The sequence below is a fragment of the Sinohyriopsis cumingii genome, chromosome 3, assembly GCF_028554795.1.
Source record: "Sinohyriopsis cumingii isolate HCF-2022 chromosome 3, ASM2855479v2, whole genome shotgun sequence".
NCBI lineage: Eukaryota > Metazoa > Mollusca > Bivalvia > Unionida > Unionidae > Sinohyriopsis > Sinohyriopsis cumingii.
Genome location: NC_142963.1, coordinates 124,185,383 through 124,257,471, shown reverse-complemented (window position 1 = coordinate 124,257,471; position 72,089 = coordinate 124,185,383). Strand labels below are relative to the sequence as shown.

Genomic DNA, 72,089 nt, shown 5'->3' with positions numbered 1-72,089 from the left:
AATCCCATCTCCTCATTGACCGATTCCGCTCCCATCGAATTTGAAATCAAAGGACAACCCGAAGATTACATCGATCTGAATAGCAGTTACCTGTATTTGAAAGTGAAAGTGATCAAAACGGACAACACCATTCCAGGAGGCGATGCTAGAGTAGCTCCTGTCAACAATTTCATGCATTCCTTGTTCAGCGAAGTGGACTTGTACTTGAATAACAAACTGGTCAGTAGCAGCATGGATACTTACCCATATCGTGCCTACTTGGAAAATCTCTTGACGTACGGAAAAGAAGCCAAGAATACTCATCTGGATGCTTGCGTGGTATGGAAACCTGACACGGCAGGTGCAGACAAGTTTAGCGACACAGTCCTGACAGCAGATGACGATCCTCACAATGTGGGGTTTAATGACCGTCGTAAGAAAATTCTGCAAGGGCGAAGTTTAGAACTGATGGATCGTTTGCATTTGGACATGTGGTTACAAGAAAAGTATTTGCTAAACGGAGTGGATGTCCGCCTGAGACTGAATCGTAGCAGTGCCACTTTCCATTTGATGGCCCATGCCAATGAATACAAAACTATCATTCAAGAAGCCAAGCTCTACGTGCGTCGCGTAGAAGTGTTACCTAAAGTGGGAAACGATATCAGTCAAACGTTAAGCAGAACAACTGCCAAGTATCCCATACGACGCGTAGAAGTGAAAACGTTCACCATTCCTGCTGGACAGCAATCCATGATCCAAGATCATCTGTTCCAAGGACAGTTACCCAAGCGTTTGATTGTTGGTATCGTCAAGAATACAGCCTTCAACGGAGTCCACAACGAAAATCCTTTTGAGTTTAAGCATTACAATGTGTCCAAGATCGAAGTCAGTCGCGACGGCAAGACCTTGTGTACCCGGCCTTTAGAACCTAAGTTTGGTAACAAGAATTACTTGAGATCGTACTTGTCCCTGTACGAAGCCACCGGACAGTTAGGAACCAACACCAGTCACGGTATTTCGTACGACGATTATGACGGAGGCTATGCTTTGTGGGCTTTCGATTTCACTCCAGACCAAGGCAGCGACGAGGGACATTTCCACCCTATAAAATCAGGCCAAATTCGTGTGGAACTTCAGTTTACTACAAATCTAACAGAGACGGTGAACGTCCTCCTGTATGCAGAATTTGATAATACGATAGAAATCAACAGTTTAAGAGAAGTCATCCTAGATTACTAGAAGCCATGGAAGACTGTTATCCCTCTTTACCTAGTGGAGAAACTTTGGAGATGGAATGTGAGGAGACCGTGGAAGGAGAAGAATCTCAAGACAAAGACGAAGAAGTTTTGATGAAGTCGAGATGGCTAGAACAAGAAGCCCATTTAGTCTCCTGTTTTGCCAAACACTTGGTCGACAAAATGACGGAATTGATCAAGAAAAATTGCTATGGATGTCAAAACGATCATCCCAGTCAAATTCAACACGATAAATGCCTGATGTTGAGTCAAGAAGAAAAATTGGACGAGTATCTGGACGAAGCTTGGAGTCTCATCTCGAACAAAGACGTGTTGCATCAGTGGTATAAAGACTTGCGTGAACATTCTTGTCCAGCATTAACCACTCAAGAGATCCATCGTATCGAAGCTCTCCTGAATCAGAGTGAGGAAACAGAACGAATAACCGTTTATTCGTCAGACATTTTCAAGCAAAAAGTCAGGATCGAATTGACGACTTATTATTACCTGTGAAGAAGAAAAAAACACAAATCAATGGATACCTGGGAACTTTATTACCTTTTGAACCATAGTTCGTATACGGCTTCTTGGAATCCCGTCGTCTGTGCTAAAGATGAACTCCCTCATCGCAAACCTAAAGACCATCAAGCTTACGTGATCAACACGGACGAAAGTCATCTCCCAGGAACCCACTGGGTAGCCGTCTACTTTCCTCAAGAAGGATGTGTGGAATATTTCGATTCGTACGGATTGCCCCCTTTGGAAGACGATATCATCGACTTTATGAGAAGAAATGCTCAGACCACCCGATTCAATAACGTGAAATTACAAGGCACAGATTCCTTGGTGTGTGGACAGTACTGTGTGTATTTTCTGCATCATCGCAGCCTGGGCTATTCCTTAGAACATTTAGTGACTCATTTCGATCCTCGTTCTTCTGCTAGAAACGATGTGAAAGTAGATCGATGGTTTTGTGACCATTATGCTTATCTTTTGTCTCAAGCTAGGAAACGTAGTGTCCATCAATGGCCTAATGATTTCCAACAGTGGAAATCACAATTTCATTCACAACGTTGTAAGAATTGTTTAAAGTAGATTGTATTTGAAGAAAAAAATGTTTGTGATTTGAAAAAAATTGTTTGATGTTATAGTGTTGGATTATTGTTAAAAATGTTGTTGTTTAGTGTTAAGTGATTTTTTGAATAAAAAAATGTTGTGTTTAGAAAAAAAAATGCCTTTGTCTTTTGTTTAGCTATAAGAATGTTGGATTGATGCTCTTTCATTTCTTACTATCCCTCTCATGAACGTTGCGGCTCGAAAACCGTGTGGGGGATGTTTTCCTTCACGTCCGCGCTTTCACTTTAAGAACCGGGTTGTTCCCAGTCTAGCCATCCATTGTCGACTCATCCTCCTAAGAAGATGTGCTCCAAACTAGCTAAGCTCAACGAAGCCTACGTGAATTTGCATAGGGTCAGACACAGTCTGATACCGAAGCCAGAAGAAATAGAAAATGTGAGAATGTTAAAAATCACTGAAGACCTAATAGAAGAGCTCTTCAGAGAAGAAATGAACAGGGAAAAAGAAGAATGGACAGAGAAGTACAGACTTCAGAGACAGCAGCAACAGCAGCAACAACAACAGCAGCAACCTGAAGCTGACAGAGGCTTTGTGGATTGTCGTATCGACACCAAAGAATTCTTCTTCTCTTTCCGAAGAAGCAGACCAATCGCCAGAAAGTCTATCCTCAGAGGACATCGCATTCTTAGAAACTAAAAAAGAATGCCATAGCAAAAAAACCCAAAAAAAACAGCCCTTTTCAGGGCTACCCAATACTCTAGAAAAGAAATAACGATCGATTTGCCAATGTGTGTAGGTAGAGTAGTGTGAAAATAAACACTAACTCTTTATTAATAGTGGAAGTGTATGTGTTTGAGTGTTTGTGTTTGTAAGTGATAAAGTAGGTTGGTGTGGATAGTAGATTAAAATGATGTTTGTTTTTTTTTTTTTTTTTGGGCTGATTGAGGTGTAGATTTTGGGTTAGATTGGATTGCTTTGAGTATGTGGATAGTCCATTGAAGTGATGGGTAGCATAAAAAAGTGAGCGAGTGTTTCTTTTAGGTCCGCGCGTTGTTGTTGTTTTTTGGTCATGATCTAGGTAAGATGAATTTTATGTTTTTAGGGGGATGTTTTCCTTCACGTTCGCGCTTTCAGTATAAATTGAAACTCGTTGGGCAGTCGAGCTACCCTTGTTGATTGATCAACACCAAAAATGAACACGAGACTGGAGAAACTGTTGGAACTTCATGTGCATCTGGAATATGCCAGGCGCATATTAAATGAACTGGCCGCTGAAGCCATTGTCGAGGAGGGAAGGATAAGAGAGGAGGAAAGAAGAAAAAAAGAAGAGGAGGAGAGAAGATATAAAGAAGAGGAGGAGGAAAAGGAGAGAAGAAAAAATTTCAGAATCCCAGAGAGTGAAAATTGGGATTCTGAAGCGACATATCCTGCCTCTGCTCTCTCCCCCCAAAAGGTAAAAAGTAACTGGGGGATAAGATGTGTATGTGGCGCCAGGCCTGGAAGGTGCCACCATTAACCAGGTGTCCATGAAGTTCCAAACAAAACAGCCCTTTTCAGGGCTACCCAATACTCTAGAAAAGAAATAACTATTAATTTGCCAATGTATGTAGGTAGAGTAGTGTGAAAATAAACACTAACTCTTTATTAATAGTGGAAGTGTATGTGTTTGTGTGTTTGTAAGAGCTCAGGTATGTTGGTGTGAATAGTAGATTATGGGTTTCTAAGCAAATGTGGAGAGTATAGTTAGGGTTATATTATATGAAATGAGAAAAGTGGGATGTTTTCCTTCACGTCCGCGCGATGTTCGGTCATCATCTAGGTAAGATCCATTTTATGTTTTAGGGGATGTTTTCCTTCACGTTCGCGCTTTTCGTATAAGAATCCACAGTATTCGTCGTTCAAACCATTCTGCAAAGAATACAAAGAAGATGGCGTCAAACCAAATGGACAAATTACAAACCTTGCAAGACGTTTTAGACAACTTAGGAATAATGGAACAGATGCTATTAAGACTGGTTGAAGACCATTATTCCTATAGTCCCCATCGTGTAAAGATGGAAATTAACAATTTAAGGAAAGCAAAGGACAAGATTAGTGGTGTAATGAAAGAGATCAAGGAGGAGAAGGAGGATGAAGAGGAAAAGATAAGAATAAGAACATGGAACGAAAAAATTGAAAAAGAAGAGGAAAATGAGAAGAGGAAGAAAGAAGAAGAGGAGGAAGAGAAGAAAGAAGAGAAGGAGAAAAAAAAGAAGAGAAAGAGTGTTGGAGATAAAATAAGAAGTTGGTGGAGGAAAAGAAGAAATTAGAAGAAGAAAACCCAAAGGCCCTTTTCAGGGCCAGCCATATTTCTCGAAAAGAGATAGTCTTTTGAATTGCCTACCCCTTTTTAAAAAAATTTTTTTTTTAAAAAAAAAATCCCATGTTAAATTCCTCTTGTCCCTAAACAAGCCCAAACTCTATTCCCATGTTAAATTCCCCTTGTACGTAAAGTGCCCCACGATTTATCGCCATGTTAAATTCCCCTTGTACGTATAGTGCCCCACGATTTTTCTCCATGTTAAATTTCCATTGTACGTATAGTGCCCCAAGGGTGTTTTTAATGCTAATTCCCATTGTACGTATAGTGCCCCCCTTCACTACTAGAAAACTATAAAACTAGAAGAAACAGTACAGCACAGGAAATGATACACAAGATCAGTCAGACTAGTGTGAGTCTGCGAACCAGACCAGCTCCGCAGAAAAGAAAAGATATAAGCAGACAGCCAGAAAACTACAAAAGAAATGTAAAAGAAACAATCCTAGTGGAGAAGAACACCGCTCCATACTTGATAGTGATGGAGCCACAATTTGGCGATGCCACACAAAAAACATATCTTAGCAAGCAAACCCCGTGATAGAAAAAGAAAACACGCCGGAAAAGGCTACTGAGGAAATAATAAACCTAGAAGGTGCGGCAGAATCCCACATTCAAATCCATGGGGCCGAAAAGGGAAATAACAAAGAGCTTGAAATGAATGTATCCACGTCCAGAACGCCTACTGAAGCAGAGACAGTGGATTTTATTAGTAATCATAAATCGCCAGAAAAGAAGATGGTAAAAGCAATACAATCCCTTCGAGCGGTAAAAGAGTAGGAACAACCCAAGCGACGCACTGTCTCCCTAACAAGGGATGAGAAAAAAAGAATTGTTAGCATAGAAGAATACAGAGCTAAGAAAATTACCCACTGTTAAATAACTATATACGAGAATATAAAATTTTAATAACCTTATTTTGTTAAAATACCTATACAGTTTAATACCTTTGACATAGCCAAGATGGAGGGACTAAACCTGCAAGTCTTGACAATGAATATCAACGGTATTACAAACAAAACCGGTATGGACATTATAATCGTCTGCAATTATTATTTTATAGTCAGCATATTTCATTTTTAGGTGAGCTAACTCATTTTCTACCACTGTATATACACTTTCTTCGGAATGAACAGAGGAGTATCAGGTGACAATTAGACAAAACCAAATTAAGTACCACTTCAGTTCACTGGCCTTAGATTATACAACCAATCAACTAACATTTTTGAGACACTTATTTCTCTAGATATATTGAAATGCTTGAAGAGGGGTTCACGAACAAACACCGACCCACCCACCCAGTTTCTTTTAGTTGATTGGGATTTAATTCTTACAATGTGACCATTAATATGAAACTAATCGACAGTTTCTGCTCACGTTTTCAGCAAAGCCTAGAATTTTAATTTTTTTCTGAATAGTTTATAAAATCAGACCTCTTTTCTCTAGAAAGTTTCTCACTTAAACCAGATATATTCCATATCAAACAACATAACACAAAAGTAGAACAGCTTTCCTCATAACATTTTGTAGATCTCGACCGGAGTCCTATTTTTTGTTTTTCAACATCATTTCAAACTCATCCAATACATAAGTGTAACCGCCTAGTATTAGCTTGTCATATTTGTAGGAATTTTTTTTTCTTCCCTTGTTCTATGAATTTGGTCAATGTCGAGTAGAGGTTGGCATGCGCTTTTCTCACTCTGAATGGAAGATTTTCAACTACACGTACGTTAACTAGTCTGCTAGCTGTCTCTGTATCTTCATTCCCAGCTGTGGCCCTGGTGGTTGCTTCAAGGGCTTCTTTCCTTTATTCTTTTTATCGTCTCAACATTTTCTCTTTGTCTTTATATTTTGAAAATTTGACAATCACATGTCTTGAGTTTTCTTTTGATCTCAGCCGATGTCAGCAATTCATTTTTATTTTAGCTCATCTAGGGCGCATACAATATATACAAAAATGTTTCAGTATTCCTGCCATGACAGCCATCGTTAACATCATGTTATCGTTACTCCTGATGAACAGATGGTCATACCGACGAGGAGTATTCGGCGAGGGAGGGCTAGACTCAACGGAGAAATAGAATGTCTCATTCTTGGGCATTTTCACAACATTTTTTTATTTATTGGTTCATATTATCTCTCATTGACCGATAGTTAATATCTTGTCCCTTTTTGACTCGGTCCATTCTTATCACAGTTTTGTTACTTGTAGTAGTATCAAACAAGTCCATTCTAGTGGCAGTTTTGCTACTTGTACTAGTATCAAACAAGTTGCTTTCGATTCCATGTTAATGTTCAATGGAGATATTGAGCGATTTCTTTTGAATATGTAACCCTTTAGTATTATGGACTTTTGGCTCATCTGTTTTAATGACCTAAACTGATTTTTAAACATTCAATACAGCTGATATATTTGTAATGATATTCTCTATTATTACCCATTTTCAGTATTTTTGGACGAGCCGCTTAAATCAGCATATCATCCATGTTTGTCACCTCAGTGACCTTCATCCATTGTTTTGGACCTTTTCCTGGAAAAATGGTAGCAATAAAGTACGCATTTATGTATAAACATTTAACGGCACATCAGTACATTAAGGGCTACGAGAGGTATTTGAAAAGATCTGAATATATCGTTATAAAGTTTGGTTCTTTGAACATGTCGATAGATTTAACAACAAAATAAAGTTATTTAAAATGACGTGCAGCTGTACTCGCAGCACACTTTACAACTGCATATATATCACCAAAGGCTGCTTCTTTTTTCATGGGATCGTAGAAATGAAAATACGTCATCACCAACACAATGTAACAATCTCCTACACATCAAAGAATGTGCCCCTATTTAGCGACTAAAAAGTTAATATGCTTGAAACACAAACTTTGATTGGTTCAGTGGTTAAGCAGGCTTATGCATATTCAGGAAAATAAGGAAAACTTAGCACAGTCACGAGTGACAAAGGAGCGTAGCCTACCATCGCCCTTAGACCTGGGTTGAATAGATTATTTATTTTGCCGTACTTCCATGTAGTGTCGATCGCTTTGTCCAAGTCGAAAATAACGCCAACTATATGTTTTATTTTTCTTTATGAAAGCATCTCCAATAAATGCTTCAAGTCTGACATGATGGTCTATTGTGCTTTTCTGGTGTGTGAATACACATTAATAGTAGTTTGTTGGACTCGATGTACCAGAAGAGTCAACAGTTGATCTTATTTTTTAAAATACATCTTACTTGTCAGTAATATGAGACGATAGTTGGAAGGTCTGGATGGTCATTTACAAGTGTTGGTAGTGGTACCGCCATTGCTTCTCGCTATGATGGCGTAAAGTCACAAATCTCCAAAAGTTTATTGAAAATATCTAGTCGTTTACTGATATCATATCAGGTAAGTGTTTCAACAGTCGATAGCGGATATCACATAGTTATGCGAAAGTGTCTTGAATTCGATGAACAGCATAGTGATGTTCTCTTCGAGTGAACGGTTTATCGATATCTTCGGAATCGCTCAATTTAAAATATAGAGGATCCTTTTCTTTCAGGCCTTTGACACAGTAGAAGTTTTCAGGAAATTTCTCTTGTGCGAAGTTTGTTGATAATATTTCAGCCAGTGTACCTGATATTTCTGGTATATTCGTGCCCATTTGACCAGTTTCTTTATGAGTTTGGTACAGATGCTTTTTATACCAATGATTTTGGTTCCATATTGTATACTGATTTAATATAGGAGCGAGAGCTCAGCTTACAGATGTAGGATCTCTCTCTCTCGCTCTCTGCACAGCTTTTATTTTCAGATTTACCGTTGCTGGAGTGGTATTAAAGTTTTCATTGATGTCGTTATTGCATGCATAATTAAAAGCACTGTTGGTTGAGACGTTCGGAATCGCCGAAGTTTTTGTATTGTATCCGCAGCAACATCCACGATTATATTTGCAAATAGGGAGCATTGAATCCACTACCTTGTTAAAGCGATTAACTCTCAACGTTTCCCAATCTGCGTTATTCAGTTTTCATTTCTGCCCAAGCCTATGATGCTTGGGAGTGTTGATTATTAAGTATACACGAAAGTGGTCACTGCCACAGAGGTGGTAACAAACTTCCCCAACCCCTTCTTGCCGTGGCGGGAATCACGACCACAACAACTAATACAGGTGAACCAATCGGAATTGTTTTTGGGGATATATCGATATTAACCAGTCTCTCTGGTGGTGCTAACCTTGATATTTTGAGCCTGGCATTGATATGATTCTTCCTTATCCCAAGTGGAAGCTATCCAGGAAGTTTGTAACCCCAAATGGTGGAGAACTGGAGGTATTGTGTATTACTATTTTTCTTTTTTCAGTTACAATGATCTTGACCTTTGAGTTGAAATATATATATATCAATATATATATATATATATATATATATATATATATATATATATATATATATATATATATATATATATATATATATATATATATATATATATATATATATATTCTCTGGTAGTCTCTCGAGCCGAGGAAGACAAGTTGTACTGTCTCATCGAAGGTGGACGCGCATGTGGCTCTAGAGTCCGAATTCAGATGCACACAGGCGGTTGCAGGTGGGGCATGGGACATCCGTGGTTGGAGGAGGCTGTATTAAGGCTTTATAACCAGGCAAGTGGTCTTGCTGCTAATGCTTTGCCGACAGATACCAACAAAAACGATATTCTACAAGCCAGATTTACTCAACTGATCGTCAATGAGAAAATATCATTACATGCATGTATTTAAGCAACCATTACTCTTCCACCATTTACACTTACATCAATATGTCCGGGTGATGACCTACGCGTCGTAGGATTGATCTGTCCTTACAGGAAAAAATTAGTCTGATCAATGAGTATGAATATGAACCAAAACCTACACCAAAGAAGACTAGGGGGAAACTTCGGTATAGGTACACCTACTATTTTATATTCTAAAGAGAATGAAATTCTTCAAGAATGAATTTGAAAACAGTTATGCAGACAGGTAGTTTCGACAATGCCTGCAAATTTTACGAAATTATAGATTTAATGTGGCAATGGTTTAGCCAAGGTAGCACCAAACGCATTCTGATCACGGGCTTATAATGTAAAATCTCTCTCTCTCTCTCTCTCTCTCTCTCTCTCTCTCAATAACTGTTTGAACACACTGCCTCATCATTCATATGAAGATTCATCGATCTATAAGCAATAAAAAATAATGACATGTGATTGATAGAAAGAAAATCCTAGTGACTCAAGCAAGATCTTTTTGACACTGAGACCCCTATTCTGAGTAGAAATTTTATATTTCCTACTGGAAACAAGAAATAATTTAAATCATGAATGCATGTGACATCCTTGAGATAAAAATTCGTTTATAAACTTACGATAAAGCCGAGACTTCAATAAACAGATTTGTAACACCCCTTATTACAATCTATGGCAGCCTTTTTTTATTGACAAATGAGGGTGCTGACAAGGCGAGTGTTCAAATTGTTTGCGTGGTTGCTAACAAGTCAGAGCTATGTCAACATCTAGTGATTGTAGCGGCTTCTTGAACATTGAATAATTTCAGCTAGGAGTTGTGTTTTTTTAAAAATAGTTTTGATGAGGGCATTTCAACAATGATGTAAAGTCAGCTGATAAATGTTTGGAGGATTAATTGTTGAAATGGTTGACACATCTTCATCAAATACTCTTTTATCAGCTGACACAAGTGATGCTTAATAAATTGTACAACATGTGTTTGAACGCAAAACTCACTTTGCTAACTTTCCATCTGAGTTCAGTGCTGACCAGGAAGAAATTTAATACATTTATCCAGTATTCGCTCCACGAGCTTGTTAATGGACTTGTGAATTGAATACTCAAGTCAGAATCATGACTATGGTCCTTAAAGATAGAATAAATTTTGTACAAACTTGTGCAGATTAAACAAACATTGTTTAGCTTTTAAACGATACCAAATATGACTCGATTTAACAAATATGAATAAATTCTAAAATAGATTGGCACGAACAGTCCAACCTGTCAATAATGTCCACACATGGGAAATGACAATGCTGGCCTTATTATAGAGGTGACATGTGTTCATCTATCAAGCTTGACTGTTGTACGAATGTTATGCACTGAATACCAATATAATTAGTAATGGTAGTACATTTAGTAGTAGTTGAAGTCGTAGTAGTAACACATGTGTTGTTATTATTATTATAAGCAGTTGTAGGAATAGTGTAGTACATGTATTATTATTATTATTATTATTATTATTGTAGTAATAGTACATGTATTATTTGCAGTGGCAGTGTAGAACATGTATTACGTTTAGTAATAGTGTAGAACATGTATTATTATTAGTAACAGTGTAGTACATGTATTATTATTAGTAGTGTAGTAAATGCATTATTATTAGTAGTAGTGTAGTAAATACATTAGTATTATTGTAGTGTAGTAAGGTATTATTATTAGTAGTAGTAGCAGTAGCAGTGGTAGATGTATCAATATAATTATTATTATTAGTAGTAGTAGAACATTTATTATTAGTAGAGTAGTAGTATACATTTATTATTAGTACATATATTATTATTATTATTATTATTATCATTATTATTATTGTTATTATTATTATTATTATTATTATTATTATTATTATTATTATCAACTGATATAGTTTAGTGCACTATTCAGCCAATTCATAAACTGAATGTATGTGTCATTCTGACACAAAACAAACGTTCCATACAAGATCACTGTGTCGTATTCCATCCTATATAACCAAACTGAGTTTGTTTTGTGACAAAACACTAATGTCACTATTAACTGACAACTGGGGGCCCCGAGTGGCCGAGTGGTCTAAAGCGCTCTCCGTCACGGATCACTGCCGTCTCACCTGTCTGCGTGGGTTCGAGTCTCAGGCTCGGCCAATGTGGATATGTGAGAAAGCTTGCCGGTAGCTTCTCGTGGGTCGGTGGTTCTTTCCGGGTTTTTCCCGGGTTCTTCCTCCACCATTGATACTGGCCGCCATGTTTAGCCTATTATGTGCTGAAAAATGGCGTCAAACCCTATAACAACAACAACTGCGTAACAGAAATATTTGTTTTGCCAATTTGTATGCATGTGATTAGACTTATAAACAGCTGCACACACATAAAAAGTATTTGAATTAACCAGTTGCTCAAACGAGAGATCAAAGTACAGTCAGCCTGTGCGGGTTTCGGATCAATAGGTAATGAAAACCCATATGTGGAGTAAAACAAGAATCAAGACTTAAGCTGCATTTTTATATACAAGAAAGCTTTGAAAATACTGAATAACTCTAGTGCTGATATTAGTACCCTTACTCGTACCTCGTGGACAGGGTACTAACATGAGCATATACGTGTTAATGGAGCAAGCCGGGTATGATTCACATCCGGCGCTTTTTTTAGCCTAATAATAACACTTTAAACATATTCCTTGCATATAATATAATCCAATAAATTGAGTAGTCCTCTTATTCAATACCGGAATTATCGAAAATCATTGTAGAAATAGTTGTAAAATCTCGTTTAATTTTTTTAGCCGATATTTTCGTTTAGGTCGTCCGCCATATTATTTCAAATAATGATTACTTCCGTTCTCAGCCTCGTTTGTTGTGTGCCATATAAGGACATTGACGCCTTATTTGGAAATGTAAACAAATCGTAGTAAAAATTTGGCGCCGTTTGGGTCAGAAATTCTGCGCATTAAAAGTAAATACGGTTTATCGGCAACTTTGAAATTCCACCAAGAAGCGATTATTCGCACTTGATTCATAATAATATAGCGTAGAATATTAAAAATATGGTCTGGCAAGCCTTACGTAGAAAAGGGGTCACGGCGAGAGTCTCGTGTTATCTGTCATGGCGGACAGGATACGGTTAGAGTAACCATGCCAATTTATTTTATCGTGTAAGGGCTTAATAAATTCAAAATAAGCCAAACTTCTTTCACAACATGATTTTACTTATGTAGTTGATTTCTACGCTGTTTGTTTTTCTCACTTTAGTGATGATTTTTTTTTGCTCCATTACATGATATGGGATCAGTTCGTAGCCTCAACCACAACAAATCAAGTTTGAGGCTACGACATCGTAGCTAGAATAACTCCCGACAAATGAACTGCTTTGATCATCCCTCCAATGATACAATCTGCCTTACTGTTCCAGTTTGAAACATTTACACCCGTGAGTTACACTGACAAACGTACCTAAGTACGATAAGCACGGGTGAGATTTAAAATGTACAAATTACACAATGGCATTATCTAAAAAAACGTTTAGTGCACATACATTGAGCAGTCACTGTCTATGCAATCCAGTGACCGTTCAGTGCAGCAAGAAACTAGTTTTTGATAAGGAAACAACTGGCTGCTGACCGTGGAAAGGTGACAGCATATTATACGCCACTTTTATATAGGAAATTTGCCAGGGAAAATGAATATGGTTGTTTCTTCTGACAGGTGACCACTACATAAAACTTAAAAGTGACCATTCCAGGCAGAACTGACTAGTTGACATATGTGATAGATACAAGGTCGAAGTTGTATCAAAGAAGGAAATTTTATACCCATGTTTAAACCTTGAATATGGACTGAAAATCAAAGCTAACTTTATAAATGCTTCGGAAGTTTACATAAGATTTACTTTGATTTATATCAAAGCTTTTGCTTAGACCTTGGATATGTCGTAAAATTAAAACAAAGGGCAATATTTACAACAGAACACTTTCTGGTGATGTATAATAATTATACGAAATTTCCTCCCTTATCTTGAATAACTTAAAGTTATGTGATGGAAAATTCTATTTAAAAAAATCTAGCTATGACCTTGAAGACAGCACGCGCTTGTGTTATACGAACACCCTCTAGTGGCGATTTACTAGTAGTATTCCATGGCTTTGAAGCTATAGAGGAGACATATCTGAAACTATTAATGCCCCGGCAAGTAATCTAATTTACATAAAATGTGACATGTTGCTGTATTATCATCCTCCTGACGAATTTGTATATCTGTTACATCATAGGGGCCCCGAGTGGCCGAGTGGTCTAAAGCGCTCTCCGTTACGGATCACTGCCATCTCACCTCTGTCTGCGTAGGTTCGAGTCTCAGATTCGGCCAATGTGGGTATGTGAGAAAGCTTGCCAGTAGCTTCTCGAGTGTCGGTGGTTCTTTCCGTGGATTTCTCGGGTTCTTCCTCCACCATTAATACTGGCCACCATGTATAGCCTATCGTGTGCTGAAAAATGGCGTTAAACCCTACAACAACAACAACAACAACAACTGTTACATCATTTTGCAGGTAATGGAGTGCGAAATATATGCCAGAGTTGCCTGGCTTGAACGGAAGGGTGTTGGTTTATCGGTATTTCTCAGCGCAAAATGGGCTAAACATGGCGACCAGCATATCTGGAAAACCCTGGTAAGAACCACACACACACGGGAATATGCTTGTAAGCTTTCTCACATACATACGTTGGCAGATCCGAGACTCGAAAACAGACGAACAGAGGTGAGATGTCACTGATCTGCAAAGGCGGGTGCATTAGACTACTCGACCAGACATGCCTCCTTCCTTGTTGGTTTTAATGGCATCAGTCTATTCGACCACACATGCCCCCTTCCTTGTTGGATTTAATGGTATTAGACTACTCGATCATTCCCTTGATGGTTTTAATGGCATTAGACTATTTGACCACACATGTCCCCTTCCTTTTTGGTTTTAATTTCATTAGACTATTTGACCACACATGCCCCCTTCCTTTTTGGTTTTAATGTCATTAGACTACTCGACCACTCGTGCCCCCTTTTGGATTTAATGGCATTGACTACTCGACCACTCATGCCCCCTTCTTTGTTGATTTTAATGGCATTAGACAATTCGATCATACATGCCCTCTTCCTTTTTGGTTTTAATGGCATTAAACTACTCGAGCACACATGCCCCCTTCCTTGTTGGTTTTCATGGCACTTTAAACACATTTATGCATATATTGCTGAGGATATGTCAGGTAAGTGCTTTTCCCAAATACACTGTGGCAGCTAATTCAATTGCTCAAAAAAAGTATGGTCAGTCAATGTACCTCTTAAATTGCTCTTGTTCGTCCATCAGAGTGATACTGAATTTTGTCAATCCAAGTCAGGACTTATTCCAAACACTAAGTTAGGCTTCACACACTTTCTTACACTTAGCTACTGTCCTATCCGAACTATCAATTCTAGCAGCTTTAGCACTCTTCTGAATCTCGTTACAATCTTCGTAAGTTTGCCGTTTAACCCCAAAATACTTATCCAAATTACGAATGGCATTTTGTCTAAGTCTCAACATGTCTTGACTCTCGTGCACTACTTATTCCGATACATTCGGAAATGAACACAGTAACGAAAGCTAAAGTTGTTTATTTGATGTACTTTTATAAAAGACCACATGTGCATCTCTGGGTCTTTTTGACTCTGAATTCAATCACTGTAAATATCAGTACATTTTCGCATCCAGTCACCAGTCAAACAAAGCCTTGCCACCCACCTATTGCATCATGTTCCTTTTTGATGTACTCTTATAATGGCAACATGTATGTACATTAAGGGGTCTAACAGTCACTGAATTCTGTCATTGTAAATATCAACACAGCTAATTCATCAACACATTTTCCCACAAAGCAGGTGGCTGAAGCAGGACTGGCAAGTCTTTGAAATTTGCCACACACCTATAACACTGGACAACAAATTTTTACAAAAGTCATGTTACTGAAATAAAATTAGTCAATTCTTATCAATTTTTATGCGCTGAACACGAATATGACAGTCAAATTGCAAAATTGGCTCTAGTTTTTTTGTAATCTGCAAGAAATTAATGTTTACATAACGAAATGCATTCCAATAGTAAAAGGTCAACTGTAATAGCCTACCTATAAAAAATCAAGTCATTGACTACATCTTAGATTTCTTCGCCTGTCTCTTGTACAGCTGTTCGGGAGCATCTCTGAGGAGTGTCCAGCAGTAGTCAGCCAGCATTGTAGTGGACCATTTTCCCTGGTATCTTTGTTCCATTGTTGCGATATCTTGATGAAAACGTTCGCCGTGTTCATCACTAACAATACCACAGTTGCTAGGAAAGAAATCCAAATGGGAATGAAGGAAGTGAATCTTTAGAGACATATTGCAGCCAAGTTTCTTATACTTCATCAACATGTCTTCTACTAGTTCCTTATAGTTTTCTGCCCTAACATTTCCGAGGAAGTTTGTAGAAACTAGGCGAAAAGCATTCCATGCTTGTTTCGCGTCACCTTCCAGCAAGTTGTTGAACCGGTCATCTTTGAAAAGCTCTCGAATCTGAGGACCCACAAAAACTCCCTCTTTAATCTTTGCTTCGCTGAGTCGAGGGAATTTTTCATGCAGGTATCGGAATGCTGGCAAAGTCCGGTCAATGGCTTCACGAAGTTCTTCATCAAACCTAGTTTGATGTGAAGGGGTGGTAGCAAGATTTTCTGAGCCTCAACCAGAGCTGGGTGTTGGATATTCTTCTCTCCAATGGCTACATTCTGCCTGTGAGTCCATTCCTTCCTCATGTAGTGCATTTCCCTTGCTCGGCTATCCCACTCGCATAAGAAACACATGTATTTTGTATATCCTTGCTGCAGTCCCATTAAAAGGGCAACTACCTTCAAATCACCACAGAGGTGCCAGCTGTACTTGTTATACTCAATGGAATTCAGTAGCTGCCTTAAGTTATCGTATGTCTCTTTCATGTGGACAGCATACGCTACTGGAATAGATGGAAGAATGTTTCCATTGTGCAAAAGCACAGCCTTAAGACTCAGTTTCGAAGAGTCCACAAATAGTCTCCATTCTTGTGGGTCATGAGTGATTTTTAAAGCATTCATGAGGCCCTCAATATCGGAACAGAATATCAGATTACTTTCCTTTCTGAAGAAAGGCTCCAATTGCTGGTGGCGCTTTCGATATGCAGTAATTGTGACATCTTCTTCTAGAAGATTCCATTGTTGGAGTCTTGATCCTAGCAATTCTGCCTTGTTCTTTGATAAGTCCAAATCACGAATCAGGTCATTTAGTTCTTCCTGTGTTATTCTGTGTGGGGTTGATGATGCACCACAGTGAAAATCTGGATCACTGCATGCTGATGGACCAGGAGAAGAACAGGTCGACTCACCTTTGTCTTCGTCAGATGAATCAAGAGAATATTCTGCTGGAGGTTCTGGAATAGGAAGTCCCTCACCATGTGGAACTGGTCTCAATGCAGACGGAATGTTTGGGTAGACTATTCTCGACTTCTTTCGCTTCGTTATTCCGCCGGAAAGAGGAGGAACCAAGCAGAAGTAACAATCATTTAGGTGGTTGCTTGGCTCTCTCCACACCATTGGGACTGCAAACGGCATTGATGACCTTTTGCAATTCAACCACTGTGAAAGCTGTGTTGTACATGTAGCACAGCATATATGCGGAGCCCAAGGCTTGTCTTGGTCACCAACCTTGCATCCGAAGTAAAGATGATATGCCTTCTTCACTTGAGAATTGATACTTTTCTTCTGGTTGGCAAATGTCACTTCCCCACAAATATAGCAAAAATTGTCCGCGGTATTAACACACTTTCGAGGCATTACTGTTCTTTATTGTACGTAAATGGATAAAATAATAAGTTTTATGTAACAGTAGCTTGAACTGTCTCGCACAACGTCTAAAATATTTTAAATGCTGAACCTATCTGATTGGGCTTTATATAGTACACTGCTTACGTCAGCTTCAGCAGCCGCCTGGCATTAGTATAATAGGCCTACACATGTATAGTACACTGCTGACGTCAACTTACTTCAGCAGCCGCATGGCATTAGTATTGCATTGCATCAGAAAATGATGCAATCAACTGTGGATGATGTGAGCATGATGGTATTATGCAATGTTACATCATTATTCCGGATGTTGCTGCAGTCCTACTGGAGAAATTTACACAGTGAAACATAGAAAATGAGGTATATGAATATCTTCAAAACGAGAGCCAATACAAATTTTTCACGGTTATATTCGTGTTCGGCACACCAAAATACTACAGATTAGGGCCTTTTCAAGTCAGTAATGATTTCACTGTTGACCAGTGTAACATGCGTACGGACTCCCGCCGCAGGGATTTTCTGCGTCCCAGATCAAAAATTGGCGTCCAAATACGCGTAATTAAGCGTTTTCGAGATCTATGGCTCAATGCAATATCAACACTACAAAAGTGCTATAATATTTATTAAGTTACTTTCAGCTAGATTTTTATTTGGGAAACAAATATACCCCCAATAAAAAAGGCAAAGAAAAAATCTAAATTTGTGTCAATAGAATTAACTGTTTAAAAAGAATAACAAATTGCTTTAGAGGCATCAAATCAACTCACCCACTTATTGCATAAAAAAATGCGCCCTTAATTTTATTTGTCTATAGCAACATTTTTCACACCAATTCTTTTACACAAACACTCAAAGAATCCAAAAAGGTCAAATATTTGTTTCTACAAAATATCAGTTGTTTGTATAGGATATTTTAGCACAATCAAGCTAACAATTTTCTTTGGATGAATTGACTGATTGGATATGGATGCATGGAACAGATACAAAACAAATGCCCCTCTTGCTAAAAGTGGCGTATATTTATTGTTTTATGACTATTTATTTCTTTAAGTTACGAAGTGGAAATTTAAGAGGAACTTAGTGTATTGTGAATTAAATCCCAGATAATCCTAAATGTTCTAGCACAAGTCCCAAAGTATAGTTTTCCAAATGAATTCCAATATTGAATGTGCTGATGTACCAGTAGTCTTGAATAGGTTGATGTGCCAACAGTCTTTAAGTATAACAATTATATGATCCAGAATGTCTTTGAATGAATACACAATAATCCCAAAATACTAATTTAGTCAAATGTCATTGAATGCTTGTAATTGCAATGATTAATTATGAAATAAAGGATTTTTCTCAAAGTATATTTGAACACAACCGAAAATTATTCTTTAGTTGACCACAACCTTAAATAAAAACCTAGGACACAATAAAGTGACCAGAATGTGGGTCAGAAGTTGGCTTCCAGAACATTCTAAGTTTGAAAATAAGGCTAGGCCTTATACTATGATATCAGAAACAGCCCATTTATAACTTTCAAACTTGATAAAATAAATATGAGAATAGTCAAGCATACCAAACCTCTACCTTCAATTCTCAGAGCTACCATCTCCAGGTGAAATGTAATAACTCTTTCTCACAATCAGTTGGAATACGGTGTACAATTTTACGCCAGCAGTGGAATAGAGTTTGATATTACAGATTCATATCAAATGATTTGTTCTTGTTCTCTACTTGTTCACATTGACAACATGAACTGATGGACTTTCAATAAAATATGTTGCATACAATTTTGGATATAAATTAATTTTTACATAAATCTAGAATACTAGACCATGATAAAAGTAGTTACACCACACCCTCTTTTTGGCTCACTCAAATAACTTGCAAACTTGCATATGATGCTGCCAGGTGTCGATCCCCCATCTGTTAAATAGAATCAAGACCAAAATAGGCCACTTTGTGCTGAACATAAATAAAATCGCGATCAAAATTGTTAGATTAAACCTCGATATTTGCTTGTTTTATCGTAGAAAACAGCAGTTAGTACCTGGGAATTAGGAATCACCGTGACATTCACAACTTTAAATAAGTCTTGTTGTTGAATTATCTTTAAGTAAACAAAAATAAACCATTGTCAGTGCACTGGAAATTACAATATACGACAAACTTTGAAATCAATGAACATGGTGGCAACAATTTAATATACTGACCACCATGTATAGCTTATCATGTGCTGAAATACGACCATCCATTCTGGAGTGTGTGTATGATCTGGATTTTTAATGTAGCTTTAATAATTTTTCAGTCACGATGTCTGCAGAGTGGCAGTATCATGTCTAGTGCTTGGGCATCATGCCGCAGACATGAACATCATGTCCCACCCAGTCACATTATCTTGACACCAGGCCGACCAGTCCTATCACTAATCTCTTTATGCCGAGCACTTAAGCAGCTGTTAGTTTCATTTTTAGAAGTCTATTGTATGTCTCTGATGGGGTTTGAACCCAAGAATTCCTGCATCTGAGGCAAACACTCTTACGACTTAGTCCATCGGAGCAGTCTTACTCTGATAGCCATTACTGGATTTCTTAGCAGAACCAATTTTCATCTAGGACCAACTAGACCATGGGATGAATGTGTATGTCAAGTTTCAGGGCAATCCTTTAAGCGGTTTTTTGGTGGAGTGATAAGTTGTGCTAATGGAAGGACAAAAGATGGACAAAGGACAACAGACTAACTCATAAGCTCTTCTGGTCTGTGACTAGTACAGCTAACACAATTAAAACACAATGTACTAATAATATTGATGACCAAATCTTAAAGTAACAAAAGACTGCCTGTAAATACATGCCTTATTTTGCAGAAATTGTAAATTTTCATGAGATACCAGATTAAAAAAATTCAATAAAATTCTTGATGGCACCGTACTGTTCAAAAAGTAAATATGAAGAACTCAAGAAGGTAAATTTGCCCCCAGATTGTCTCTTTCGGCCATTTTTAAGTCATCAGCAGAACAGTAAAGTGTCTTAAAGCACAAACAGTCATGTCCATCCTGCATTAACAATGGATCCTGGTTTATGGGGTATTTCACATCAGCTTATTTTGGTAATGCAAGATGCCATGTAATCCGATTCTTTTGATTATACTCATGCTCATTCAAAAGCCAAATGCTACCTGCTGAAGCATATTTGCAGCTGAAATATTTTGTTATGGCCAATGAGCACTACTTAGGAAAGCTGTTTTGGCTAGATATAGCTGATATGGTCAGAACTTTTCTTCCCCATCATACACACATCAAATTAATATGCTTGTCTTAGAAATTATAACTGTACAATTTCAATGTACAAAAGAAAGTATAACATTTTTATATATTTTGGCTCTTAAAGAGTTCATTAACAACATGACAAGCTTTCAGTTAGCAATGATTTTTTACTCTTATATGTTATTACTCCCCCCCAACAATTAAATACAAGTCTTCATTCTGGTTTAAAAATCTCAAATTATTTTTAAATGCAGGTTTTGTCAATAATCAAATGACAAATAAAATTATTAATTTCGATAAAGTGGACAAAAATATTGTAAAACATAACAGTATTATCTTTGGGTCAATCATTTTCAACGAATTATGTTAATTCAGTCGAAAATAATTTTATTGAGTAATGATATTTACTAATCCATAGAATAATTTTTGGCCCAAAACAATTTTGGCAAATCTAGTTTTCTGACTAAATTTGCAAAAATATGTTGCTGATTCATAGTTCTGCTTTAAACTTCAATGGTCAACACCAGACTTGAAAGTGAAGGCCAACACAAGTTTATATATCTAGCTGGGTGGAAATACAAAACAAACTATTTCTGGCATGTCACTGTAAAATTTATTATTAATACATATGGTTTTTATTCATGGCCTTTACATCATATTAACAAGAACACACTAACTTTTTTTTCAAGTAATGCCTGCACAATGTTTCCTTTTAGCAATATAATTAACGATTATAATTATCCTTTATGCTACTGAGTGAAATTGGTTAACAGTTTTCTGTATATTACATATAGTGTACAAATTACCCCCGAAAAGTCTACAAAAGAAAAATGAAATTTCATCCAGCTCTCACATGCTAACATTTCAATTTCATTTTATTTGACTGCTATGAGGTAGATCAATCATGTTTGCTTCATAAAATAAGAAGGAAACATCAATTTCAGGACTATTATTTATCCTTTATGAATTTAATTCAACATAGAAAAAGATTTATTTTTATTCACTTTACCCTTACCATCTGAAGGCATGTCAGCCTCCCTTTCTTTCCATTATTTGTAGTATCTATCAAGCAACAGTTACAAATCAGACACATATACATAACACCAAGTTCTATCTCTCTTTTAACAATTATGTTATGATAACAATGCCATATACATCATAAACTTTCTTGTTGTCATTCACACAGAAAATGCAGAACCTTGCATTAAGATGTCTGCATGTTTAATGTGAAACAAAGATATATATATTAGCTAATATCCATTCCAATTTTTGTCCATTATTTAGTCAAATAAGCACATTTTCTGAGGATAACTTTTAAAATTCTTATCTTGTCATCCAGAAAGATAATAAAGAACATATTCTCAATTTATTCACACCTATCTTACACAAATAACCTTCTATTATCCCACAACCTTTGCCAAAATAGCCATCTGATGACCATGTTTTCCAATGTGAAAATGATCCCAATCATAACACTGCATCTATTGGCCTTTTTGTTAGGTTATCAACAACCTTTCTACAAGCCAATTTTTCAAGTCATTTCTGGACTTGTCTGTTAATATGGTCCTTTCCCTGGTATGGGAGATAACTGTGCAAGCATATACATTTTACCTTACATGATAAAGAAATAAGCATACAAAATAAAAGAATTTCGGGGTGGGAAGAAACATAATGTCTCTTAAACATCTTGCTTAAGTCAGAACTCTTTCACAAATTGTACATAAAGTAAAAAACACTATTATGGCAAAGAAGCTTCTTTCACTTATTATGCACAAACAAACAACACATTTTATCACGAGTCACCCACATACCACAAAGGTGAAGGACTGACAATGCAACTAAATTAGCATTTTCAACAAAAGAGGGGAAAAAAATCAATGTGCCAAAGATGTAAATATAAATCGGAATGATAATTTCAATGTTGTATTTGGAAGCTACATTGATTTCAAGGTTGATTTAAGAACACAGGGAGCAATAGGTTTCTTTTAAAGAATACTCCTGATTCTGTGAAGACCAATTAATAAAAAATATGATGCTGAACTTAGCACTACCACCCAGCATATCTTGGTATTACCTTTGACAGCAAGATTGTCCATGAAGATTAAGCCAGTCAGCACAAGTTGTTCTAGTTAAGCATACTATAAGGAAAGCAAAGTCCACCTCCCACACATAGACAGGGGATTGAAGAATGCCAGCTTATACATGCTGGCTAATCAATCCATGCAAATGGACAAAGTTGAAATGTTTCTAAATAGTTTGCGTAGTCTAGACAATATAACACAAACCATTACCATTACAATGGTTGGATTTAACTTTGTTATTTGTTAAAAAGACAAGACTAAATTACCTGCAATAAATAATTCATAACATTATTTCTTACAAATAAAAATGACTGGTTAACATATGTAACATTCCCGAAAGACTGTTCATGCCTTGATACGTAGTCTTTTGAATAACAGTGAGCAAGTTAATCTATTTCTAATATCGCTATGATGTAAATCTTTTGATAGGAATATTTAAAAAATATAAATTTTCTAAATGTGCTCTTACTTGGCAGTAGAAAAAAAATTTCTGCTCGACCTCACAAAGATGTGACAGAATCTTCAAAATCATTGTCGTAATGGAATCAAACAACATCCTAACTGACAGGACAAAGACCAATAAACACAGAGCATTTGAATACTAAAACATTCTTTTTTTCTGAGGAATCTAGTGACTTGTCCACATCCACGCAAAGAATGATCCACCTTTTCTGGCCTGCTAAATCATGAACACAGAATTTCCATACTAATTATACCACTTGAAAAGTGATACATCTAAAAATACTTACACAGGGGAGACAAGTCAAAATTCCTATTAATACATACACACTGTTTTAACTATACAGAACACTGTCACCTTCACAGCATTTTTATTGTAATCTACTGTTCTGTCTCACTTCAATTTGATGTTAGGAAACAGACAATTAGCAAAGAAATTTGGGAGACCAAAAGTCAAATGGGAGATCATAGATAAGAGACACTTTAAAGGACTGATCCTCTACTGGGTGAGAAAATCTCTTGGAGTTCAAGATAAGAACATTTCTTCCTTTTAACTGCCAAGTGTTGAAACCATTTCTGATATTCTTCATCTAAAGCAAGATTTTCAAATTATACACCTATTGTATTTTTTATTGGCAACATTTTCATTTTGGACCAAGTAGACATCATTAGAAGTATTATAGTGTAAATTGTAAGAAAATATGACCATCCATTCAGTGGAAGTAGTGAATAAGATTTTCAAGATAGCCATTGTGGCAGGCATACTGGATGAATAATTGGCACAATTTTCATTTAGGACCAAGTAGATTTCATAAGAAGTTCACTGATGAAACCCCATGTTGATATAACCATCCATTTGGGTGGAATGAAATTTTTCCAGATTCCTACCATACTGAGGGTCAATCTGCATCATTTTCATTTACCATCAAGAATTCTCCCAATGAAAATACCATTTTAAGATTTTCAAGATGGCCATATTGAATGACAGATCAATGAGTTAAATTTATGACCAACATGACACAAATCAGGTGAAAACCTCATGTCGATATAACTTTCCATATTGGAGAAGTAACAATGAAAAGATTTTAAGATGTCTGCATTGCTTTCCATACTGAATATCAGATACACATAATTTCCCTTTAGGAATATCTAAACGTGATAAAAAGTCTTCTGGTGAAAGCATAATGTTGATATGACCAGCCATCAGTAGCCAGAATATGATTTTCCAGATGGCCATGTGGTGGCAATATTAAATGTCCAAGTGGCACCATTTACATTAGACCATGAGATGAATGTAAAGTTTCATGAGAATCCTCCAAAGAGTCAAAAGTAGAAAAACATGCACTAACTGACAGATGGATGACAGACGAAAACCATCCATAAACTCTTCTGGCTTATGACCTGGAGAGCTTAAAAAACCAGAAAAAAATATCAATAAGAGTAGCCATAACAGTATATGTCCACTCCATGTTTTATAGTCCTCTATCTAGATGCTGGCTAGGTTTAGCTGACGGGGGAATTAATAACCAATGGGTCCTAATGACCTGGACACTGATCTATGTACACAGTCCTGAACTAAAACCTGATATGCAGAAACTTTTTTTCTTACCAGACTTACCATAACAATCACCTCTGGACGCCATAATCTACAAGTTTCTTTATTATTCTATGTGCAAAACCCATATTTCTGCCAGCAATAAAGACCTTGATCTCCAACCCTCAAAGCAATAGGCTTCTTCCATATCTTAATTACAATTGCTCCACGAACTTCAGTCAAATATGTGGACTAGATTTTAAGTTATTGTGCTAAAACCATTTTTCTGTTTCCAGTCACAATGACCAAGACCTTTTGACCACGAACTCAAAAGCAGTCTTTCCTACCAAAATGTACAAAGTCATTCACAAACTATGGGGAAGGTACAAGGTCATAAACTGAGATCTTTGAGCATAAACCAAAAATTCTTTTAGACACCATGACTTTGACCTCTATGACCTTTTAACCTCTAAATCACAAGACTTCTTAACCGTATGTGCATGCCATTCACTTAGTCTGGTCAACGTCTGTGATGTAAAACCATAGTTATTATGCAGAAACCATTTTTCTTTTAAAGTAACTGTGACCTTGACTTTTGAATCAAAACTCAATGGGTTACTTTTACCATATGTGCGAACCATTCACAACATTAAGTCCATGTCTGTGTTGCAGAATTAATGCTTTTAAATGCAAAAGCTTCTATTCTGACAGTGTGAGACCATGGCGGTAAACTCGAGCTCTTGAAACAAAATTGTTAAAAGTCTACTTTATGAACAGATAGACAAAGTCAAAACACAACATGTTCTATTTTCTGGTGTGGATATAAAAACTCGAGCCCAGTGTCTAACAAACCTAGTTAAAAAGAAGGAAAAGTCATGCTTAAAAAAAAAAAAACAATCTTGGAAAAATGCAATCATAGAAAGGATACACCAGAGTAAACTTGAGCTGGGTATTGCCAGTCATGTTGTCACAATAATTGTCTTTGATACAATATGCATCATTATATTAGTGCATACATAAAATAGAATTGTAAAATATCCAAGCCAGTCCAAGTCTGCAAAACAAACATATCTTATGTCTTTGCATAAATCCATTGTTTGTGGACAGGTTGAATCCCTAGAATAATCCAAAGATAAATCCTTGTTTTCATTTCTGTCAAATATATTTAAAGGATTTAAAAACATTTTTATTTTACATTTTCAGTAGTGTTAGATTAACAACAAATCTTTGGGTAAGTGTATAAATGCAAATAATATTGTATGGAAACATTTTTTTACCAGTACAAATCAAAATATTTTTAAAAGATACATTCAGACCTCAAGAGCATTTATAACTGCAATCTTATGAGAAATTAATATTCTCTGAATTAACAAAGAGTGTGTAGCAGATATACTAGGTAAAAGCAGACAATTTTTATACATAGTTTACGCAGCATTATCAATAATTTTATTCAAAGGGATAGAAAGATAACAAATGTTCCTTTTCAGACGTTTTATATCATTTAGTACATGTCTGATTCTACTATCATCATGTATCTATAGTATGAGTTCGTATTGTGATACAATATCACCAGAGAAAATATTGCAATTTAACCAAGCTTCAATGATATCAAAGCACCTCTAATTACATTCAGCATCAAATTAAACATCTACAATCAGTCGCAAAATATAACTTTTTCTTAAATTTATAAATACAACTTTACATGCTTCCATTCCTGAATACTCGACATGTATATCAAGTACAGCCAGTGCTTTGTTTAAAAAACATATTTGACGATAACAACCAGAATCAAAAGTTGGTAAAACATACCAAACAGAATGGTGCACGTTCACAGAAGAAAAATAAACAAGGCAGAATTGCTCGACTGCTGGATGCCATAACTGAATTGACAGTGAAAGCTACCAATCTTTTTTTTAAAAATGTAAATAACACCTACCATAGTACTTGCAGGTGAAATACATCTTGTCTTTTGGAGGGATGGGGCTGGGCATTCTGTATTTTGTACAATCAATGAACTCTATCTGTATGCCTGCCATTCATGTTAACATAAACTTCTATTAAGTACAGGCTTACCTAAGACCTGTCACAGCAAGCACTATACTAATAAATCATCTTAACATTAAGTCCACCTGACAAATTTATGTAGAGATGTATATTTATATCTGGCTTTGGATAATTTATTCATACCAATCATAAATTACATATGCATATCACCAAATCTATTTCTAGACAAGACCTAATTAAAATATATGCAGAGTATAGAGGCAAATTACCAGCTATGCAGCTTTTTCTGCATCCTAAAAACTGTAATTGCTTAGGGCTGTTCTAGTAAAACATTCTTGGGAACTAGGGAAGGCAATATCAATGTAGAATACTTACCCCACATACACCACAATGCCTTCCCTGGTTACCATGTATTTTTCAATGAAGCAATTAGTAGTCTTAATTGGTCATTATGAAAGTTAAGTAGCTAAGGAGAAAATAAATCAAGGCTGAAGTGATGCAGACACTCACAAATATGGACTTTGACAAAGGTACATCCGCAATGCAATCCACAAGTTCTGAATATGAATAGTGCCCAGTAAATTAACTTCAACCCAAAACTTATCTATAGGGAAGCAAACAATATAGATCAAAGTCACCAAAATGTATGGTAAGGATGTAGTAGTAGTACTCATAGAAGACACATCCCTTTAAGTTCCTTTAAGTTTCATGACCTAATCATGAACAATACCTGAGACATGTACTTAACAAACATCCCATGAAGAGAATGATGCTCTACTAGATATAAGAAAAATTTTCCACTAATCCAAAATAAAGACTATTTTAGCCTTTTCTTAACTGGTGAGTGTTGAAATCATATCTGATATTTGTGAGAATAAGCACCATTTTCATTTAGGATCAACCAGACTGCAGAAGTCTTTTGCTGAAAACACCATATCAATATGACCATCCATGCTGCAGAGGAAGCAAAAACAAGCACCCTGACAGCCATACTGGGGGTCAGATCAGCATCAAGGGCCAGTGTATCTTCAAAACCTCAGGTTTATGACTTTCCATTCTGAAGGAGGAGCAATAACAAGGTTTTCAAGATTGCTGCAATGGTGGCCATACTGGATGTCAGATTGGCTCCATTTTCATGTAGGAGCAACTAGATATTACAAGTCTTTAAGCAAAAACCCGATGTTGAGATGACCATCCATTCTGGAGTAGTGAGAAGATTCTCATGATGGCCACTGTGGTAGGTATATTGGACATCAAAGCACACCATTTCATTGAGGACCCACTAACCTTGGTATGAACATATGTAAGAAGTTTCATGGTAATCCTCCAAGAAATTTCGGTGAAGTGGCAATAACAGATTTGTGCTAAAGTGATGGACAGACAATAGACAACAGGACATCCCATAAAATTCTTCTGTTTATGACCAGCAGAGCTAAAAATCAACCAAAGTCAGTGAAGCATGACGCACTGGAAAGAGTGACCAATTTTTTTAATTTGGCTTTGGTACTTATAAAAGTTTCATGATTACTGTGTGCAGTGCCTATTACATAAATTAAACATAAAAATACTTTAAATCAATTAACAGGCTTCCAAAACATTTTGACACAAAAATTTTGTTTTTTTCAAGGGCTTTTTTCCTTAGATGAAGTTGATCCTTTCTAATTGGAATCAAAAGCAAACTGGCTCAGAAAAATATACATTTTAAAAATTAAAAGATGTTTCTTTATTTTGTTGTGAGACTCTCTTACAATATCTGAATTAGACATATGACCATGTATTGAAAAATAGGATTAACACCAGAAATATGTTTACTGTACCCATTGAAAATGATATATATTTGCATGTAACTCTTTTTAATTTAAAGAATAAAAAGTTAATATTAATCTGCTTAACTGCATATCTTGAATTTTTTTTTATACAAAAGGGTTGTTATAAATTTGGACAAAAACCCCATACAAATTATATACCTTTATATAAAAAGAACTGACAGTATTTTTTTTCTAAAACATCCACTTATGTGCAGTTGGTGTCCCAATATATACTTTCACTTTAATACTATGAACTTGGACTGCATATTTACAGTCCATACAACAAATGTACCTCAAATGACTAAATGGTTACGGCATCTTCAAAAATTATTGTATTAACTGAATAAATGTAACTAAAAAATTGTTAAACTATGACTCAATTACAATATTTTTCTGCGATCAAGTGATGGCTAAAAAATCCACATTTTCCCCCACCTTTGATTAATATTTGCAAAATTAAAGGAATTTTCCTGGATGGGAACAAATGTTCTTTCTCATGACTTATTCCTGATTTCCCAATAGCATTGGAACCATGATTTAAGCATAGTCAGGTCACAGTTTGTGTTGTGGGTGAAGTTCTCTCAAACATGTATCCTTCTCTGACCATGTTCTATGTAAGATACAATGCAAATATTGGTGGATACAAAGAAAAACAATTAAATCAGAACCTAAATAAAGTAAGATTCTCTTGACGGGGATGATGATCTACTGTCTAACAAGATTTCCAGGAATTCAAGAAAAGATAATTTTTTCTGTTTAACAGTGAAGTGTTGAAACCATAAATGATATTATGGACAGTAATTTTAAATCAGTGAATGTGGCAACTAAATGGATGTAAGATCATTCATTTAGAAACAACATATCATCATTGTAGGTCTTCTGGTGAAAACCCCATTCAAATATGACCATCCATTCAGAAGAAGCAGTGACAATATTTTCAGGATGACTGTCATGGCAACCAAATCTGATGTAAGATGCATACCAATGTTATTTAGGACCAAGCAGATATCATAAGAAGTCTTTTGGTGAAAATTTTTATGTAAATATGGTCAGCAATTCAACAGAAGTAAAAATAACAAGATTTTCAAGCTGGATTTCAGATTAGCACTATTTTCATTCTGGACCAACTAAAGTCTTTGAGCAAAAATTCCCACAATCAATATGACTTTACGTTAGGGAGGAATAGCAATAACAAGGGTTTCAAGATGTCTGCCATGTTGGTCATAATGGACGTCATGTCGGCACTAGTTTCATTTAGGACCAACCAGAAAAACCCTATGTGGATATGACTGAATTTTTCATTCAAGAGGATTAGCAAAAACAAGATTTTCAAGATGGCTGCCATGTCAGTCACACTGGATGTCAGACTGACACAAGTTTCATTTAAGACCATCTAGAGATTATATGAAGTCTTATAGTGGAAACCGCATGCTGCTGTTGCCATCCATTCAGTAGGAGCAGCAACAACAAGATTTTAAGATGGCCTCTGTAGTGATTCAAGATTTTCAATTTCGGTTTGGTGCTTTATGATACAATAACACAGTAGGATGTGCAGTGCTTAGGCAATTAAAGTAGAGTACCTTGCCCAACATCTTCAGAGCAGACCCTTAATGGTCTGATAGTAAGATGTGAACCCAGACGTTTTCTGTTGCAATTCTGGTACCCTAACCACTGAGGCATAGACTACAGCCATCATATATGCTCTTCTGGTCTATGACTACTAGAACAAATAACTTATTTACTGTGAACAGTAACCAAAATTGTAACCTGAACACAAGCTTTAAACTGTCAATTAAGCATAATGTAAGGGTCACAGTGAGCCCAAAGGGAGAGTCTTAGACATGGCATCATTCAAATGAAAATGTAATTGTATTTCTGCTATGATTGTTTTCTGAAGTTCAATAGATTCATGTAATTAAAAAGTTGGTTCTCCTGGCCCCTCCTCACAATGTAGATAGATCCCATAAAAAAGGCATAAACATTTAGTTAATATCCGTGAAGCAAGAGATGCAATGAGGATCTACATTCTGTTTCTGCATGTGCCAATTGTTTACACCAACAGTGCAGAACTCCCTGTAAGTGCTCCCAATGCATCCTGGACTTTGAAGTGCTACCATTGTACTCCAAATTTCTGGAAACTACAAGTACAAACTTTAAATGAAACCAGAACAGTGTGATTATTATAGTCAGTGATATTTCTAACAAAACTTGTACTGATTTGCCTGGAATGTAATATTTTACATCCACTAATGGTCTCTTTTCTCATTCAGACTCAATTTCTGATAATCGAGTCTGGGACAACCGAGTCGAAGGAGTTCAGAGATCTCTGCAGTAGCAGAATAGCACCCTTATACTTTCATGAGATGATAAATATCAAAGCTATTTCTTTTACTTTATCCAGAATGCTTTACTCTAATAATTAATGCGACGACAAAGATACACTTTGAACAGTGCACATCATGCATAACTGAAGATTTCTTGACAGATTTACTGATAAATAAGACTTATCTTGAAATATTGACATGATAATTCCAATAAGAAACGATGATGATTGCAATGCTAAGTGTATTTAACATTTACATCATTTTTTATTTGTAGTTTTAACTAATTTACATTGCAGTTGCAATTTCAAGTAAATGAAACATACTAATTTTTACATGGTTCCAACAATCATAGATGAGACACTATACATGTATATTGATCACAGAAGGCGGCTCTTCTTTCTAGAAGGAGAATCCATACTGACATCTGGTGTAGAAGATCTTTTCCGTCGATGATCACAGTGGCGTGAGAATTCATCCAATATGAAAGTGTTGAGCTCTTCCATATTATCTGCAGTGTTTGTGTGGGTACTATGAGGTCGAAAACCAACGCTGATGTTTGACATGGCACCATTTAAACCTGCAAATGGAAATATCCAGTGGTATTTGCAGTCAAGATTTTCCTCTTAAAATCTGTTCAAGTGTATGCTGACAAATCATCAAGCCTAACTTGAAATATTATCTACCTCAGGAATTCAACCTTTTGACCATCAAGTAGCATGTAGCTCAAATTCAATGATTTCACTTGAAAATTCAAGTGAATGATCAAGACAACACCTCTTTTGTCTACTGAATTTCTTTTACCTACAAAAGGTTGCAGCAATTAACTGTAATACATCTACAAATAATAAAATTAGTTTCCATGGTACTGTATGCCTAGCCTACTCCCCTACTTGACAAGATGTTTTCATATTCAAAAGGGTCAGGAAGGAATACATGAATATGAAAGTACAATGCTAATTCCGAACTGAAAGTACTACAGCTACCATTCCTAGGATTTGGGACTTATGACCATACAGAAAAATTTAAATTAAAAACTAACAATGACCATAACCCTGGCTTAGGGCATCTGGTTATCATGGACAGTACTTACTGATTATACAGCTGAAGTACAGTAACTATTCCTCCCTAAACTGGAGACTTGAGAATATAATGAAATTTTTTTAACTTTGTTGGCACCACTGCCAGAGGCAGAATGACTCTTTGAGTGATACCATGTCCTATTTTGAGGTGGTATACAAAACATCTAACTTTTTTCAAAGAAACTTTGGAAAAACATTTTCAAAGACAACAGCAACCCCTACTGCCGACCTGAACAAATATGAAAATACATATCAAAATGTTCACAAAAAGATATAAATACATTTAATCATCTGTTGTGACTTGCTTCATTGTTATGCAAAATAAATTTGATGGCAAGATAATAATAATAATAATAATAATAATAAAACTGTTGCTGTGCTTTAAATTGTTTTTAGCAAAGTGATAATTCAAATTATGAACAAGCATGTAATACTATATGTATTCGCTTACAAGTCAACTTAAAATGCAAACAACAACAGTCTTGATTTGCCTTTGCATAAAGAAAGCACCTGCAGATAAGGATCTATGTTGTTTACTCTACTGATTACTGCTAACATAATGTATAGACCAAGATCTGCTGGAGCATTATGTGATGGCAGATCTGGGTCTGTGCATCATTTTCATGTCCTGGACCCTCCAAATTCCCATCTTATCCCACTTTTTGCAAAAGATTCTCCTGTCTGTTTGCAGTTCAGAGAAGTCTGCCTTAGACCTGAGGCCAAAGAGTATATAGTCTAAACATAAAGTCGGATTCCGACCACGAACGAATTTCAGGTGTAAAAAAATTGGGTCTCAAAAAATATATTTTTCCCTCTGTATTTTGTAATGCGTAATGCAACTGGACAGTCCAGATTATGTGGTACCATTGTAGAGCTACATCTATCTACATTTCTGTAATACCTTCCACTTTTGAGTGTCTTAAATGACCCTGATGCTACAGAGCTTGGAAGTAGGGTACTACCTCCTGATGCTTAAACAGGGCGCCAAGGGTTAATGAGTTATGGTAAATCTATAATCGTTTCTTGTGCAATACCATATATACTCGCTCATGATAAAAATCCAACGACAAACTGCACAGATCCAGATCTGCCGTCACATGATACCCCAGCAGATCTAGGTTTGTGCAGTTTGTTATTGTAGACTAAGCAAGATAGCCCATGTCCTGCAGGCTTGTTATGCAATGGAATATCAAGATTTTGCTGCTTGCAGCTTGATCCAGCTTTTAAATGAGTATATACTATGGTACTTATTGTTTTGGCTATGAATTCAGAAACAAGAAACATTTCTTTCATTACGGGGGGGGTCTTAAGAAACACATAATACAGTCTTAGATAACTTCAACTTCCACTCGTTTGATCTCGATGACAGCTTTGTAAAGAGCTATAGAGTTCCCAGTGTAATTATAACAATATGAAACACAAAAACAAAAGTATGGATTTGATCACCTGTAAACAATGCTACGACTATGACTTGCAAACACTTCAACAAATCTTTAACAATCATGACACTACAGCTGTACTGACATCTTTTAAACATAAACAGTATTAATAAATTAGTGACATACAAGTTCTTCTCCTTTCCAGTATTTGAGGATCAGAAAGATTTGCAACAAGGATAACAAAAATGGTAATTTCAAAAAAGTTTTTACATGCTTTCATATACTAATAAATTCAGTTTTAACTGAAATTTTTAAGAGTACTCAATTCAATGTTGACAAAAAAAGTTGTACCTTGTAGTGCTATCGCCTGCCGAAAAGCCTCAAGGTCTGGTTCGTCAGAAGGTGGCAAACTCTCAGGTGTATTAAAGCGTGAAATAGGTCTATCTAGGGCTAACCGTGGCGACTGGGTATGTCTTGCAACATTACATGAACTTGGAAGTCTTGAACGAGGGGGAGGATTTTTTCCACACAAATAAGCTAGCAACTCCTCTCTTCTGATGTGTTTTCTTTTCTTCCTAACCCAAGAAACAATGTCTTTTGTTCTGTTCTGTCTACCAGTCTGGATTCCAAGATCTACATACCGTCTAATTGTTTCTACACTATCTGAAAGTAGAGACCAAAAACATTATTACACATATATGTGGTATTTTATAAAAAACATGAGATTCAAGTTTTCATATATTTAGCACTCTGAAGCCAGATGCAGAGACCAAAGGCAAGGCCCCAGCACAGAAGGGGAGTTCCGTTCCAACCACCCCTTACACTGCCTAGCAAATCCTGGTCATTACAAAATCTTTGAGAGAGCTCCTAACCATAATCAAATGTGTGTGTAAATGGAGATCTGGGCAAGAGGCAGCCACCAAGAGTCTCTCCAAGATGGAGATAATTTTCTTATCCTCTAAGCCTGAGACCTTGGGACACAAATCCTAGGATTGTGACAGGGGCTCCAAAAATAGAAGGTGGAGGCATGGTCTCAGTGTTTTTTTTTCCTCCAGTAAACTCGTTAGATGTCCACTAAGACAACATGATAACTTCCTCCTACTCTCACGTCTTGGAGGCAGTACTCTCACCCCGTTTCTCTCTCTTCAAGAGGCATGGGAGTAGGCTTTTCTATATCCCTTACTCCTCATGCAGTGATGAGGCTGCCTCTATAAACAGATCTAGCCTGAGGATGAGAAAGCTTTTAGACTTCTCTCAAGCATCTTGGGAAAGAATACTGCCCACTCAATGCATCCTTTCTCTATGACTCCACATAAGTATGTGATTGAGTCCACTGCTCACAATATCAGCACAAGTATGATGCCAATGAATGGGCATCTGTGGCAGCATAAGTGGGAAATAAAATTCACTTCCTGGAAATAGATGCACCTAATCCATTAGGAAATAAGGGTCAAAGGAAATGATGGGGTTCCATCTGATTCCCTTTCCTGGTATGGAATGTGTATGCAGACTCCCTATCCCAACATGGGTTAATCAGCTGCATGGCAAAGGAGGATCTTTACCTGATCCCTGTCACCATACCAATGGGGAGTCCAGCAGTTGTCTGTAGAACTTAGTGGGCAAAATAGCTGTTCTCCCCTTCCAGGAAGACAAGGTCTGCTTGCCACCATCCCTCAGGTGCTGCTGGTCCCTAATCTGGGGTGGTGTATGTAACTCTCTCTCCATTCAAGTATTCTTTCCCCCGACAAAGAACCTGGACCAAACCCACACTGGTATTGGCTAATGTCAATCAACCATCAGGGGTACAAAGGCCTTATAATTCTCCAATGAGAAGGATCCCATATCAGACTGGGATGTAGTAGTCCTCTTCCCTAATGAAGAAGTTTTCTTCCGGACCCTTAAGGGCCCAGAGCAGGACTAAATATTCTTCTGGAATGGGATAATTTTCTTCTTAAGTCCCATGGAGACTCGGAGAAAGAACCCATATGAACCTGAGAAAGAAAAAAGGTAAGCCTTCCATCCTCTCCTTCAATATTTGTCTGCTCTCAGTAAAGTCTCATACCTTGTCTGACCATAAACAATAAAATGGACAACTGTCCATACAAACGTGCACAACTAGTGCAAGACAGGCAAATAGGATGTATTTATTCTTGCAAAATGGAAAGTTTCTGAAACTAGAAACAATAAATAAAAAATACTGAGAATGATAATGAATTGCGAAAAACTGCCATTAAGACAGTTTAATACTAGCAATAAAATACCTGACAATATTGTACAGTATGCACATCTTGGATTATCAATTGTGAATATGGACAAAGGTACAAAATGTTGTGTCAACTATTATAGTGGATGTCAATGTCTGGTGGATTGTCCCCAAGTCTAGCGGACAGTTACTTGATATATGGAACTATATCACGGATTTTATTACAGCTATAGCGGGTGTTATGACATCCCTGGCTGATCTTATCATACAAACTCAGTGAATCGACAGCAGGGATGAAACAATACACTTCTGCAGTGTATCGATACAATTCACGATACACAGCCTACAATATCATAAATTATTGATACATATGTTAACTTGATCATCTTTTCATGTTTCTGTGAGTGAAAAAAGAAATTGTTAAAAACTCCTACTGCCCTACTACAAATGTACAAGGTAGCTGTAACTTATGCCTCCTTGCTGATTCTGTGCTATTTGTTTTTTATGCCATAAGCACATTCAGTGCCTGATTACATGTATCTGTGAAACAGACATTCCAAACTTGTTCCCCATGTATGATCTAAGTACAGTAAAGATCATTTAATAGTAAACTTTGCACAAAGTTTCTGTTGCTTTGTACTTTTTTCTATAGGGTTTGGATGCCAATATTTCTGGTGTGTCATGCAGTGAATAAGCTACAGTTCTGATTGATGGTTATTTAACTCTGGACTTGCACACAAACAATAACCACCAATCAGAATTGAATGTAACAATTTTACTGCATGAAGCATTTACCTCATTTTCAACAGAAACTGCGAAACTTTGCATAAAAGTGGCTATTAAAATGGTCAGTAATGTACTTAAATCATACAAAGGGAACAAATCTGGAATGTCTTCTTTACACACACACACACACATATACATATATATATATATATATATATATATATATATATATATATATATATATATGTGTGTGTGTATGTATCATTGTCCTAGGACACAGTCTGGATAAAAAATAATCAGCATGGAATTGGCTAGGATGGGGAAGAGTATATTTCAAACAGCATTAATCAGTCACCTTGTGTATGCCAATTTGTTTAAGCCAAGTTCTAAATAGTTTTTCTTTGTTGCTGATATAAAAAAATACAGGGATCGTCTTGGGCTTTGCCCAATGTCACAAATTGTGATTTTTTTTCCCTTATTGGTGATAAAATATACCATTTTGCGATTTTTTTAGCGACAACCTTTTTGGTTGTTTAATTTGTACATACAATCATGGATTAATGTAGCTTTAACAATTTTTCAGTCATATCACTACGATGTCTGCAGTTTGTCAGTTTACAGTAATGTCCAGGACTGGGGCATCATGCCGCAGACATGTAGCATGATGTCCCACCCAGTCACATTATCCTGACACCAGGCCGACTAGTCCTAACACTAACCTCTTAATGCTGAGCGCCAAGCAAGGCAGCTGTTAGTACCATTTTTGTAAGTCTTTGGCATGACTTGACTGAGGATTGAACCCACGACCTCCCACTTCCGAGATGGAACGTTCAACCCACTAGGCCACTGGAGTGGTGACGGATCATCATGTGACATTCTATAAACTTTAATAATGCAAAACAGTCATGTAATGGTTTATTTTGCAATATTATAGTTGTATTGCTTGCTGTTAAAAAAGTAATAACTATCCCATCTTTTGTAATTTTCACTGCCTATTACAATAATAGACTTTTCATTACCTATTACATTTACTTTAATAGACTTGGGAAAATATTCACTACTTGTTCTAGGAACATTTTTTGAAAATTGTCAATTTTTTGGGTGACTACTTTTTCAAAGCCAGGACCATCCCTGAAATACATATACCTTCAATCACTGTTTCAGATGAATTTTCAATTTAAAGAATAAAAAGGCAATGACTAATAACTATTCCTGACTGATGAAGATTAAAGCATCATGTATTGGATAAGTATCGTTTTGTATTGATTCCTCACCTCTTGTACTGAAATGGAAAAAAATATCTATACATCAATATATTAACTGTTTCACTCCTAGCTGACACATTAAACAAATTTATTGGAGACACTGCGACCCAATAAACCTGACCATGGCAGGTGGCAGGTGTCAATTCATACCTTTAAATGTACAGACTACACAGAGGTAATATTGCTTGTGGTTTTTATCAGTGGCCAAGCTACGGTTAAATACAGACGGAGAAGTGACATTTCACTCTGATGTCAGCCACTACACTTGTTAACAATGGCCACTCTGGAAGGTGTCAAGATTTGATATTTTCAGAAATTATTTTTCCAAAAAAACATTAACTTATGAATGAAAATGTTTGTGAAATAAAAGAACTTGGACAAGCATATTTTTGCACAGAATTGGTTTCTAGTGGTATATTATAAACACCATTTAACACTTTCATTCTCAGCATTAACCTGTTAATGCAGTGCATAAAATACAGGTCTATCCGAGCAGCACACAGCTATGACATGTTTATGAAAGATCTATTATACAACAGGCTTTTCAAAAAAAAGTTTCTTCTTTCTTTATAATAAAATGTGTTTATTATATACACCAATGAGAAAGAGAGAGAGAGAGAAAGAGATGGTGATTATAAAATCCAACTTTGATCTTGATCAATGTTACATATACCTGTTATCGCTAACTCAAAAAAAGGTACTTATCATTAAATAGTATGATTTTTTTTAAATGTTGCAATAATCTTCATTCTGGCATTTACCTAATGAAAAAGTTTTGAAATAAAATGTTGGTACTGCTCTTTGTTCAGAATAAGTCAAGAAGTAAATTGCTGCTTAACAGCTAATTTGATATTTTAAATTTGTTTTTAATGTAATTAATTGGGTTGCTAACTGGCTACTAGTGTGCTTGTTCAATCATTCCAGTTTGGTTCTATAGTTGAATCTGGTCATAATTAACATATTTCTGTGCCATTTGAGCAATTACGAAATAACTTCAGTAACATCACATTGCTGGCCTAATTACTAAACCCTGTGTAAATATGCACATTTGCATACAAGTCAACTCAATATACAGGATAATCAGGTGAAAATGTAACAAATTAATAACTACAAAACTTATAAACAATATTTGCCTGACATTCTATAATAGTTATGCCTTATATTTGTCATAAGAATTGAAAGAATGTACTGTATCAAGTAAATTTTTATCTGTACCATTGAAAAATAAAACAAAAAAATATATATCTCCTACTGAAAATATTCAAGTGATTAGGCTTTTTCATCACCTTCACCATCCATTTGGTGATACTTAACTAGTGAAATGACCAAACCAAAAATCCTAAGTATTGTTTTTAACCTGTTGGTTATAGAATGCAGCATCATGTACTTCGCTGCTGAGTGTAGAAACAGTAGATCCTTGGTAAAGTAAACATGTGTCTAGTTCCTGTATTTTTGGGTCGCAAGTTCTGAGGTCTGTTCCATTAAAATATACATGGGACTGGTGGGGAAGGCAGTTTTGAATTTGGCTAGCCACCCTAAAATGTTACTGAGGCCTTTCAGGACCCACCAATATAATTTATTTAATGTTAAAATCACACAGTAATAGATTTTTCAGGAAAAAGAAAGAAAAACCTTCCACAAAAACTACACACACACACATATGTATGTATGTATGTATGTATGTGTGTATATATATATATATATATATATATATATATATATATATATATATATATATATATATATATATATATATATATATGTATATATATATATATATATATATATAACAGGAAACAGGGATTTTTACAAAGTACGCATAAAGAAACATTCAAATTCATTGATTATTTTGTTCAAGTTTTATGTACACATTATATATTGGTATTATTCCAAGAAAAATGTATTTCAACTGGTATCAAATTGTACACAGACATTTTTATAAATACATTTCATCATGAAAAAAAACAAATAAAACAGTAAGTATCAACCTATGTCATGGAAGTGATGCATTGCGGGAAATTTAATGTCTTATTTGACTGAAGTGTTTATCTGAGGTAAGTTTATTTAATGCATGTGTATTGTAATGAGTTTTCATACAAAAATACCTGGTGCACCAAAGTCAGTTCTCAGTATTATCACTGTTAAATATTTGTCGCAAGCGCTGTGGAAAACATCATATACCTCAAATGATGATCGGCTGAGGTGTTTAAAGAAATTACATGTCTCACAGTACCCAAACAAAAATAACTGATTAGCCAAATGTACCATCAATCAAAGCGAAAATCAATCACTGCGTATCAAAATTCCTGGAATGCATCACTTACAATGTCATAAGTTCTTGACGGTGTTGGTGTCAGAATATTAAATCTTTACAAAACATTAGTAGCAACTAGAAAAATAGCTGACACTGTCTACATCAAGTAGTGTTTATTTTATGACATCTACCTGCTACCTATTTACAATCATCTTTAGTTACACAAAGCATGTTTGTGGGTTTAATGGCAGATAGGAATTATAAGCCAAATGGTACTTTATTACCATCATTGTATCTATATAAACTGTGTATGGAATTTTCACAATGTAAAGATAGCAAATAATACAAATAGTTATAAAGTGGGGTGAACACTTAAACTTTACATGGTATTTGCTCAGAATACATGCAGAAAAAAGGGTCAGTGTGTTGCAAAAGATTTTCATGAACTTGATATTTTACAGCCTCTGTTAATGTAGGCTAACTAAGTTCCATTTGTGTCCATGATTTTAAACTCATCAGATTTTCAAGTTTACAATACAAGTAAAACATCTTGTTAAGGGCATATTTGATAGCTGAGACGTAACACATAACCCCAATGGGGGCCGTGAGTGTCTTGAGTGGTCTAAAGCGCTCACCATTCCGGATCACTGCCATCTCACCATTGTCTGCCTGGGTTCGAGTCTAAGGCTCGGCTTGCGTGGGTATGTTGGAAAGCCTGCCAGTAGTTTCTCGTTGGTCGGTGGTTCTTCCCTGGGTTTTCCAGGGTTCTTCCTCCACAACTTATACTGGCAGCCATGTATTGCCAAACTTGTGCTGAAAAATGGCGTTAAACCCTAGGACAACAACATAACCCCTACGTGTGATATATCATTTTTTCTATTTAAAAAAAACCCGAGTCCCTCAAAGGGACATATGTGCAACTCCCCTAAAAGAACTTAGTAATTTAAGACAACTTCTTCTATTTAACTTCTGAGTGTTAACCATCTCAAAATTTTGAGCGACATGAGAATCAAACCTGCCACTTCAGAACCATTTTGGATCTAATATTTGCACCATTTTCATATAGGACAAACCAGACACCACAAGAAGACCTTTGGTGATAACCTAATGTTCATATGACCATCCATTTCGGAGAATTAGTGACAAGATTTTCAATATGTCCCTTGTGTCAGCCTCAATACAAGACATTCAAGATAGCTGCTGTTGTGGCCATACTGAATGTCAGATCAGCACCAGTTTCATTTGGAACCAACAAGACATCATAAGAAGTCTTTTAGTGAAAACCCCAAGTTGACATGACCATCTATTGAGGTGGAGTGGTAATAACAAGATTGGCAGGATTGCAAATGCGGTGGCCTTATTGGATGTCCAGGCAGCAGGATTTTTATTTAAGACAGTCTAGACATCATAAGAATTCTTCTGTCAATATGACTTTCCAATCAGGAGATGTGGCAACAAGAGTTTCAAGATGACAGACATGGTGGCCATACGGGACATCGGATCAGTACAAACTTGTGTGAATAGTCACACTTATGATGATGGATAACAGACAACAGGTCATCCCATAAGTTCTTCTAGTCTACAGCCAGTAGAGCTATAACCAATAGTACCATGAATGGCATATTATCCACAACTTGTTTTTAACATCATCTATGTAGCTATTAGTAAAGTATGGTAGACTCTTAAAATAACGGACCAACAAGTCTGAATAACCTTAATTTTTGGTCAAGGTATACAATCTTAAACAAAACTTTTTTTTGTGTAGAAACTATTGTTTTTTGGGGTTTTTTTTAATCAAACTTACCATTACTGCGACCTTGGATCTCTGGACTCTATAGGTTCATTTATTACCCTAATGTGCAAGCCATCTGTAAAGTTTAGTAACTGTTGATGCTGTCTTGGAAACCATTTTCTTCTTTCTGTCAGTCACATTTAAGCTCAAAATTGATTGGTTCTTCCTTGCTCTAAGTGCAAGCCATCCACAAAAGTCTGATAACTGTAAAATTCATTATTCTGCAGAAACAAAATTGGTAACAGATTTATGGATGGACAAACAGGTGTAAGATGAACACTGTAACATGATATATGAGTTCACAAGCGAATAAAGCACACTCTACGGTCCTTTATGCCATGCTACAGGAAAACTATTACTGTGTAGTCTTGCCAGGGAACACGAGGAATAGTTTTACCTTTATAGAGAGTTGTTACTGATGAAGCAGCATTTTGGAAAGGTATCCAGACAGAAAGCCCATTGTGCCGATCTGTTAAAAGAAAACAAATTATGAATTCCAAGTGTCTTTTCTTTTAAAAATTATTTTCACCAGGTCATTCTGGTATTAGTTAAAATAGAAATGAAGATAAATCAAAATGCTGAGCAGCTTTAATTAACAAGCAGTATGGCTTTTGCAATTTGCAAAACATAAATATTTCAATTTTCAATTCCATTTCTGTAGACAATAAAACGTGTATACACAGAACATTTCTTTCAGTTAATATAGATTATAAATCTTTCAAGCTTACACTAGCAATGCCTCCACCTACATGCAGTTGTTGCACCTACACCATGGTTTTGCCCCGTTTTTGGCTTGGTCCAATGACAACTTTTGAATGAACATGTTTAGCAATCTAAGGGCTTTAACTGCAACTTGTTGGAATATTGACATGCAAGCATGGAAGTCTCTGGTGAAAAGAAATGTCATAAAGATTTATGAGGCTCATCTACTTATATAATACTTTTACTGAAAGCTGTAAACTTTATGTACAAAGCAAAGCATGTGACATATGAATAACAAACATATTGCCTGGGTTACCAATAATTAGTGCTTGGTCTTGGGTTTGGAGTAGAGAAATTCAAAGGCACAGTGAAAGGAAGCCACAAACTTGGATATAAAATGCTCTGGAATCTATTGTTAAATAAACAAATCCTTTTGGTCATATTGACAAACCATGCTAGCAGTGGATCGTTATATCATAATCCGATTATGCTGATATCTGGCCATAGTACTGTAATATAGCCAAAATAGCCATGCTACCCGACACTACTTCTGAAGGCAGGAAAAAGAATGACTACAATCAATGAGACAATGGCAATACCTTCTCTTTTTAAATATACCAGAAAAAGTAGATTTGCTGAAACTTCAAAGAAAATTGATTACCTCTGAAGCACTCATCATTATATATATATATATATATATATATATATATATATATATATACACACACACACGATCCAATTTTAAAAAAATTGTCTCAATGTTCTACAATTATCTGATGGTACCACAGCAACAACAAATAGATATTTGTTTGGTCCTTCACAGAGGGCCTATAGAGACACATTCAATAACACAAACAACTTCACCGAAGCAAACTGATGACCTTTGATCAAATGAAGCCAGATATAAGCTTAAATAAAAGCATTGTTTCATTTTCATAGTGACTGGAACATATTTATTTTTGCCGTTAATGTTTCCTGTTTGCAACAAAAAAGTTCATGCTTATAATTTTGCATCAGCAATATATTTATTGTTTCAAAATACTGGAAATATAATTTGAATTTTATGCTGCCACTGGTAACAATATTTTGAAACAGTAGATATCTGGCTGTCAACTTAAAAAAAGGTGGGACAGCTGGTAAAAATGTTTGTCAAACTTTTAAATTTGTTCACATGTTGTCATTTCCCTATGAATAGCCTCATCAACTTGGTAGCCCCAGCACATGATGTTAGTTGTCTCTAGCTGACCAAAATCTAGGCCAAATAAGTACATTTACATGTAGCATATAAACAACTATACAGCCACATGCTACTAGTATAATGAACATCAGAGTGAATTGTTTTGTGCTGTTTGTTGACAACTGGACATAACAGATCAAACGAGGACTACCATTTTACATATATACATGTTACAGATGTGTTTTCTAATCGGATTTGACTGATACATGAATTTTCTAACATATGATCTAAAACTTGAATTCGTGGATTTTTCAAATGCATGTACATTTTTTTAATACATTCTGAAGTATACTACAAAAATGTAAGTTGTCAATATGCAAGTGTATTTCAGACCAGTTGTCTTCATTTAATCATAATCTGAAGTTGTTGTTTTTTCTCCCTCTCTGTAAATCTTAGTCACTGACCAGAGATCATCTCTTAAAAATTTAACTTGTATGCGAAATTTCAATCTATTTTCAGCCTCCCCCCTTTACTTATATAAATGTCCACTTATGTTGACAATATAACCTTAGTTCCGAGGATCTTGTGACAAATGGACAGAAATGAAAAAAGAATATGGCAACATTTTGCGAAAATTGATGACAAAATAGAGAGGTAGGTGATGTTTTTGCCTCAAACTTTTTTAAAGCCATCACAATCCCTGATATATGTACATGTAACTTAAGGTAGTTTAATTATATTATGTTCATCTAAAATGTTGTAACAGTGTTAGATTGATCACTTGAAATCAGTTGACCTGACAATCGACCAGGCCAACCAGCTCTTTACGCAGGTTGGATTTGCATACCTTTCATTTATTCTACCCTTTTATTTGATACAAAAGACATATTTAACGTGGCAATACAAGGAGATTGGATTTTTTAATTCATTGCAACACACACTTGAGCAAATCAGGTACCAAAACACTATCTGCACTTAATTACATTCTCGCACAAACACTCGCTGACATAGCTGTTACGGCGGACTTACATATTTCGTCTTTGAATGCAACTAGGCACATTGTATTTATGATCATTACACTTAAACAGAGCTAAAAGATAGAATACACAAATTTCACTTTATAAAAAACTTATTTAATTGGTATTAGAAAATCACTGCCTCAATAAGGCGTTAGCGACATTTTCATTGATCAAAATTTTGTTGCATACTGTTAGTTACAGAGTACAGGAATGTTGTTTGAAAATAAATTTTGACAAAATACAAGACTTATTACAAGTTGATAATTTCATAATGTTGATTCTTTTTTCCAGGTCATATCTAGTTTTTTAATAATGGGTTCCACAACATACCCTGTGTTATAAAACGGTTTGCGAGTTATCAAGTTGTGTACTTATTTTTTACTGGCATAACATGGTTTCCTTGCAATAGAAGGTCAGCATTGTTCTCTTTTCTTCCCATTGTAGGTATATGAATCTGTCCTACCCAAAAATTCCTTTGATGAATTTCGGTATTTTGCAGTCTCACTTAGTGAGCTTTAAAAAAAAACATTTTATGCACAAAAAGTTTCCTCTACAGTTAGATAACATTGGGTTGAAATCGAGCCAGTTAGCTTCACAAGAACCTCATGTGCAATTTCATTACTGTTTGTAAGAGTGATCTCCATGTAAAATATTCTCTCTCATCAGGTATCCTTTCAAAACTTTTGTTGCAGTTAAAGCAAGTACCATGTCTTTTTTTATTTCACGAATTCCAAAGCTACAGATGACACTGTAACTTTTCCAACTGAGGAGTGAAATTCAAACTGTGGCAAAATAAAAGAATGAGCACATGTAGTGAGGGCAAAGTCTGATGAATTAAAGATAAATATACTATCTCTTCAACAGTGGAATTTTTCTTGCTGTAAAAGTGAGAGCAATGGAAACATGGAAAAAAATGTAGTTACCAGTAAGCGAATCAAACTTTAACTTTTGTGTTGGATATTGGTATACTTTTGTAATCAAATGCGTAACTTGTCATTAGGACATAATACAAAGAAATGTATTAATGTTCAGTATGTTGACAATATTGTCATTTTACATATATATACAATAATAATAACTGGTAAAACCATTATCATGTATGGCGAAAACAGATATCATAAACTTCCTACAACTCCATGAAGATGATAAAGAGACTGTGTTAAAATCTCCAGATTGTCCGAACATTTTCAATGAAATCGTTAAAATGGAGAATTGCGATTATAAAACCTGTTGTGGCTTTTGGAACATACAAAAGAAAAATGGGCTTGATCAAAAAAGTAATCACTTATTGACTATCTTGGTCTTAATGCCTCTATCAATAAAAAGATTACAACATCTACTATTAGAAATGTTTCATAAAAGTACCCATCAATTATCCAAGGAACAAATTTTTGCTGATATTACATGAAAGGATGGCAGCATTTGTATTTTTCAACATCTGCATTGGGTATTGGTATGGATATGTGAGATGTTGATCTTGTCCAGCACAATGGGTGTCCGAAATCTGTTTTGACTTACTGGCAGGAAGTGGGACATTCGTGCTTGGTGTTGTAGAAATGACAGTGTTATTTTGTATAACAAATTTACAACTTCCCATGAAAAGAACTTGCAAAGTTATTGTGACAACAGTTACAAATGCTGAAAGAAAGTGCATCAGAAAGCAAATTTTAAGAATCTGCCCATAACATACAATGAAGCAAATGAGCCCATTCCAATATGCAAAGGATGTGAGGATGTACTATATCCATGTAGTTCATGTAAATGCTGTTGCGTGTGTATTGAAAAACGCCTGAGCACACTAATTTCTGTGTGTAATTTCCACTCATGCGAGTATTTTTAGTTAGTGGATATTAAAACTCAGAATATAGTTTAAATTAGTGAAAGTAGGCGTTTCTGTAAAATGTGTTCCAAATTAATTGTAACAAGTTTCTAACGACCAGTCATTTCACAAGTGCAAGTATCCTTTTCATCACAGCCATTGTTTTTTGTTTTGAAAAATCTTTAAGAGAAAATGGTAGCATTCTCAATTATGCCATTGATAAAGTTACTATCATATCTGACCATGCTTGGAAACAAGATCATTCATTTTGTAAACTATGAACAATTAAAAAAATATACAGACTCGTTCTTATTCAATTACAATAAGAAAAATATACAGATACATTTGTATGAATTAATGATGCCACTATCAGTTAATGAGAAAAGATGCAAAATAGTCACTTGCCAACACAAATCAATTTGACAATTTACATATGTTTTTTATTTTACCTTTTATCTCATAGGTTGTATGGATTTGTATGCAATTAATATACATGTACCAAAGTTTCACAGAGCAGTGTGCTATAAACAGAGCAATTGTTACCTATTTGACTACATGCTTAAAGGCCTATCTGTTAACTGTTATAGCAGTGTGGTATATGTTATGTTAATATCAATTTGAACCATTTTAACTTTCAAGTACATATCTATTCCATGTAGAAAGAATTTAAGAGTAAAATCTGACTGCTAATTCTGTATAATTATTTGTCACATAATTTATTTTTAAGCTTGAAAATCTTGAGAACTCCATGTGACCAACCATAGCTGCCATTTCTCATACTCAAAATTTACCAGTTCTTTATGTCTACATTACTAAATCAACTGAATTTGATAAATTATAAAAATTCAGTGTCAATTTTTCAGTCATACATCAATATCTGAGTCTTTACCCAAGTTATTAAAGCTTTCATAGAACAGGGTTCATACAGAATTCTGAATGATAAATTCAGACTATTCCCAAACTTTCAAAGACCACAAACACTGATTTCCAAGACCTATTTTACTGATGAGTGTAGCCAGCTTGCTTTGATGAAGAATGCATGTGTTATTGAAGTAGCCATCAAGGCCAACTCTGGATGGTCAAACAAATGCTCATTTGTTAATTGTGGAGGCAATGAAACTGAATGGGTCATGAAAAGAAAGAAAGCAGGGAAACACAACTAAATCCGAATCTAACAATCTTGGTCAATTTTATTTGTGATTATGAAAAGAAATTAAAATGTTTGGTTTTATTTAAATTTTCAGACTTTTAACAATCTCAGGATAATCTGCTCATTTTTTTCAAAACTTTCAAGGCCTTGAAAATGCTACCTCATTTTTCCCAAACTGCCAAAGACCTTCAAAGACTTTAGGAACCCTGTAGAAGTATTCTAATGATAAAAACTCCAGAAGTAGCAAACAAAATCCACATCCTCGATTATGGAGAGTTACCTTAAATAGCACTTCCATGTGAATCACGAAGTGGTGTCCAAAGGCACTTCCATGACAATGGGGTACAGGCATCAGAAGGCACTTACATGAGGTAGTACTAACATTAGTACCCTTACTCCTACCTCATGGACAGGGTACTAACATGAGCATATACATGTCAATGGAGCAAGCAGGGTGTGAATCACACCCAACACTCTTTTAGCCTAATATCAACCATTTGAACACATTCCTTGCATATAACCCAATAAATTGAGTAGTCCTCTTATTTAATACCGGAAGTATTGAAAATCATTGTAGAAATAGTTGTAAAATCTTGTTTACCTTATTTATCCAATACTTTCATTTAGACTGTCTGCCATATTAGTTCAAATAATGATTACTTCCGTCCTCAGCCTCGTTTGTTTGTGTGCCATATCAGGACATTGGGGCCTTATTTGGAAACGTAAACAAATCGTAGTAAAAATTTGGCGCGGTTTGAGTCAGAAATTCTGCACATTAAAAGTAAATATGGTTTGTCGGCAACTTTGAAATTCCACCAAGAAGGCATGATTTGCCACCTGATTGATAAAAACATACCGTAGAATATCCAAAAATGGTCAGGCAAGCCTTAAGGAAAAAAGGGGTCACGGCGAGAGTCTTGCATTATCTGTCATGGCGGACACAATGAGGATAGTGTAACCATGCCAAAAGATTATATCGTGCAAGGGCTTAATAAATTCAAATTAAGCTAAACTTCTTTAACATGATTATACTTTTGTAGTAGATTTCTGCATTGTTTGTTTATCTGACTTTAGTGATGATTTTTGTTTGCTCCATTACATGATATGGGGTCAGTTCATAGCCTCAACCACAACAAAATCAAGTTGAGGCTGTGATATCGTAGCTACCTACCTAGTTACATACTAATTCCAAGAAACAAAGACATGTTTACCAAAGCTCTGCCTTTTTCCAAGTGGTATATAGATTTGATCTGGTTGTGTATGTCTACAGATGTATGTTTATACTGCCTGCTGGAACAGTTAGCAATGTTTCATTTTGTTCAAGAAATATGTTCCCACTTAAACCTACTTTGGCATACATCAACCACTGTTGCATTTCAACAAATTTAAAGGTATGTCTACAGAAAATGACAATGCGTCCATTTGCTAATGTCAGATTTTGATTCCACCAGGATAAAGACCGCAAGGTACGTATATTAATTATACTTAGATTTGTGGAAGAGTGTTGATATGGGCTGCCAAGTGAGATATTCCTGAAACTTTTACTCGTTACGACGTCAATCGACAACGCAACATGCTACACAAGGACGTTAGTTTGACAGTAAAACGTTGCACTAAAACATAAATAACATGTGACAACCTTTTACACTGTAAGACTAACCAAGTCCTTGACGTTTCGTCTGCAAAACCCCATGGTATACGTTATATTTCTTCTAAGATTTAACCAAGGAGTATCCTTACAAATAACACGACTACCTTTATATAACTGTGCTATTGCAGTTGCCGAATTTTGGAACTGAATCCACAAGTTTTGAACGTTTAAGTCTCTCTCTCTTTGAAGCGATTCCTCCATATTGGGCTCCGAGTCCAGCTCTTCCAGACATTGGTCCTCGAAGTTGCTGAACCAATTTTCACTCAAGTGATCTGCTTCCTGGCCCTCTTCATGGGCCATGATAGTTTATTGAAACTTTCTATTTTGCTCTCTTTGTAATAATGTCATTAATTTGTTAAAGTAGTTTAAAATTTATTAAAACAAAGTACACCACTCCTAGCTCTTTCAGCTTTGAAGTTTTAGCGGAAGACAAATACCACGCATGTGCGATTGCAAACAATATAGACGCAGTACTCAAAGTCAGGAAAGCGCTTGGATATAAACCTTGTTGTCGTATTTATTTATTTTCGTTTAATGTTTCTTTAAAATGTTTACCCATATATTTTCGATAGAAATGTAGGGAGATATTAAATAAAACGATTTGGATGTGCATAAAATCTTCGTATTCATCTTGGTAGCCTGGTTCCCGACACAATCTTAACATGTGAAAAACGACAGGAAAACAGTCTATATACGTTAAAGGTGTTATACTTCCGGTGGTCATAATATATTATCTATTGAATATATGTTGGAGACAAGCAGCTGAGAAGATGGGCTTTGCTTCATCTCCAGTGGCTACCTGTGCGGCTCTTTCAAACAGCGTGAAAGGTCATGTTTGGTCACAATAGCGATAGTCTTTTAGGTTTATCTGGAGTTTCATTGTGAATTTTCATCGGAATAAGACGGATTGCCAAAAAATGAGAATATTTTCTGAATGAAATATAAAATAACAAATAAAAATAATCAGTTACTTTTCAGAAAGCATGCGTGTCAGATTTTAATTAAAATATTTGGGTTAATTCCAAGATACATGAATTTTCTAAAACTTGAATTCGTGGATTTTTCAAATGCATGTACATACTGAGCCAACACTAACCGCTCTTAGTTTGCATTCATTTTTGACAGTAAAGAATTTTGTAAATATTTTTTATTTTAAAACGTTTACTGGTGTTATAACAAATTGGTATTCATAAATATATTAACCATCTTGGCTGTACTTTTTGTAGCCCAAATTATCCATCTGATTTCCAATGCTAGTCTGACTGATAGGTACTGATCAAACAAGCAAAGTCATTTTCAAGCCTTACTGAAAGTAAATGTAAACCAAATTGCCGATTTAGTTGTACAAACACAAGGAAAATGCACTCTACCCTACAAATTAGGTGGTTGTCAAAATATGAAACTGTCATGTGAGAGCTTACCCGTATTCCCTGTGATTAGTTAAGCACATTATGCATATTCATGTTAAATGAAGAAATCTCCATGTAGGCAGCCACGGGTGATAAATGGGGTAAACAGCCAGTAAGGACTTATGCAGTCTAAAATTAGATCTCCGTAGTTATACATGGAGTGTGGAGATCTGGTTTTAAGGTTGATATGCCGTTGAAAAGAAGACAACACATGTTATAATATGTAAACAAGAAGTGTAAAAAATAGTGAAAGCCTTTATCATCTATACAGCTGATCATCTGCATTATATAAAATAAACAGACTACGAGAGAAATAATCAAGCATTTATAATTGTGATAATGTTTGCATGAACTTGTATAATTTACTATAAAAACAGACTTTTCCTTTTTCCTTTCATTTTATTTATTTTTTGTTGCTTTGTTTATGTGTCTGCACTTTTGAACAGAACTGCAAAGGACAAACTGATAAATGCTACAGTAAGCAAAATAATATGATCAGCTAATATAGAAACAATCTTCCCTTCTGATTTAAAAGACAGATTATTGCAATGCCAACATTACCATGGAATGATACTGATTTAAAAGACAGCTTATTGCAATGCAAATGTTAAAATACAATGATACTTATTTAAAGGATAACTTAATGCAATGCAAACATTGACATGCAATGATACTGATTTAAAGACAGTTTAGTGTAATCCTAACGTTACCATGTGATGATATTGATTTACAAGTCATGTTATTGTACTGCTGATGTTGCCTTGTAATGATACTAATTTAAAGGACAGCTTATTGCAATGCCAACATTGCCATGCAATGATGCTGATTTAAAGACAGCTTACTGCACTGATACATCTTCTTGAGAAGTACAGTGTGTTGTTACTGCACTGCTAATGTTACCATGCAATGATATTAACTAAAAAAAACAGCTTATTGTACTCCTGACATTACCATGCAATGATATTGATTTACAAATCATGTTATTGCACTGCTAACATTACCATGCAGTAATACTGATTTAAAAGACAGCTTATTGCACATCTAATGTTACCATGCAATGATACTGATTTAAAAGATAGCTTATTGCAATGCCAACATTACCATGCAGTGATAATGCTTTAAAAGACAGCTTATTGCAATGCCAATGCTACCATGCAGTAATACTGATTTAAAAGACAGGTTATTGCGCACCTAACGTTACCATGCAGTGATACTGATTTAAAAGACAGCTTATTGCACATCTAACGTTACCATGCAATGATACTGCAGAGGTCTCTCTAGGATTTTAAAACTAGGAGTTCAGGACTCCCATTTTGGTAAAAATAGTTGTCCCACCATCAAAAGTTGCAGTCCCTTCTTTCCTACAGAATCAACACAGACGTGAGTGCATCTTTTTTTAGATGGAGAAGTTTTCATAATGTAATCACTCACTTTAATATAGCTTCATTACAACAGTCCATTGACAGGATTGCAAATTTATGGTTTATTTATTTGTCTACGTCCTTGTAGTAATTTTAGGCAAAGTTAAATAGTATCTGATTTGCTGTTTTTTCCCATATTTTCGCAGATACGTGTGAAGTCGGAAAACAGCTTAGACCTTAAAGTGCATCTTGCAAATTCCACAACAGAGCATTGTCTCATACAGTTCTGACCTACATAATTTGCATTTTAAAGTTAAATCTTTCATAAAATAATACCTTGTCTTTGCTTTCAATGATTTGTATATTTTCCTGAAAATATTTGCCCGACAATTTACGAAAACAGACAATCTAATAAACTGGTACATCCCAAACTTAGCAAAGTCCGCCATTATTTCATGTTAGGCCTACTGGTTCACTTTCAAACTAATTTTATGACGAAATAGTGTACAAGAGGCAGTTAATATGTATGCAGATCACCGATTCTTGTTCTTAAAACACATGTTTGTATGTTTTATCATCAAAGGATATCATGCAGGAAATTGATAGTTGCTATCTTACTCGGAAAAGGTTTAATGGTCAATCAGCTATCAAAACATGCGTGTGAATGGGCAAGAGTTTGTTTGCTTGTTAATGTAATTGATATCAAAATTAGTCCTAGCTATTGATGTCTTGATGAGTACATTTCGCTACAACACTAGAACTAACCGGGCATTTTAAAAAAGTATGGTCTGTCAATGTACCTCTTCAGTAGCTCTTGTTCGTCCATCAGAGTGATACTGAATTTTGTCAATCCAAGTAAGGACTTATTCCAAACACTAAGCTAGGCATCACACACTTTCTTACACTTAGCTACCGTCCTATCCGAACTATCAATAATAGCGGTTTTAGCACTCTTCTGAATCTCGTTACAATCTTTATAAGTTTGCTGTTTAACCCAAAAATACTTATCCAAATTTACAAATGGCATTTTGTTTAAGTCTCAAACTGTCTTGATTATGAGGTCGCATGCACTACTTATTCCGATACATTCAGAAATTAACACAATAACGAAATCTAAAGTTGTTTATTTGATGTACTTTTATAAATGACTACATTTACATCTCTGGGTCTTTCTGACTCTGAATTCAATCACTGTAAATATCAGTACATTTTTTAATCCAGCCACCAGTCAGAACCTTTGAACTTGCCGCCCAGCTATTGCATCATGTTCTTTTTGATGTACTCTTATAATGGCAACATGTATATACATCGGTCACTGAATGCTGTAATTGTAAATATTAGCACAGCTAATTGATCAACACATACTCCCCACAAAGCAGGTGGCTGAAGCAGGACTGGCAAGTCTTTGAATTTTGCCGCACACCTATTACATGCGTACGGAGGACTCCCGCCTCAGTAATTTTCTGCATCCCAGATCAAAAATTAGTGTCCAAATACGCGTAATTAATCGTTTCCGAGATCTTTGGATACTGATTTAAAAGACAGCTTATTGCAATGCCAACATTACCATGCAGTGATAATGATTTAAAAGACAGCTTACTGCAATGCCAATGCTACCATACAGTAATACTGATTTAAAAGACAGGTTATTGCACACCTAATGCTACCATGCAGTGATACTGATTTAAAAGACAGCTTATTACAATGCCAACGTTACCATCCAGTGATAATGATTTAAAGACAGCCTATTTCACTGCTGACATTAGCATGCAATGATACTGATTTAAAAGACAGCTTATTGTACTCCTAATGTTACCATGCAGTTAGAGCTGTACCGGTGTCACTTTTTGCCGATTATGGTGATACCGCGTATAGCCGATTATTAAAATTGCTGATACTGATTATGAGACCGAATATTTCAAGAAACCGCCTGCTCTACAGCTAGTGAAAGCACTAGCATTTGATTGACAAGTAAACCATGCCCTATTTTTGTTATAACTAACAATGCCTAAAATGGGTGCTGATTAATGTTAACAGTTCAAATGTGGTCTCAAGCTACCATACATGTGATAACTATTTCCCACATTTTATATCGCACCTTATTTCTTATTGTTAACTTATGCAAATAAAACTCTTTACTAAATAACATATTTATTCCGAATTAAGTTTTTGGATGCACATATGCTCTGTGATATGTTTCTTCATTCCTTCTTTTTATTTAATGATGGTAATCAATGCTTATATATACATGACAGTAATGCCGGGTCAAGTTGACTCGTGTAAGTTTCTTTGGTGGGAATGGAGACATAATTTGCTTGTCGAGGAAAAATCTACAGCATTCAGTGATGATTCCTGAGACTTAGGAAGCAGTTCACTAACAAGCAAAACCTGTAAAGTGCGGCAAAAATAAATTTCTGAACTCCTGGTTGACAGAGATGTACTTTGTGAAGCTAGCCATAAAAGGGGGGATGGGTCATTTAATTACTGAATGCGTGAAATCAACGGTCGCATTATGACTCCATCCCAGCTGAGATTTACAAGTCTGGTGGGCCTAAGTTAGTGGGAAGACTAACAGAGATGTTCTGTGGCATGTGGAAGATGAAACGCATACCCCAGGAATTCAACGATGCATCCATCATCCACCATTACAAATGCAAAGGCAATCAACAACCATAGAGGAATCTCTCTACTCTGCTTCGCTGGCAAGGTCCTCACCAGGCTACTGCTGATTAGACTCACAGAACACCTTGATCATGGCCTACTGCCAGAAAGCCAGTGTGTCATCAGAAAGGAGAGAGGCACCATCGACATGATCTTTGCTGCCAGGCAGTTACAAGAAGAAATGTCTTGAACAAAATGTCCAGCTTTACACCATCTTTGTGGACCTGACTAAGGCATTCGACACTGTCAGCCGGGAAGGCCTTTGAAAGATCATGGCCAAATTTGGATGTCCAGAAGTCTTCATTGAAATGGTGAGTCAGTTTCATGATGGCATGCTTGCCAGAGTCCAGGACGAGGGTAACTATTTCAAACCCTTTGCAGTTACGAATGGTGTGAAGCAAGGATGCGTCTTAGCCCCCACTCTCTTCAACCTCATGTTCTCCGCAATGTTGATGGATGCTTTCAAGAACAGCAATGTTGGAGTAGGTCTCTGATACTGTCTGGATGGGAAGTCGTTCAACCTGAGGAGGCTCCAAGCAAGAACTAAAGTCCAAGTTGAGAACATTTGCAACCTGCTGTTTGCAGATGACTCTGAGGAAACTACTGAAAATCAGATGGCAGGGCAAGGTAACAAACAGAGGTGCTCACTAAGGCTGGCATGACAAGCATCCACACCATGCTGTGAAAGGCACAACTCTGATGGGCTGGCCATGTTGTCCGCATGCGGGTAGAACGCCTACTAAGAAGGTCTTCTATGGAAAGCTGCAACAAGGCAAAAGAACTCACGGTGGTAAAAAAAAAAAAGGTACAAGAACACCCTCAAGGCTTCGCTGAAGAACCTAGGCATTGATCCTGACAGCTGGGAGAGTGTCGCTGTTAACCGATCTGCTGGGCGCAATCAAGCCAACGCTGGTGCGGTAGCCTTTGAGCAGAAAAGACTGATGGACGCAGCTGAAAAACGTGATCTGCGTAAATCCAGAAACAGCAGTTCTGCAACTCCCGGTCAGCAGCCTGTACATCCATGTCCCCAGTGCAACACTCTTCCGGGCCCGGATCGGACTGACCAGCCATCTCTGGACCCACCCCCAGTGAATCAGTGACATTAAATGGTCCTCATCAACACCAATGGACGAACATCACCATCATACGTCACTTATCTTGCATAGCAATGTACGATCATAGGGTTTTAGTGTTAAAATTTCATTATCTAAATAAAGTTTTTTTTTTACAAAACTATTATTTGGGAAATAATATACATAATATAGATTTGCTTAATACCTGATATTTCTATTAAAAAAAGAGAGACTGTAGGAAAGTATATATTTTACATTTGATAATGTATTTATTTCAGATGACATTAGTTAGACCTATGCACTAACGGTGATGCGCAGTGCAAAGACCATGGAAATAGTGCAAAAAGTCATGTAATGATTTATTTTGTAATATTATGGCTGTATTGCTTGTTGTCAGTAAGGTAATAACTATCCCATTTTTTCAGTTTTCATTGCCTATTACATTAATAGTCTTGGAAAAATATTCACTAGTTATTCTGTAATGTGTATGCTGGAAGTTCAGCGGCCACACGAGACCTCATTGGCTGGTTGGCTGCTGTATTGGGATGAGTGCATGCATGGTATTGATAATTTGTTGTGAGCAGACAATCAGCGGTAGTTTACAGCAAGCGTGTTAAAAAGTATTTACTTAGAAGAATATACTGTCTTTCAATTAACCCCCAAATCAACTATTTATTCCTTAATTTCCACTATTTAATTCTGATTTTAAATTCAAGCCATGTCAAGATGAATGTTATGATTAAATTTATATTTTGGAAATTTGTTTACATCGGCACCGATTATTTCTGCCGATACCGATTATGAGTATGTCCGATTAATCGGTACAGCTTTACTTGCAGTGATACTGATTTACAAGCTATCTTACTGCACTGCTAACGCTACCATGCAGTGATACTGCTACTCTTGTAACTAATAAAACAAATACAGTAGTTGTCAGTATTTCTCATTCCTTGTTTAATTTTGTCAACGCATGTATCTGTATTACCTTTATCGCCACTACAGCCACCACCATTTGCTCCTCCGTTCTATAATAATACAAAGAGAAGCTGCTGTCAATCATATATCTGTAAAATAATGGTACCTTATGTCCTAATTTGATATTTATGTTGCTAACATTTTCTCTGAAGTTATTTTCTGAATCTTTAAAAAGGCCAACAATTTGTTTTCTTTTTTTAAATTTAATTTGTATACAACAGTTCTTTCAATTGACCTTTTACACGCTGTATCACTTCTATCTGCAATGCATTTCAGTGTCTCATTTCATTAATTCATTTTTAATTCAGCTGCTTGTACTCCGTCTACAAAATTTCTAAATACTATTTCTTCTTTTGGGTGGGCGTGTGGTCTATGGCACGCACCTTTATAGACCACCGACACCTCAACTCCGTGCGCTTTTTTTCCCCGCTTTTTTTTTTTCTTCTTTCTTCTTTTGGATTCTTCCTCCACAAAATATACTGGCTGTCATATAAGCTATCATGCGCTGAAAAAAATGTCGCTTATATATATATATATATATATATATATATATATATATATATATATATATATATATATATATATATATATAGTTACGAGTTTAGGCTCGAATAAGCAGTAACACAAGAAAGTGTGAAAACAACAAGCTTTGAAAAGTATAATAATTTAGTTTCCTAGAAAAGTTCTGTAAAAATGAAAAAATATGAACTTACGGTTTTAAGAATAAAATCCAAGAATAATCCACGAATAAAATTTGAGTAGTCCTAATAATGAAATGTTCTATGATTTGAAGTTCGAGTCCCGACAAAGAATCCAAGAGGGAAGACGGTGACGTATGCTGTAATATTTAGAGTTGAAGTCTACAATTCCTTGTAGAAACAAGAAATATCACTCCGGTTTTGGAAATCGGAATAAATTTTTATAAGAGCTGTCCTCTTTGCTCAGGAATTTCATATGAGCACACGTATTTTCTAGGGAAAAAAAGAATCCTTTTGAATCAAAGTAATTTGAAATAACTCCAAACAGCACAACATACAACCACCAGTGTAAGAGCCTAACTGACCAGAATATCTCTCGAAAACAAAGGTTATATCGTATTCTAAAACGCAAAAAGGGGTTACGTGATCATGTTCCAGAACCTTGTCGAAATTATTTACTTATAAAATACACGTACACCAAGTGTGGCCCTGACGAAAACCAATCATTTTGGTCTAAGAAATTAAATTTTACAAAATTATTTACATGTTAAACACGTAGTCCCATCATGACCTCGACAACAACCAATCATTTTAAAATAAAAATAGAACTTATTTACATGGTTGCTACTAATTTTAAGTCAAGGTCAGGATCTAGGTCGACAACTGGTGTTTACAAAACGAACAGTCAATGTCAGACTGTTTTCAGTGAATGAATTTACATTACAAAAGTATGTAATGAAAAATAAATAAAATTTAAAACTGATAAACAATTAAATTGAAATAAATATCAAAATCAGATATAATTAAATCAAATATATATATATATATATATATATATATATATATATATATAACGGCCTCTTCTATTAGTGGTATTTAATTTCATTTCGATTGCACTTGGAACCTTTATTTGCTGCCATTGTTGAACAATGGGCTTCGAAGGTATATATGATTTTCATTCTTTTCTACGGTATAAAGTTTTGAGAGAGTAACTCGCACCTATTTGCCTCGATATAGAGTTAGTTGATGCCATCTAATTTAGTTTATTCTTGTGTAGAATTATTGCCTACATATTGGAAATGCAGTCTTACATTTTTGACTTTAATAAACGATTAATTAATTTACACTGTGTTTAATCCATGCTTAAATTGTGTTAAATAAATTGTCTGTATTAATCCACTACACCTACAAAAGAGGAGTTTGTTGGGGAGTTTCAACTGCATCATTAGATAAATCTTCTGTAACAGGGCTGCCATCCATTGTATTATTTTCATAATATTTATTAAAATCATCTGGATTGTATGCAAATTCTACTTCACCAATTTCTTCGATTTTGCATCATATAAATGGATCAAAAGCAAGCTAAAAACGAATTAGGCTTTCCCCAAGATAAAATCGGAAGTGACAATACGCTAACTAATAACAGTAGATCTATGAAGAAATGTGAATACAAACAGGAATTCAGCATTAGAACAGCAAATAGAACATGCAAGGAAAATAATAACATTTAGCTGAAAAGGAGTCGGAAAACTGGGCAGAAAAGAAATTAAGAAAACGTACAAAAGTTATCTAAATGTTCCATGAACTAGAATTAGCAAATTTCTTTCCATTGAAAGGTCACATGATAGATGTATAGTAACTGCTGTAGGTATGTACATTCGAAGACCGGTGGTGCGATATCATAATCGTCCGTAGCCAGAGCTCTCACTGCCTTCCCCTCCCTCATCATGACGACGCTTATATTGGTCAGGCAGAGGTTTCTGCAACCTTAATAGCTGCCCGAGAGCCAGTCGCTGTCGAAGACGCATGTCAAGCGACCAATCAGAAAGCAACTAACATGTCTCCTCGGAAGCCATCAGAGATTAGAGAACACCGCCGACGTAAACAGTGTAATGAATAATACAGATTTACGATAAATGACGCATGGATATCACTTAAAGTCTACTCAAGAGCTACGTTTAAAACATACGTAGTGTGTATTAATGACTGAAAATTAACAGCAAGTGTTCATTCAATGATGGCACTCCCACTCGAACGTTACTATGCTTGAAACGTGCCTTCATTACCGTGTTTATTCCTGTAAAATCAGCAATATCGAATGTAGTTTTTATATTGGAAGAATAACTCCTTAAAGTTTCATTAGAAAAAATAACAGTTTGCCGCTATATGTTCTGCTGACTTGAGTGACAAAATTAAAACATGACACTTTTAAAATAAGATGAAGCTAATTAGAATAAAAAGTTGACAACCGAAACAAATACTTCAGATCATGAAAAATGACCCATTTTACAATACCAGTGTTGATTAAACAAAAGTTAAAAAGCCTTTAGAAAGAAGATTAAGTGTTGACTAGGTTAAACTAGAAATGAAAGGAGAAAAGTTGAATGGAGAGAACCGAATAAGTTTTTGATTTCGTAAGGTATTGTAAAGCAGGACTGGATTAAGCCCCCCCCCCCTTGCAATTTGATTGATTAAAGTAGTTTTAGAATTGGTAAGACTGCCTTTTTAAGAATGTTAACCATTTACGGCATCACACTCACAAAAGATCATATATATCATCTTAGCTGTATGTGCCAGCCACGTTGGCAAGAGCACAATCCCCCATAGCCCTAGGTACCCCAAAGCTTCAGTCTGGAGATGTAAAGGAATAACATATAGATGTGCATTTACGATTTTCACAATAGATCAGATTAGTTTGCTATTCCAGGTTTGCCACACCACAAACAATAGCTACTATATACCATTTTAACTATCCTCTATCACATTTTACTGCAAGCACGTTGTCACCAACAGATAATAGTATTATGTCAATGAAATAAAGCCACCAGGATGACATTTAACGTTTATGCTCTACTTGAATATAATATCTTCGATTAATTTTGATTTTTGTGAGATTGAGATCAGTGGTACGTAATATATATATATATATATATATATATATATATATATATATATATATATATATATATATATATATATATATATATATATATATATATTTTCAGTTAGAAGATATAATAAATAATAAGGATATCAATTAACATTAACCATAGATGACAGATATAAAATTTGTTACAATGGAAGCGCTACATATGCCAAAAGCAGCAAGTATGATATACAGAGCTATTGTTAATGCTTACGCGTTTTCGCGAAGTTATTTTTTGTTCAAAATATTTGATAAAATGGGTTAAAAAGAAGAAAAAAATAAGACATGATTAATATAGAAAAATTGCAGAAGAAAACTAATGAATACAACGAAAAGAAAAGTCACTGGATTACGTGAACGAAAGAATATGAGATCTGGTTACTCAAAACTTCGATAATTTTGATGAAGCTTCTCTTTATTCGTCTAATTTTCCTGATGCTGTTTTAGATAAACAATGAATTTGTAAACTTAATGACTTGACTAGCCTTCTGATAGGCAGATAGCTTTGAGTATATTTTGTTTGTTGGTTGGTAAGCTTTTTTGCCTTTATAATGTGCTGCCAACGTTTACATGAGGTAGAACTATCTGTAGGCAAGTTCTAGAAATTTAGTTCATTAAAGGTATAACATTGAGACCATGTGAAAATTGTTTAACTCCTCAAAGACAATAGACACACATCACAGTGCGTTAAACACCTCAGTCCAATGCAGCATTCTCTTACACATAAACCAACTAGTATAACACCTAGACGAATGCTTCAGACCGGAATGCCTAGGTTAGGAACAAGTCTTAATCGTACCTAACAGTATTTTCTTATCCATCGATTTAAAGGTTACAGGAAATCATACTTACATAAACCAACTTGTATAACACCTAGACAAATGCTTCAGACCGGAATGCCTAGGTTAGGAACAGGTCTTAATCGTACCTAACATTATTTCTTATCCATCGATTTAAAGGTTACAGGAAATCATACTTATAGTTGTGAGTAAGTTGAGAGTGCTAATTAGAGACACACCCATATCTTAAGGTAGTGGTAGTATTTTTAAGCTTGATGAATTTTAATTTTCACAGCATTTAAATATGTATGGCTACCAGAATTTGTGAAAAGAAACAAACTAGAGGAGAGTATAAGTAATGACAGACTTAGAATGTTAAGATCGGGAGCGGATGACGCACAGACCACTGTACAGAAGCAGTTCTGGGTGTTGTTTGAGAAAAGAAATTTAGGATGTTACGTAATTTTCCAAATAGCAACAGATCTTAGTGATCACCATTGTCTTTGGCTGCACTTAGGAAGCAGACATGATAGTATATTACATGGAACAGGATTTACGTCAACAAGAAATACACATTCCAGCAAAAAGAAAAAATGTGTAGATGCGCACAAATTGTATATTTATTATGTCCGAGGTTGGGGTAAACAGAAAAAATGGATACAATCTGTAATGGTTTAAAACAATTATAGATTATTAAATGAATGGAAAAGCCTGCTCATATAGACAAGTTTAAATCTCTAATTATCCTTAAGAAAAAACTCATTACGCTGAAAATACAATGACAAATGATACAATTACAGAACTGAACTTTGGCTACCTTTACAAAAGATAGATATAACATATATGACTATCAACTGGTGTTTGAGATACTGAACAAGTTGTAGGGAAATAAATACCAATAATTTTAGCATGGTTATTGAGACATATAAATAGTATGCTAACTTCGTTTAAATTATATGATTATTTAATTTATGTTGTGTGCATTTCATTTTTTGTAGATTGAGGGTAATGATTTTGCATACCTGATTGTTATTGAGGGTTATGAATGGGATTTTAGCCTACCCAACTGTTGTCATGGTTTTAATTAGTGAACAATATGCTGAGTTAAACAGTTAGTAGAATTTACCATCAGAAATTGTGGTTTTCCAGATGAATGATGTTAAAACTGAAGCCATCATGATCACCACGCAAAGACTTTCTCATTCTTACTCATTACTTTAAACAATAAGTATCAGCAATACCAACATTAAATTTGTTCAGTACGAAACCTAGGTGTCACGCTCGACAGTACGCTCTGATTACACCAACATGTAAAGAACATATGCAAGGCTGCATATCAGGAGCTGAGACGCATCAACTCTATTCGCAATTTTCTTTCGTTTGATGACACAAAAACACTAGTATGCTCCTTAGCACTTTCGAGACTGGACTATTGTGATTCATTTATATCTGGTTCGTCTCAGTATCTACTGCAGAAATCTCAAACAGTTCGGAGCACGGCTGCTCAGATCATTCTTAGAGAACGTAGAACTGAGCACACCTTCCCCTGCTTTGTACATTTCATTCGCTACACGTTCGATCTAGAAACAAATATAAAATCTGTTCACTTGCTACATTTTGTTGACTGGCTTGAGTCCAATATACTTATTTGAACTCACCCACGTGTGAACCTTACCTAGAAACTTACTCCTTCGAAAATCGCATTTTCATTTTTCCCACTGTTACAAAAAAGTCATATGGACAACGTTCTTTTGCGTACCAAGGCCCAGCTAAATGGAATGAATTGCCGTTAGACATAAGGACACTGTGATTTCATTCAAGAGTGCTCTTGAAACTCGCCTTTTTCGACTACACCAACAGACTTAATAATGTTATTGTCATGTTTTTGTTTTGTAATTTAATGGTCTTTGTTGTTATAATCTAATCGTTTTATGTGATTTTATGTGTATTCTAATATTGTAAAGGGCGTTGTGCTTCTAAAGATTAGAAGCTGTACTAAGTTCATATTATTATTATTATTATTATTATTGCGTTGTAGGTCAATTGGGTTTTATATATAAAGGGGACATGGAAAAGAATTATTCTTTCCTGTTTCATATCAGTCTCTGGGAATCTATGATCGAGTTTATTGTTGTGGTGAAATATAATTTGAGAGGATTTATTTCAATTATTTATTGTAATCACAAAGTGCTCGTCGACTTTGTGGACTAAGTCATTACATTAGGATCATTGAAAACTCATCAAAGAGACATTTATGATTATTTCTGATTTAATTCATAACGCCGTAAGTTTCTCTGAAATTTTCTCTTTGTAACTTAGAGAAATAAGTTATTTATTAATTTTATTTAATTTGTTTGTTTTTTTTCCGCTTCTGTCTGTTTAAGATCTAGAGCCGTAACAAGCATCATTAACTTGATATTTGATGGAACTGTGTCATGCGGTAAAATAAAATGTTGGATTAGTGAAATGTAGACGAGGGTAAAACATTGAGCCCAAAGCATTGAAGCAAGTCGCTGTAAGCCCTATTATTAGCGTCAAATATAAGATTTGCTGGGGGAGAACAACAAACAAGCAAAAAATAACAACAAAAAAGATAAAAAGCGTTGAATATGCCACAATGGACTACACAACTAGTCGACGAGTTGCATAAACTATTCATAGAAAAATACCCTCAACGCCGTCGACCAGCTGATAAAATAGAACTGATGTGGTCTGCTGATTTAGTTGAGATGATAACACTTAGTAAATTGAATAAAGGGTATAAATATTGGGTCGACAAGGGTAATAAATTTATAATAAAATATGGGGACAAATAGCTGAATGAAAACAACATTGTAACGGGCAAAACTTGTAATGATTGTGTAACTGTTGTTGAAAGATTTTACTGAAAAGAAAAATTATAATATGGAATTACTTAAATCTATTATGGGATAAAGTACCTTTAAATATTTTGATGTCCAGTTTAACGATTAAATTTTTTTCAAGTATTGATATATAAAACGCCGTTTGTCTGAGTAATTTCACCGCAGGTTCGAACTGAACTGATTAAAAAGTTTATTGAACAACAACAAGAACTCAAACAACGCTTGGGTGAGCAGGAATATAAGTGTGATGTTGCTGTGTTGTTCACCCAGATGATCGCAGTGGTTAAGGATTCGGCAACAGCGCTTAATGAAACATAGGATCAGGTTATTGGTGAGATAAAAGTGATTCCCGATTATTTCAAGAAGCAAACAGAAAAAAAGAAAATGTTCGATGCGATTAACACAGCGGTCAGCAAGGCTAAAGTAAAACCCGTGAATGCTGCTAAATAAAGTTTTGATTTTGTGACCGAAGCAAACAAACACAAATTATTCCAGAGGGCGTGAGTTTAAAGGTAAAAACTTTCCTGATGGTTACAACCAGTTATCGAGAATCGGTAGTCAACTTGATGATATTATCGACGTGTACAATGCACTATCCATGAAGAAGAAAAAAAAAAACAACGTTTACAGCACACGTTGGGAAATCCGAAAGGTTTTGATTTGGTATACGAGTACTACTATAAAAAAGAAGAACGAAAAAGAAGCTGAAGCAGAAGGATCAAAAGCAGAAGCAAAAGAAACAGAAGAAGCACAGGGGAAAAAAAGAATTAAGAAGAAAAACCCAGATCAGTAACGAATGGGGATACCGACGCAACAGTAACATGAACTGTAATTAAGAAATTTATAAAACATGTCACAATCACTGGAACGATTAACGTTACGGAATCACTGGACTAGAAACCGATAACGAAATAGCAGAAATTCTGAATTATTTATCGGCATCAGGAATATATTACCACTAGAGGATTATGCAGTGCTTCACCGATACCTAATCGATTCCAGTAATTAGGATTGTTAATATCAATCACAGTGTTGTTAACAGTGTGGTTTTTGTAAAACCTGAGCACATTTACCACCATGTCAGTGACTAATGGTACTCTGTTATTTGACTCAAAATCCGCACAGTGCACAAGCGACATTTCATCGTGAGATATGCGACTTCGATTTCGCTCGATGACTGGTCGAGTTATGATATCCACCGTGGTTCCAGCAACACCATCTACATTTTTTCTCCGAATCAACCCGCAGGCGCGTTAATAACCTTTAAACCATCTCATTTGATTTACTGTCGTGTTTAGACTCTTCAAATTCCGTCACGTGAACATGTCGATGACGGACCAGTCAACGCAATCTACCAAATTTAACAACGAATGAATCTCATTTTACCTTCACTGGATAAGTATATAAATATTGGTTGGTTAAGGAACAAAAACCTAACAGCGATAATATTTTCTTTTATCATGTAGCACATACTTTGAGACCTCATAAAGTTCAACGACAAAATACCGTAGAATGAGTTTTATAGACGTTGCTCTCGATCACTTCGGTGTTACCAGGTTTAGTCAGAAAAGTTTATCCGAAAACGTTTGAAGAGTCTAAATCAGGAGCAACCGCAGAAGCATCTTAGGCTGACAAAACTGTCGGGGATGAGATCGGTGATACGATTAAAGGAAAAGCATTGGTAATTCCACCTGTTGTTTCTGTTGCCACGATCAGAGAAGCGATTGTGAACATATGCTTCATCTGCAGTTGGACAATTAGCAATGACACCGGCGGATAAACAATACTTTTTTCAAACAGACAAGAGTAGTGAATGGGGATACTATAGCGACAATGGGAATTAGCATTACAGAGCCCCCCTGGGAACATATAGCGACAATGGAAATTTAACATGGAGAAAAACCCTGGGAACATATAGCGACAAGGGAAATTAACATGGAGAAAAATCGTGGGACTGTTTAGCGACAAGGGAAATTAACATGGAGAAAAAATCGTGGGATTGTTTAGCGACAAGGGAAATTGAACATGGGATTTTTTTTTTTTTAAATTTTTTTTTAAAAAAGGGGTAGGCAATTGAAAGTCAGTCTCTTTTCGAGAAATAGGAGTGGCCCTGAAAAGGGCCTTTGGGTTTCTTCTGCTTCTTCTTCTATTTCCTCCATTTCCTCATCCAGCCCCTAATCTTTCCCCAAATTCCTTTGTTCTTCCTCTTTTCTTTTTCTGGTAACCAGTCTGGGTGACCCATAGCCCTGAACTTCTCTTGTATCTTGATCCAATTTTGATTGACTTTGTCAAAGGCCTCTTTCTTCTTTATTGTTTCCTTATCCTGTCTTTCTTGACTCCATTTTTCTTTTATCTTTTTCACCTCTTCAGTCATCACTTGTTTCATTATTTCTTCTCCTTTTTTCAACCTGTCCAGCCCCCTCTTCACATATGACAACTCCGTCCAATACACTATATGTTCTAGGAAGCACCGGACTTGGATGACATAATCCAGTGCTTCCTTCAAACTCCCCACTCTGACATAAGGTAGGTCAATAAATCCTCTTGATTTGTTGACTTCATCTTCTATCATTCCTTCTATTATATGTCTGGCGGCCTTTAGACGTTCGACTTGACTGGTTACCAAGTGTTCTTTATCTTCATACTTCCATTCCTTTTGTATCCTTTCTATAACATATTCTGCATCTATCATCCAGAAGTAGATATGCCTCAATTGATCAAATAAATCAGTCACTTGCGTCATCTTGTCTAGATTATTCTGTAGAATGGTGCGAACGACGAACTTTGTAGGTTCTTATAGTTAAAGCGCAGACGTGAAGGAAAACATCCCCCTAAAACATAAAATTGATATAACCTAGATCATCACTTAAAAGCCATCACTGATAAGAAAAAAGCCCTCAATAAATTCAAACGCACTAAAAACTCTATTGATTTCACTATATATAAACAAAAGGAGAAAAACCTTAAAAACATAATTAAACAGGCAAAGGAATCAACTTGGCATAATTACTGCACGAATATCAATATCACAACTAGTACCAAACAAGTCTGGGATAAGATTAGATCAATTAGAGGAAAGACAACTAACACCACTCCAAAAATAGCTGGAGCCATTACTAATAAAGAAAAGGCTGACCGACTAGCTCAGCATTTCTCAGATATGAGTAGCAACACCAACCACACCCCAGCATTTCAATTACATAGGGACAAAGTAGAAAGAACCCATAGTAATCTCTTTAAAGACCTCGGTCCCAAAGTCTCGAACCTAAATAAAGACATTACAACTTACGAATGGGACCTAGCATTGAAAACCAAAAACGAAACTAGCCCAGGGGAAGATCAAATAGGATACACAATATACAAAAATATCCCAAATAACATTAAACAAACAATTATTAAATTACTAAACCAAATATGGACCTCAGGCAAACTACCCGATAAATGGAAACACGCAATAGTAATTCCAATACCCAAGCAAGGAAAAGACCCTAACGATATTAGCTCCTACAGACCCATTTCCCTAACAAACAACATTTGTAAGATCATGGAAACCATAGTCACCAACCGACTCAAACACCACCTAGAGAGCAATAATTTAATCTCCGATAATCAATGCGGATTTAGAAACAAAAGATCCACCACGGATCAACTAATACGATTAGAAACCGCAATTAAATTGGCGTTCAACTCCAAACGCAAAGCTGATAGGAATTTAATTGCAGTATTTATTGACCTCGAAAAGGCATTCGACCTTGTATGGACCAAAGGCTTATTAGCCAAACTCAACCACTACGCCATCACAGGTCGAATGTTTAAATTCTTTGAAAACTTCCTCGCTGACCGTAAAATATCAACCAGAGTCGGCGACACCTACTCTGAACCACACACACTTGAAAACGGTACACCACAAGGGAGCGTACTCAGCCCAACCCTTTTCAACATCATGATTAATGACTTGGACACCAACTTAACATCAAAACTAATTGAACTCTCACAATTTGCTGATGATAGTGGATTATGGAGAGCAGGAAACCCTTCCAACCACAAAGTAATCAGCGATATTCAAACAAGTTTAAACAAAATAGGGAAATGGGCTGATAAATGGGGTTTCAAAATATCCCATGAAAAAACCATAGCAGTATTATTCCCCACCAAACGTAAATTACAAAATCAGTTTCCCAAACTCACCATCCAAAATCAAGAAATTAAATTCGTAAATGTAGCACGATTTTTAGGAATGCATTATGACTCCAAGCTAAACTGGTGACACCACATAAACGAACTAGTCAAAAGGTGTAATAAAGACCTTAACGTCCTTACAACCCTTAAAGGAACCACCTGGGGATCCAATCAAGAAACCTTACTAGCTTTATATAAATCGTTAATTAGATCTAAACTAGATTACGGATGCCAAATTTACAACTCGGCACCGCAAAATAACCTCAAAAAACTAGATAGCATACAAAGAAAGGCCCTAATTATTTGCACTGGTGCACTACCATCCACATCACTAGTGGAACTTCAAATCTTAACTGGAGAACTGCCGCTCCACCTTAGAAGACAAGAACTCACCCTCAGATATGCAGCCAGGCTAACAACACACCCCGACACACACCCCACCCGGCTAGCTATAAATAAATGCAACATACCTTTTAGAACTAAATTATCACAAAACATACCAGCAGGGAAATTAGTCCATCAATTAGTTGAACAACTTCCTATAGACAAACTCCAAGCAGAAATTGCAAATCACTATGACAAAGAACCATGGATAAATATCAACCCCACAGTTAACACCCTCATTACGAAATATGGCAATAAAAACGAACAGGAACTCAAACTAAACACAATCTGTACAGAAGAAATCAACTCAAAATATTGCAACTACATTAAGATTTACACTGATGGATCCAAAATTACAGAACCACCCAGAACAGCAGCAGCTTACGTAATCCCCGAACTTAACATTAAAGTAGGAAGAAGACTACCTAACCTCTGCTCTATATACACAGCTGAATTCTGGGCCATACTTGAAGCACTCAAATGGATCAAAGAGAACAAAATACCCCAAGCGGTAATAATAAGTGACTCGCTAAGCGTCATAAACTCAATACTTAATAACAACACCAAATCAAGAGAAAACTATCTTAGGCAAACCAATTTATTGTTAAAAATACTGAACAATAATAACTTACAAGTAGAATTTATGTGGATACCATCCCATATTAACATACCAGGTAACGATATGGCAGATATAACAGCTAAACAAAAACTAAACGAAACCACTCACATCAACCTAGATTATAGCATATGCGAACTCAATAGCATATCTAAAACCCTCATTGATAATAAATGGCAGGAATTATGGAACACAAGCACTCAAGGCAGGAAACTAAAAACCATCATTAAAGAAGTATGTAGAAATAGGAAACCACCCAAAACAAAAGGCAGTGAACAAAAATTCATAAATAGAATACTCACGGGCAAAACCAAGCTGGCTAACAGCTTCGGACAGTACATAGGACCACAACCACATAACCTTAACTGCTACCACTGCAGGGTCCCAGAAGACATAGAGCATATTTTTAACAACTGCCATACACTTGAAAAAGAAAGGGCTAAGTTTAAAGTTAAACAGCATAAAATTGGATCCCCTACAACATACCCAGAATTCTTGATGAACACAAACCCCAATATTAATCTAACATTCAAAAATATCATAAGTTTTATACGCGAATCCAATCTACTCAAAAAAATCTAAGAAAGTAAATCAAAGACCAGTTAAAAATATAACAAATCACTGTTTGGGAATTATGACGGCCGGCTCGGTCTCGTGGGTTCACAGACTGACACAGCCGTTCATAGCCCGAATAATAAAAACCAGTTAAGGACGAATATTACAAAATCACTGTTTGGGAATTATGACGGCCTGCTAGGTCTCGTAGGTTCACAAACTGACACAGCCGTTCATACCCCGAATAATAAAAACCAATTAAGGCCACAAAAAATTAAAATAGGAAAATAGGAATTAATTAAAACAGGACTCCATAATAACATACAAACAACCATAAAAACAAGTTTTCATTCCAAACCAATAAGATAGGGAATCAAAATAAATAAGGAATTGATGAATAAAAAAAAAAAGAAAACGAAAAAAAAAAAAAATAAAAAATAAAAAAAAAATAAAAAATAAAAAATAAAAAAAAAAATACTCTTAACCGTCTCCTTGTCTCTTAAACAACATCTGGCTGAACTTTTAAATCAAGCTTCCACAGCTATTTCTACTAACATACTCAGCCAAATCCAGGCAATGTTGGCAGACGACACTGAAGAATTTGAAACTTCCACGCTGGCAGCGGCCCTGGAAGTATCATCATCCAGCGGCGATGAAGCTGATGAACCTGCACCACCTAAACAGAGTGGAAAAAAGGAAGGCTCTGTCTACCGGAATATCGGACTGGGAAAGGCAATTGATGATATCAAAAAAGTGGGCCACTTCGTCAATGCCACAAGACCGGGTGTCCTAATGTGACGTCATCGCTGCCGACCAATCGTGGCGGGAGTCACATACTGCTTGGTTTGACACCTGGGGCATTTCAATCCAACTAAGAAACACGAATGTGTGGTGTGACTATTCCCACTCATGTCTATTAGCCTTTCAGTCAGGTTGTTAAGGACTAGTTAGTCCTACACCTGAGTGGCTAAATTAAAAAGTACTCTTTGAGTACATAAAAGCCTGGGGGATGAGGCTCCTTTTCCTTTCCCCAGGAGTAATTAAAAATCACGAAGTGCGTGAATAAAAAAGTGGTACATGTTCAAAAGAACGAAAACCACTATAATCCAACTAACTAACTAACTTAAAACGCGCGGACGTGAAGGAAAACATCCCCCTACTTTTCTCATTTCATATAATATACTATCCACATAAGTTGAATCAGCAATAAACAAACCCCAAATCTACTATTCACACATACGCTAAGCATTAAAATTAAACCCAAATCTACTATCTACACAAACCTACGTGAGCGCTTACAAACAAACACACACACACACACACACACACACACACACACACACAAATGAAAAAGAGTTAGTGTTTATATTCACACTACTCTACCTACACACATTGGCAAATCGATGGTTATTTCTTTTCTAGAGTATTGGGTAGCCCTGAAAAGGGCTGTTTTTTTTTTGGAACTTCATGGACACCTGGTTAATGATGGCACCTTCCAGGCCTGGCGCCACATACACATCTTCTTCCCCAGTCTCTTTTTACTTTTTTTGGGGAGAGAGCAGAGACGGGATAAATAGCTTCAGAATCCCAATTTTCTGTCTCTGGGATTCTGAAATTTTCTCTCTCTTTTTCTTCCTCTTCTTTGTATCTTCTCTCCTCCTCTTCTTTGTATCTTCTCTCCGCCTCTTCTTTGTATCTTCTCTCCTCCTCTTCTTTGTTTCTTCTCCCCTCCTCTTTCATCCTTCCCTCTTCCACAATGGCTTCCGCGGCCAGTTCATTTAGTATGTGCCTGGCATATTCCAGATGCACATGAAGTTCCAACAGTTTCGCTAGTCTGGTGTTCATTCTGGTGTTGATCAATCAACAAGGGTAGCTGAACTGACGAGTGACTTTTAATTTATACTAAAAGCGCGGACGTGAAGGAAAACATCCCCCTGAAACGAAATTGATCTTACCTAGATCATGACCCAACAACGCGCGGACCTAAAAGAAACACTCACTCACTTTTTTATACTACCCACCACTATTCTAAAAAAAATTTTTCATTAATCACTTCAATATACTATCCACATACGCAAATTCATCAAACCTCAAATCTACTCTCCCCACACCTCAAACAGCAAAGAAAAAGACATGATCTTAATCTACTATCCACACCAACTTACGTGAGCACTTACAAACACACAATCCTATTCAAAAACACATACCCTCACACTATAAAAAAGAGTTAGTGTTTATATTCACACTACTCTACCTACACAATTGGCAAATCGATTGTTATTTCTTTTCTAGAGTTTTGGGGTAGCCCTGAAAAGGGCTGGGGTTTTTTTTGTTTGCTATGGCAATCTTTTAGTTTCTAAGAATGCGACGTCCTCTGAGGATAGACTTTCTGACGATAGGTCTGCTTCTTCGGAAAGAGAAGAAGAACTCTTTGGTGTCGATACGACAATCGACAAAGCCTCTGTCAGTTTCAGGTTCCTGCTGCTGCTGCTGTTGTTGTTGTTGTTGCTGTTGTTGCTGTTGTTGCTGTTGCTGCTGTCTCTGAAGTTTGTACTTCTCTGTCCATTCTTCTTTCTCCCTGTTCACTTCTTCTCTGAAGAGCTCTTCTATCATGTCTTCAGTGACTTTTAGCATTCTCACA

General features: G+C 35.9%; 1 protein-coding gene across 1 annotated transcript; it reads right to left on the bottom strand.

Moving 5' to 3' along the window:
• Nucleotides 1-21,132: 21,132 nt before the first annotated feature.
• Nucleotides 21,133-49,397, bottom strand: LOC149803767 (HUWE1-associated protein modifying stress responses-like). Its single transcript, XM_089953549.1, has 4 exons — nucleotides 49,073-49,397; nucleotides 41,848-41,919; nucleotides 33,562-33,873; nucleotides 21,133-31,329 (listed from the first exon to the last, which is right to left on the bottom strand). Exons 1-4 carry the CDS (start codon nucleotides 49,266-49,268, stop codon nucleotides 31,130-31,132), a joined length of 780 nt encoding a protein of 259 aa, XP_089809675.1. The 5' UTR covers nucleotides 49,269-49,397; the 3' UTR covers nucleotides 21,133-31,129.
• Nucleotides 49,398-72,089: the final 22,692 nt, after the last annotated feature.

What these genes read in the sequence shown, in the direction of transcription:
- LOC149803767 (XM_089953549.1), bottom strand. Translation starts at nt 49,268, where the DNA reads ATGGCCCATGAAGAGGGCCAGGAAGCAGATCACTTGAGTGAAAATTGG. An exon ending in AGTAACAACTCTCTATAAAG is followed by an intron (nt 33,874 to 41,847) that starts GTAAAACTATTC and finishes CTCTACTTTCAG; the next exon opens with ATAGTGTAGAAACAATTAGA. An exon ending in GCAGGCGATAGCACTACAAG is followed by an intron (nt 31,330 to 33,561) that starts GTACAACTTTTT and finishes TTCCATTTGCAG; the next exon opens with GTTTAAATGGTGCCATGTCA.